The sequence below is a fragment of the Amblyomma mixtum genome, chromosome 2 (assembly GCF_055824585.1).
Source record: "Amblyomma mixtum isolate Tamu chromosome 2, ASM5582458v1, whole genome shotgun sequence".
NCBI lineage: Eukaryota > Metazoa > Arthropoda > Arachnida > Ixodida > Ixodidae > Amblyomma > Amblyomma mixtum.
The window spans coordinates 158,486,422-158,558,510 of record NC_143013.1 but is presented as its reverse complement, the minus strand read 5'-3'; the positions used below and the strand labels follow the sequence as shown (position 1 = coordinate 158,558,510).

The 72,089-nt window shown below is 47.7% G+C and overlaps 1 protein-coding gene across 1 annotated transcript; it reads right to left on the bottom strand.

Annotated features, from left to right (window-relative positions):
• Positions 1 to 18,991: 18,991 nt before the first annotated feature.
• On the bottom strand, positions 18,992 to 68,616 carry LOC149361393 (uncharacterized). The gene is made up of 3 exons (XM_089568065.1): positions 68,416 to 68,616; positions 24,526 to 26,420; positions 18,992 to 19,046 (listed from the first exon to the last, which is right to left on the bottom strand). Exons 1-3 carry the CDS (start codon positions 68,614 to 68,616, stop codon positions 18,992 to 18,994), a joined length of 2,151 nt encoding a protein of 716 aa, XP_089424191.1.
• Between the last annotated feature and the right edge of the window lie 3,473 nt (positions 68,617 to 72,089).

Here is a 72,089-nt window from a genome sequence, read left to right as displayed (position 1 = left end):
GCCCTTACAAAAATTTTAGTATCATTCTTTAGAAAGCCTTTCGACAATTGTTAATAGAACCTATCAACATTGAACAGAAAGTCTTTTGAACGTCTTTATACATTGTAGTAACAACCTATCAACCGTCTTCCGACAATTGGCCACCGATATCCAAAAGACTCAAGTACATTGAAAGTCTTTACACTTCTTATCAACCACATACCGACAATGTCTACCAACACCCTATCAACGGTCTTCCGACAATTGGCCATCGTTATCCAAAAGTCTTAAGTACATAGACAGTCTTTACACTTCTTATCAACCACATACCGACAATGTCTACCAACACCCTATCAACGGTCTTCCGACAATTGGCCATCGTTATTCAAAAGACTCAAGTACGAAGAAAGTATAATTCTTACATCAACGTTTAGAAAAGTGTGTCTTAACTACACAGTACAACACTTTTACCAACATAGTGTTATCACATCAAAATCATTTTGTGAACACTGTATCCTGGACTGCTTAAAGAATAATAGAAGCAAAATGCAAATGATTATATTTATTGTGCACAAATGTACATAAGCGCTAGAAGATATGCATGATGCATCAAAATATTTTATGGAGAAGAATAGAGGAACAGAATATTGCCTTCGGCACAGTTCCCCTCAGTTCCCTCTTAGTAACAATGACTGACAAAAAGAAATTTAAAAAGATAACAGGTTTTAATTCACGATGTTTCGGCTAGAGGTCCAGCCTTTTTCTAGTATAGTAAAGCATTCAAAATAAAAGCTGTGTGCTTCAAATGCTGTAGTACACTTGAAAACGGCTGGCCCTCCAACCAAAACGTCGCGAATTAAATACCGTTAGGTTTTTCTTACATATATACGAGGTGTTTCAGGGAAGACTAAGTAATTTTCAAAAAACAGGTATTTTGAGATGAATATATGGCTTTTTCAGCATAGTATTGCCAGTGTTGGCAGGCACCAGAAAACTGGTGAATCGTCTTACCTAGTAAGCTGGTTAACTAATTTTTTTAATGAACTTTTTAACTATCAGAGTTAGGCGTCTAGTTGCAATTAGAGACTTGTAGCAGTTACATGAACTGGAGGGGTTGCTCTCCCTGTGTGCTTTCAAAAGAGCATGTATTTTCGCACGATGCAGCCAAATTTTGTCGAGCCACAGCGGCGAAAGTAATGTTTTGTACATTCTAAAAACTGATATGGCTACTACTCACGACCGGCTAAAAGTCTCTAACTGCAACCAGTTGCATACCTGTGTTAGTTAAAAAGTTAATTATCAGAAATTAGTTAACCAGCTTACTAAATACACCTCACCAGCTTTCTGGTGTCTGCTAACACTGGCAATACTATGCAGCAAAAGCCATATTTTTGAAAACTATTTATTCTTCCCTGAAACGCTTGGTGCATATAAATACTGCTCACTTTCCTGTACAACATGAGAAATGAAAAAATTTCTTCTCTAACATGACGGTTCCATGAGCCACATAACAAACCCGTGGAAAAAAACGGTGCATGCATACACACACACCTCTCCAAAACAGCTAAAAAATCCCACACAGTGAAACAATGCTTACGCTGCCTTAAGACCAACATGAAAGGCTGCAAACACTAGTCAATTAAAAGTCAGACAGGATGCCAAACATATGATAAATGTCCACATGGATGTAGATATCAAGCTATGAGCTGATTTTAATAAACATACAGCAGCACAGAAATTCTTAAGCAACTTTGTTGGTGCACTATCCTGACACTAGTCCTCAAAGTCAGGCAGCCTGCTTGTTCATCATCATCATCATCCCGACTACGCCCACTGCAGGGCAAAAGGCCTCTCATGTCTCTCCAATTAACCCTGTCGTTACTTGTCTGCATCACCAGCGGAAGAGGTAGCGTCTTAGTGATGAGACGTGTGCACCAATTAACAGGTAGCCTCCTCCATGGCGGAATGCAGCAGCAAGAGAACTGCAAAAGAAAACATTCAACGCACACAGTTATAGTAACTTCTAATAGAATCAAACACAGAGAAGCAATAATCAGTTAAATGTGCACTAAAATTCAGCACTCCGAGTGAGTTTGATAAGTCTGGTGAGTAATAGCATAAGCAGCAGTCACAAGACTAGAGCTAAATGCAATGCTTCCCTGAAAAAGAAAAAGCTATAACATGCTTTTCTGTTCAATTCTGCCCCCCCCCCTCCATTCAAAGACTGAATGATATTCACAGGAACTGACATTAACGTGTTACGCCTAATTAGGCTACCACAAAGATATTTAGCCATTCCTGTCATGTGAAGATAAGATGCAGGCCATCAAATATGAAAATTGTTTTGTGTTTCTGATCTGTCAGTACAAAAATTCAGGCAGCTTTTGTTTTCAAAAGTGATCGCACAAACACATTGCAATATAACGCATATGTTTCTTTCCCTTAGAGCGGCTAGGAGGGAGTAACTTAACTTTACTTGCTGTTCATTTTATTTACCAGCTTGTAGATAATGTTGCATCATTTGGAGCTATGCCAGGTGTGAGGGGAAAATGTATGAACAAAGAGTACAGAGGTAAGCAAGTTCTCAGGGCAAGAGTGGCACACTCTAAAGCAAATGAATCAAAATATTAAGGCACACACTGCGTCAGATACAACACTTGTAAGTAAAGATGCATAGAACTACAAGCGATAAAAGCCTCAGCAACGTGCCCCTAAGGGAGCAGCTGGACTGGTAGTTTTTTATTTGTCCCACAGCACATCCCTCCAGTGCTGAGGCCTGCTAATATCTGTTTAAGGGGAAACAAGCAAACAAGTGTTCCAAAGGAGTACTTAGGTTGTTCTTTAGGAAATTACCTGTTACTAATTGCAGCAATAAATACCTTGAGAAAGTAAATTAAGTTGTTTACACAGCTTATTACAAACCTTGATGGCACGGGAGAGAGGCAACATCAAACGCATTGTTTCAAGTACAGCAAGGGGTCATGTTAAGGTCACAGCAATATTTGTTGACTTAAGCTCAGCTAGTGTAATGGAACCAGTAACTGAACTTCGGCATGAATAAAAATAACAATGCACCAATACTCAATTCCAAATGCATTTCAACTGTACAGTGCAGTCGGGTGTGACAAAAGGAGTGTGAAAGAAAACCTCAGCAATGCTCATGACATATCGAATAAGCACCTTTCTTCTGTACAGCTTCAATATAAGCTTTACAGGGTTTCATGTAATGCAAGGATAATCTGGTAAGTTATCAATTATTGATGCTAACAACACCTATGCTTCTAAAGCAGAGTGCTCCACTTGAACGCTAATATTCAATTATGCAATTATGCCTGTTAGCCTATGCCTGGCATACAGTTACCACACCACTGGTTCACTTCAAACATGCCATACCTTGTAAGAGGTAGGTACTGCTGAAGTATACCTATAAAATTTATTTCCTGTTTTTAGATTACTGTATAAAGGTCATGAAGCAGATAATTGTTTTAATTTGGTCTATACTATGATCAAGATTCCCAAGCACGAGAGGCATGAGGGAAAAACTATAAAAAAGCATTTCACACTATTACACCATGCGCTTGACGGGGGAGTGCTTTCATGACGCCCGCAATATCTTTTCCCTTTCTCTTGGTCCTCTTTTAAAAGATAAAAAAAAAATGAAAGAAAGGGGGAGCCTGGACCAGAAGACTTTTGTCAGGCTAAAAAAGACAAGGAAAAAATACCCACTCGTGTACCTATCCTTTTACAAGTGGCACATGCTTGATAGCCAGTGCCAATGGCTGACAGGCTGCACCAGCAGGTCTTGATGTCATTTGCCTCCGGTTGAGGTAGCACTGGCTCGATGACAGATGAAAGCTGGTGCAAAAGTAGCGTGATGATACCGGTGGAGCAGCCGTACAGAGCTTGACTGCTGGCACATTTGAAGAAAGGCTGTATTAGAGCCATGCTTTCATAAACATCATCACAGAAGCCACATCCCACTGCAACCTCCAGCTGTTCAGTGCAATGTGTTCAGGAGTGGAGGCTAACGATTAATTGCCTACGCCTCCTATAGTTTGCATAAAAATGGTTTACAAAGCTAGTCATACTTTTCTTAGAGCTATTATTCGCGAATCACGTTATAATTTATCACTTCGGGCTGAAAATATGGGAGTGACATGAATGTACTGAATGTAATTCAAATAAAATGACTACAAACTTTCCACTGTGCGATTACCTCAGCTGCACTGCAAACGAATGGTTCTGCTATTTTTAATCGTCGTTACGTTGACCACAGGTATTAAGAACCACAGCACTTGACGTGAATGAGATGTGGAACGGGCAATGCTCCATATCCAGTAAACACTCAGACAGCAGAATCAAAAGACGCACGCCGATACAAGCACTTTTCGTTCTTATGATCTCCTTTTCACGCACTGCTCCTGTTCAGTCGGAATAACGAATCAAGCAGCACCCCATAGTTCTCAGCATGACCGATAAAGCCGGTCGTGGTTCTCAGTGTGCAACCAAATTCTTGCACATAACTTCTCCGCCGAGTAGCTGACGCAAAGAGCGCAAGGCGGCGGGTTAAAAGTTGCATAGTTGGCAAGCGAGCGTGTCAGAACACCTTCTCTCTGCAAACGATCGCGTGGTGCTCGCATTTTGCATCTCACTGCGAACAACACGGGAAGAGCAACCCAAATGCATTCGCAGCCCTCAAGCATCCCCCCGACATATCGCAGAAGTCACTTTCCAGTTCTGTACTTACATTCGTCAACGTTCGCGGCAAGCCGTTTCTTCTATCGGGCATCGGGCGCCGGCCGCTCTCGGCGTGGTTGGATGCAGTACGTCAGAGCAGTTTTTGAGAACTGCATGCGCGTAAGAACGTCTTCCGCAGCACTGGAGCCAACTGTCACCTTCCAGCGCCTCCTCTATGTTTAGATGCCGGTCAGATCGTGCGCCGAACAATGAGAGCTCGCGGGACGCCGCGCTTCGCACCGTTGCCGCAGTGGGGCGCCACCAGCTGACACTATCGCCGGCCAACCCCTGGATGACCGGCCCAGCACCCGCGCTGCACGCTTGCTGTGCAGGTTACTGAATCGGCTGCATTCCCACGCTACGTTTTGGTTTATCGAATACAAAAACTTTGCATTACTCTTATATGTCGCAAGCAGGCGGATTTTACGACTGGGTTTAAACTGGCTCATTCACTAGCTCTGCCGTTGTTTTCACAAAAAGCTATGCAACGCGCTTTCGTTTAATATATGCCACTTTATCCTGAGCAATGAATGCTTTTATGTTTCTCAGCTTCATGAATGATAAATGATGACGACACAAATACAAGGCAGGGCGATTATATTTTCGGCACAGTGGACAAAATCACAAAACACTAGAAATGACAAAAGCAACACAACGTCCACTCCTTACAGTTTGAGCACCTTACGCGACAATGGCTTTTTCGCGTACATTTTTGCCACAGAGTTCTTGTCTGTGATGTTCACGGCGTGATTGCTCAGCAGCGGCTTAATAAACTTGCGGCATAAAAGCAGTAAAAACTGTTTCCTGTGAGCCATGTCTTCGTTCTTGCATTCCAAGATTGGAAGGTCCATCAAAATGTTGACAGCACGCTCCACACTAGTTTTCAGTGGTTTTTCAATTGCTTTCCTGTAATCAAGCACAATGCCCACAAACCTCTTGAGGCTTATCAAAACAGAAACTAGCTCTTTGGTCGGGTACTTCAGTCCTCCCCTGTCTTGGTAAGCAATGATGCCATCCACAGGAGCATTTCCTTTAGGCTTCTCAACAATTTCATTGCAGCCTTCGCAGCACAGCTTCTCTGCCACAACACGGGCCAAATATCCTCCTATCGGAGCTAAGTTGGCAATCTCTGGATTGGGAAGCCATTGAGTCTGCCTAACACACACCTCTCGCAGCCTATTTTCTGCTGCCAGTGGAAAAAATGTCTTGTCTGGGTGGTTAGCGTTCAGGGTGCTGGGGCTTGAAATTGCTGTGGCAGCACAGAATGATGTTGAAGCATTTACATTGTTTTGCAATGATGAAGAAACGATGCCGGTCTTCAATATTTTTTCAAGGCCAGATAGCGCACTTCTTACGTCCATAGCATCGTTGCACCCTGCTGTTCTCCGAAGAAATCCAAATAGTGCCTCAATTGGGTCACTAGAGAATTTTCGTGTTAGCACAAAGATGAATTTTTTTTCATAGAGCAGGAACCTGATGCACATGACATTTGAGGTTGTGGTAAGCACCAGTGCGTTGTAAGTCTCTTTGCTCAAGAAGCTATCAGGGTGACTTTCATCCTTTAGCCTTTTCAGATAGTCCAGGAAGGTTTTCTCCAGCCATTCCAACCTAGAGTCATTTGGATCAGTGAAGTGCCGAGTGTCAGGATCATTCTTATGGATATGCTGCTGCGTGTTACTAACATCCATTAGAACAAACCTCTTGTGCATCGCAACCATAAATTACACAGTTGGGCCAACTGTTAATGTCGCAAGTGTGGTCTGCCTGATCCTTCATGTACTGCAGTGCAGCTGTGACAGGGGGCGAAATGATCTGTACGGCATGTCTGACGCTCATTTTTTCTATATTTGTGGGGTACAAATGTTTGCGGGTCAGAAACCTTATTGGTTTCAATGATGAAAGCTGATCATCGGGAGAACCAAGGTGTAAAAGCAGGCGTTCAGCTGTCGCCGTAAACAAAGCGCGAACGCGAAGCCTTGGTGCGGTGGGACGGCAGCCGAGTCGCCGAGTACTGACAGCTGCCAGCGCCACGAGCGGCGAAAGCAGGCGAATGGGTGAGGGCGATAGGAGAGGGCTAGCGGCGTCAGGCGCAGTCTTTCTGCCCGGCAATAAAAAAATAGAGGAGGCGCTGCACCTTCCGAGTTCAGTCACACTACCACAACACTAACGAGGCGGCACATTCAACACAAACAAACCGAAGAAAGGCACCCACAACTTCACAACCGTCGCACACCGTCAACAAAGAGTCGTTTCAGCGTACTCAAAAAGGTAGTGTAGCGCGCGGGCTAAATGGGACGCGCAATCCGCCGCCAGCGAACGGAAAGGGGGCGCTAAGTTCGCCTATTGTTACACACTTAAAAAAAAGCATTGAAAAAGCTCTTTTTGTCAGATAGTTGTGCATTAAATGTCAAAATATTTTGTTTCAATTACAAAGTCATTAAATTGATAATAATTTAGGCGAAAAAATGACTATTCACAACCATCTGCTTCTGGCGGCGCTGCGAACGAAAGCTTGCAGAGGCGGGCAGCTACAGGCGACGGAGCTGGGCTCATGCGGGAAGCCGGACCCACTACATGGCCGCACTAACTATTTAGTTCTAAGACTATAATCGAGCTCCCCGTAACTGCGTCGCAGAATCAGGAATGATGATGATGTTGGCGAACGCTAATGGTTTCGGTTTTGATTTTCTCATATTGTGTCGCTTAGTGTACACGGCTTGGCTCATGCCATTTAGTGTAAGTACGTCTGTGTGCCTTGGGGATGCGAGCGTTTGCACGCCGCTCTAGCGTGACATGCGAAACTTTCAAGGCCGCGCTGCAGCATTGCCTCTGTTTTGTGTGTGTTTATATCACGCCACTGGACACCTTGCACGCTCTTTGCTCGAGCGAGCCGCGCCGACAGTCGCGCTACCGTAGTATTTTTGTGTGCTACCGTGATTGATTTTTGCCTCTGCCTTTCGCGGTCCTCTGCTCGGCCTCACGTCCGCTGATGCCAGTAAAAAAAGGCGAAGAATGAACACGTTTTCGCGCGTCTGCTCGCTATGAGTACGTTAAAACCCAACACTTTATTCCAGGGTTTCTTAGTCATTGCATTACGGGAAGATAGAAAATACAGCTATCGCCACGTTTTCCCTCGCCACAGCATCGTACCGTGTTTGCGTTGAAGGAGATGCAAGTTAAGATGCGGAAGAGGCACTGCGCCGGTGCTTTAGCGGTGCTCAAAGCGGGGGCTGCTCTCACCCTAGCTTTTTCCATACTGGAAGCTCCTCTGTGGCTCAGTACTAGTGAAAAATGTAACAAGTCAAGAATGAGGGCTTAAAGTGCTCCAATTGCCGTGCACCTTCCTCATGCAAAGCCCTTGTTACCGGAGTTGAGTACAGCGGGCCGCTGTTACCTGTTTTGTTTCTCTATAGTTCTCTTATAGTATCAGCCGCCGAACATGAATAAAAATTAATATTGCCTTGCGCGAAATTTCGCATGTAGAGTCGCTGAGGAACAAAGCAGCTTGAGTTCTCGAAGCTGTAAGCCTGCACACGTTACACAGAATTTACTCAGAGCGCGAAGCGGGACGGCCCTTTTCGCGCGGGTTTTTCAGTCCCGTGCGATCAGCCATTGCTGGTCGCTCGAGGAGGAGGGTAGTGAGAGGGTTTAAATTCGGCGCTCCCACGTGGAGTGGCATAAAGTGTACCGGGCACTTTTGCATGGCGGGCAGTGTGCAGGTTATTGTGAGGGGAAGAAAGTGTGCTTGCGGTGGAGGTTCAGGAAGGAGTTCTCCTGAAGCTGGCGATATAATTTGGGCGCCTTTTGAGCTAGCGAGAACGTGTCATTCAATGAGTGTGGAAACACATCGGTGCAATGCTAAACTTGAATTTTTTTTTCTAGCTCGCAACAATAATCCCTCTGAAACCTCAGAGCGAAACGCTCTTACCACTAGTGTGTTTTAGCACCGTCGTACGGTACATTACTGTTCGACTGCACGTTAAAATATGACCTATCAAGAATTGCAACAATAGCAACACCATCATGTTATCGAATTGGCAGAGTGGTTGTACAGCTCTGCTGAAACTCTTTGTTAGTTCTGAAATGTTAAATCTGATGAATGACTGCCTGAGTACAGAATTTAAGGCCGAATACGAAGCACAAAGCATTGTTTTCGTGTGGAAGAAGCCATCACTGAAACTTATTCGCTGTAACGAAGTCATCATTGCGCTTATGTAACTCAATATGTCACTAACTCCTATTTTTGCTTAGAAAGTTTTTAACTTCATTGAAGTGCGAGGCAATAAAACTTGAGTATTCTATGAATTCATTCACTTTGTACCAAAATTATTTCGCTTGCTGGTAACTTTTTTCGTACAATACTTCATACAATGAAAAAATTACCGACGATTACGTTACTTCCTAATGCGAAATTTGAGCGCAGCAAATAAGCTGTTTCACCTTTTCGATAGATTGAGGCAAAGAAATCGAGCAACACATGTATGCGCTATCACAGAATTTTTTTTTAATTTTTCACACGTATTCGCAATTTCGGCTCGGGCGGTGCACATACACAGATCCGGCGCCACCGACCTGGCTCTGATTGCCACCGCACAGGGGTTGCATTGGAGGAGGAGCGAAGAAAGGAATTAAGTTCGAGCCGGCGCTTTGACAACCGGAGACTCGCAGGAAGAGGGGGGAGGGGGGCGGCGTGTACACTCAGCGGCAAATGATGGGGGCAGAAGCGCGCGCAGCAAGCGGACAACACGATAAAGGGAGGAGGGAAGAGATAGCAGCGACTGACTGATGCCGCTGACGCCGATAGCGCTGGGGGGATGGAAGGGGGGGCGGAGCTGGTTACGAGGCCGACGCCGACGACGACGCGAAACACAGGAACGGACGCCAAAGAGCTGCGCTCTAAAAGTGTCACTAAATATCTTCGATTCAGGGCGCATTTCTGAATTTCGGGATGAATGTTCTGTTAGGAACTTTGCCCTTTTTCCCGCACTCGAGAATTCAAAAGCAGTAAGGCTAGTATTGAGAAAATTGAACTGAAATTTCTAAAAAACCACAGTGTGCTCGGCTATGAGAATGTGATTGCAAATTTTTGTTTCGTCTTCAAGGTTAGTTTAGTTGCCGCTTTGAAGTTGTCGGCTACAGTACTTGATTACTTAAGGCTTTGATTCGCATCACCAAAATGCTTTCTCGGTTTGTAGTATATTTCTATTGACAGCATATAAGCAGTAATAAAATTGTATGAACTTTCTATCAAGAAATGTTGATAAAATATGCCCGGCTAAGAAAATGTGACTGCAAATGTTTGTTTCGTGTTCAAGGTTGCTTTAGTTGCTTTGACATGTTAGGCTAGAGTACTTAATTAATTTAGGCATTTATTCCCATGATAAAACGTTCTGTCGGTGTCTTGTATGTTTCTACTGACAGCAGTACATAGAAAGCAGTAAGGAAGTTGTATGAACTTCCTGTCAACGAATGTTAATAGAATATGCTCGGCTAAGAGAATGTGGCTGTAATGTTTGTTGCGTGTTCAAGGTTGTTTTAATAGCTTTGAAGTGTTCGCCCACGGTACATGATTTGAGGCAACTATTCGCATGAGCAAAAATGTTTTAAAATGTTTCTAGAGTATTTCTGCTCACAGCAGTCCGTAAAGTACATAAAGTATTAAAATGGAATATATCTTCTGTTTTAAAACGTTTTCCCATATCCTGATTTGATTCCAAACGCATTTCCTGCGAATAATGTTGGTCGCTTTTCGACATAGTGAAATTGTTGACTAGCTGCAACAGATTCCACCATGCAATTAGGCAAGATGTCGTCACGATTATGCGAACTACATAGTGTTAATCACCTCGAACACAATGCAGTTTGTTCATTTATTTCTCTCGATGTGTCAAACTGTACCCAGATTTTCTAGTAACTTTCTATTGACCGCAGTAAATACAAAGAAGTAATAGTCTACCAACATTGTATTAACAAAGGTGCATAGAATGTAAAAATTATTTTCTAGTAACTTTCTAGTGACAGGAGTACATACAAAGAAGTAACTTCTACCAACGTTGTATGAACAATTGTTGACAGAATATAAAAGTTAATACAAGGTTACTAGAGTCAATAGAGTGTTAATACAAATTCTGAAGAAAGTTGATATCCATTTTTGTAAGGGTGCGCTCTGCCCAATGTGCTCAACAGGTACTGTTCTGCCAGCGATAGAACGTTCTACCGGCGTCCGTGACAATATTATGTGAAAAGTAGTGGAAATAGCCGAGATTTTTACACAAGTGTTTTTTTTGCCGCAATAAATGTCGTTTCCGGATGAAGTCCTCAGAGTCCGGTATGCACTCGTATTTTGATGTAAATATTGCATTTATCCGAACAACTAGCCCTTCTGCTTTATTAAAGAAGAAGAATGACCAACATATTGTTTGCGCGCCGGCTCTTTCCTTTTCTAACCGCCGGCGTGGACCCCCCAAGAAATATTTCTGGCTACGCAATTGCCCTGCTTCTTTGCCTATGTTATTTCGGGATTTGCTCGATGAAACGGGCGCCCCATTCCTTCGACGTATGCGCCCACTCCTTCGTCCGGATCTTATTGTTACAGCTAGCGCTTTTCTTGAAGAACAGGCTCCCCAGCGCCAGTCCTCAGAATGTCCGAGTCTCATACCTCAACCTGAGTCCTCGGCCTCAGATTGAGTCCTCAGGAGCTCATTCTTAAATGTGTCTCATCTCCTCAGGAAGATTTCGTGGTTCTCGTAGTACCTACGAGGAACCCCATCAAGTGCAAAGAAAAAGTTTTGAAGGTTCATAGCACCGTCCCAGTTGAATACGCAGACCTGCTACTCGCCCGTAGTTTAACAATACTGCAGATTGGGCGAGTTGGTTAACATACATCTTGAAAAATTTAGCGCGACACACAAGGACAGAAAGAGTAGACGACACGAGCGCTCGTGTCGTCTACTCTTTCTGTCCTTGTGTGTCGCGCTAAATTTTTCAAGATGTCGCCCGTAGTGTTGCAACGAGCCATTAGCGTTCGGGGATGCTTGAGGATAAGCTGAGCTAACGCCTTTAGCGGGGTCATCATCGAGTCGAGCCTTTTGTTCCGGGTTCGAGTAGGGTCCGGGAGAAGGCTGTGTTCAGGCTGAAGCTTTTGAAGATGGCGGCTGCTCAGCAGGTCGTCGTCTGTCGGAGCGGCTTCGGTGGCCATCCCGGTGCTCGCTCCTTGCGGACTGCTTCGGCTGCTTCGGCGCCTCCTATCGGGCGTGAGTGACAAGCACATCTTTCGGAACTTCCATAAGATGTGACGTATTGGCGACGGCAGTCCAGCAGTGAAAAAAATAGCGAAAAAGGCATCCAAGAGAATGGTTCATTGGACGGAGCTGCGTGAGGAGATGACTGAATAACTCGGCTGCGGCTGTATCAAAAAATGTGCGCCGTGGTCACTGAACAGCGAGAAAACCGAGGAGCCGGTTGTATAAGCCAATATTGAGAGGTATTGAAATAAATTTATGTAAATTAGCGAATTCTTTTGAGCGACGGGTCCTGTGGTGCGCCGGAGGACCGGACGTAGAGACAAGGATTATTCGTTATAAAATAAAGTGTAAAAAAACTGTTGCCGGTTGCTATGGGATCTAACATTTAATAGTAGCCTTTAGTGTGTAAGATTGTCGTGAGGTTTTCACGCTCACGCGATGACATTACGGTAAGTGCACGGGGTAGTAGGTCGGATTAAAGTGTAGACAATGTCATGTGTTCACGCAGATATATCAGCGTGGAAAGACCTAACTTGCTATTCAGAAAACAAGTGCGGAACGGGCACGTCACAGTCTGCCATCAATCTAGAAAGTGGTGCTGCTACCTTGGGTGTACAATATGACAGTGAAAGCCAACTATCAAGCGCTTTTGAAATTCAACGTGACATTCGACAAATTCTGTAAGTGCGCACTTGCAGTGTTTGTGTGCATTCCATATTAGAGTGCCTCCCTGGCAGTGAGCCTCTATATTCTCCACTTCTTGGTGGGGATAATTACGTTTTACGAGAAATTCGTCATTACCAGGGATTTGGGACTGCAGCAAGCACTAATTGCGCATAGCGGCTAATAGCGCTGCAATGCCAGCCAAAAATGTCATTCTTAAGTCTGGTGCATTGGCGCACTATTTTTAAATGTTCAAAGCCATCCGCCACGTGGCTGTTGACCGCCAAAGGAACTAGAGGCGCTTGTCCAGAATTCCTGGCAGTGAGACCTCATTTATGGACACAACGCTTTTAAATTTCTGCTTTGATAAAATTTAGTCCGGTGGTGGTAGTGGACAGTGCTGTGGTGCACAAAGCCGGAAATATGGTGTCTTTTGGCGCCAGCCTCTTTGGATGGAAGCGCATAAGTTGTAGCGGTACTAGAAGTGCTCTCCGATAAGCAAGCTGTGAGCAGGGCTTCTATTAAATATTCGGTTCGCCGTTTCTTGGGCGGCATATTTCCAATGCTTCCGTAAATCTTCTGCGGCCCCAAATCTCTCTAATTTGAGGTAACACCAATTCGCTATTGGCGTTAGCAGCCACTTCTGTTGTTGCACTTGCACAGCTTGTGCACTCAGTCGCTGCTGCATACGGCTGCTGAGACCAGACCAGGCGGGCTAATACTGCAACCGCACGACGTAAGTTGACCTTCCCATCCTTCATGCGTACCTGTCGACTTGAGCAGTTGGGATGCATTTTTTTTTTTACCGCCCGTGCGAAGAGATTTTATTCCTCGCAAAAATAGTGCGCGAAAGTTTGCAGCTTCGTTCAGTAGCCTTATCCCGTCTTCTCTCGTCTCCGAATCGCAGTGCGAATGACTATTGAAGAACCCTCAAAGGCAACCATCACAATCAACACGATTGAGTTCTACGACCCAAAGAAGTACTTCTTGAAAGAAGTCCACTTCCGCTTTCGAGCCACGATCAAGGATGAAGATGGGAGCAAGCACACTATTTCCTGACCACACACTCAGGCATAAACGTGTAGCCTTGGAGGTGCGTTTGACTCGCAGGCTTATGCTGAGGAACGGCAAGTAATATCACGTGAAGCAGGAATCATTCCTTAACCAGCAATTATGGACAGCGCCCAGCCCAATGATAATAGAATTGAACCAGTTTGGCAGCTTCCCATCCTGGTAATCCGCGGAAGGTGGTCCTTGTACAGGTCACGAGGTTAGCGCTGCAATAATCTTGCTTCCCGTTGAGTGCTGTCGTCTCCTGCTGGCCTAAGGAAAACGCAGGAACAAGAGGCGAAGTAAGAATGCTCGCGTGCGTTTTCTTTATAGTTTTTAGTTTTTATTTAGCTGACCTTTATTCGATACTGATGCTAAGTGCATAAATCGCCGGTATTGGCTCTCAGCTCTGGCTGTAAACATAATGTCAGTTTTCATTGTTTATCATTCAGTGTCAAAACGTGTTGCCTGTATGAAACAGGTGCAGAAACAGTGTTCGTGCATCAGTGCTTAGACAAATTGTATTTCTAATTGCATGTATACCGTGAATATACTGAGATCAACTTTCAGACGAGCGTACACAGGAGCTAATTGAGCCCTATATGGTGCTAAACTGTTTTTATGCGAAGCATACTAAAATAGCCCAACCCAGCTCCTGTCGTTACCATTGACCTTTCGTGACGTCCATGTCATACCACGTGGTGCGTGACGTCACAGCAGATGGAAAACGGGGGCCCAACTCGCGCCGTCGCGCGAGGCGTCGTGACCAAGGATGACCACGTGGTGCGTGACGTCACAGCAGATGAGAAACGGGGGCCCAGCTCGCGCCGTCGCGCGAGGCGTCGCGACCAAGGAGGGCCACGTGATGCGTGTCGTAACGACATAGTAGAAACGGGGCCCCAGCTAGCGCAGTCGCGCGAGGCGTCGCGACCAACGAGGACGCCTCCTTGGTCGCTTCGCATATGACTAGCTTCGCATCTGACTAGGCTTAACCTAAGCTAAGCCTCAGCCATTTTTTCTATTTCGCCCGGTAATGCACGCTAAAAGATGCATAGAGCTGGAGTTCGCGTACGTGGACCGTCTGCATGAAACAAGTGCCGCAGTAGTCTTTTTAAAACGTTTTAATGCGTACAGTGCTTTGTGAAATTGTGGCAAAACTGCACGGCTAATGCTTCTTTGTGGAACACGCACTGGATTAGCATTATGGAGAGAAAAACCTCAGTAGTCTTTTAACAAAAAAGATTTTACGATCATTAATAATTTGGCTATGTTTCACTTAAGTAAACTTATCTTCAGAAATCTTACGGTCATTACAATAACTAAAACGTATCATTATCAACTGCTACGCGAATATAAACTCCGCGTCAAGGAAAATCAAAGGCTGTTTTTGGACATGTCGAACTTAGAATAAATAGGCAACGCGGCCTATAATACGACGACAAGAGACCGTTGAAAAGTGTTAAAATGCCGCACGAACTATGGGTTTCACAGTCTTAGGAATAACATGCCTCGATTACTAAATAAACATATTAAAGCAGAAACTGATATTTTAAAACTAAATTTCCGGAACCTGAAGGCGTTGTTTTATTAATTTGCATGTCCCTAATACACACCACGCATTACATAAACAAAACACCTTGTAGAGATATTTCTCCACTGTTTCATTACAACTGTCTTTATTCCCCGACCATGACATGAGCTTGTCGCCGTACATTAATAAAAATGTCAAGTTATAATTTTGTTTGTTTCTGTATATGTCTGTACCTTTGTTTCTGGACTGTGTTGCTTCGTTGCCGTCAATGCCAGGGGACCAATAATTTTTACAAGCCGTAAAGGGACGGCTTTTTTTCTTGGCCCTTTTCTTAATGTATACGTCATGTTGTGAAGAACAAAAAAATGAGGTTATGGTTTATGGGGTTTAACGTCCCAAAGCGACTAAGGCTATGATAGACGCCGTAGTGGAGGGCCCCGGAAATTTCGACCACCTGGGGTTCTTTAACGTGCACTGACATCGCACAGTAGACGGGCCTCGAATTTCTCCTGCAAAGAAATTTAACCGCCGCGGCCGGGATCGAACCCGCGTCTTTCGAGACAGCAGCCGAGCACCATAGCCACTGAGCCAGCGCGGCGGCCCACAAATAAAATAAATGAAATGAAATGAATGCCAAATTCCGTCATAAGCTCTCAGGGTAACGAGGAAATGGCAGGAGTCTAATAATGGTCATATGTTTCCGAGATAACATCGGTAATTAGTTTGAACTGTAGTGAAGTTGTGCCGAACCCGTAGACGTAAAAGGAAACGAGGAGTGTAGCCACCCGGCAGACTACGAGGCAACAACTACGAGTCTCGAAACCAGAACATCGGTGCTGCGTTTCTGACGGATACCTGTGGCACGTGCTTTAAATCCTGCCGTACACTTGGTGGAGGTCGCAGGTTTCGATGTTCACTGTCCACCCTGGCGCTCCGCAACCATCGGCTACACACCTCGATGACTGCCACCGGCAGCACCAGCTCCGGCCCCGCTTCTCCCTCCCGACAACCTCGCCCCCCCCCCGACAGCCTCAATGCCATCAGCCCGCCTCATCACTACCGGCTGCCTTCACCGCCGCCGTTCACAACGGCCTCTTTCCTAATCAAAGCGCCCAGCTCCTCGACTTCCAGCATAGATTATGCACTTATTTTGACGCCCAGCAACCATCGTTGGGTCGAACCTCAACAGTGGCTCATCGCATCTTCACTGATGAGCATGCGCCATTACACCAACATCCCTACCATGTATCCGTCTCAAAGCGCCGCATTATTGATGAGCGAGTCGATGACATGCTCCGAAGAGGCGTGATTCAGCCTTCCAACAGCCCCTGGGCTTCGCCGGTCGTCTTACTTTAAAAAAAGACGCATCTTTTCGGTTCTGTGTCGATTAACAACGTTTGAATGCAATCATACGCAAGGACGTCTACCCCCTGCCACGCATAGATGACGCGCTTGACTGTCTGCATGGCGCTGAATTCTTCTCCTCTCTCGATCTACGGTCTGGCTACTGGCAAGTCTCCATGGCGCAGGGTGATCGGGCCAGGACAGCTTACGTCACTCACTATGGGATCTACGAGTTCAACGTCATGCCGTTCGGCCTATACAACGCTCCCGCCACCATTGAACGCATGATGGACACTATCGTTCGGAGTTTGAAGTGGCACACATGTCTTTGCTACTTGTACGACATTGTGGTGTTTTCCTCCGACATCGCTACCCACCTCACTCGCCTTGAGGCGGTCTTGAAGTGCCTGACTGACGCCGGTCTGCAGCTCAATCTGAACAAGTGCCGTTTCGCCGCCCGCCAACTAACCATTTTAGGGCATTCCGTGTCAGAAGAAGGCATCCTTCCTGACCCTGTCAAACTCCGAGCTGTCGCTGCGTTCCCGAAACCGACTTCAATCAAGGAACTCGGCAGCTTTATTGGTTTGTGTGCTTACTTTCGGCGCTTCGTCAGAAACTTTGCGACCATCATTGCCCCTTTGACGCAAATTCTTGGTGGTCACAGCGCCCTATCTGCCTGGTCGCCCTCTTGCGATAGTGCGTTCATGAAACGGCGCACCATACTTACCTCGCCTCCCATTTTACGCCACTTTGACCCGGCTGCGCCTACCAAAGTTCACGCCGACGCCCGTTATGCCGGCCTCGGCGCTATTCTGGCCCAATGCAAATTTGGCGATGAAGAATACGTCGTGGCGCCCGCGAGATGGACTCTAACCAAGGCCGAGATCAATTATTCCGTCACCGAAAAGGAATGTTTGGCCATCGTCTGAGCACTTCAGAAATCTCGGCCGTACTTGTACGAGCTCCCATTCGATGTTGTTACTGACCACCATCCTCTTTTCTGGTTATTTTCACTGAAAGACCTCACCGGTCGTCTCTCCCGCTGGTTGCTTCGACTGCAAGAATATGATATCCGCGTCGTCTACCAGACTGGGAGTAAGCACATTGATGCCGACGCTTTATCCCGCTCTCCGGTGCCCCCCGACGTCCGGTTTCCGTCTGCCTCCAGCTCCGTCTTCTCTTCACTGTCCGTTGACGACATGCCTGCAGAACAACGCAAAAACCCCTGGCCGGCGTCACTCACCGCACTCCTCACCAACTTGTCGCCCTCGTCGGCCCCGAGTGCCCTTTGTCGTCAGGCACAGCACTTCGCTCTTCGCGACGACCTCTACAAACGCAATTACATGCCGGACAGCAGTAGGTGGCTGCTTGTCGTACCTCGCCACCTCAGCAGTGCTGTCTGCGCTTCTTACCACAACGGCCTTCAGTGTGGCCATGCGGGTCTGTTGAAGACTTATGAACGGTTGCGACAGCGCTTCTACTGGCGCGGCATGTACACCTTCGTTGTTAGGTATGTGCGCTCGTGTACCGATTGCCAGAACCGGAAGCCTCCTACCCCACATCCTCATGCTCCGCTCCAGTCTCTCCCTTGCCCAGACCGACCATTTGATCGTTTTGGCATCGATCTCTATGGGGTTCTGCCGCACACGCCAGCGGGGAATCGCTGGATAATCGTGGCCGTCTATCACCTCACTCGATACGCGGAAACTGCAGAACTTCCGGCTGCCACCTCAACTGATGTCGCCTCCTTTCTTCTTCGCCACTTCATTTTGAGGCATGGCGTACCTCGCGAACTTTTCAGCCATAGAGGCAAACCGTTCTTATCTGAAGTTGTTGCAGCGCTCCTCCATGAATGTCACACAGTTCACCGGACCACAAGCGCTTACCACCCTCAAACCAATGGCTCACGCAACGCTTCAATCGCACACTGGGCGATATGCTGTACACGTACATCGCCTCCGATCACTCCATTTGGGACCGGATTCTGCCATTTGTTACCTATACCTACAATGCCGCTGTACAAGCAACAAACAGATTCTCTCCATTCTTTCTCCTGTAGGGTCGCGAGCCTTCGCCTCCGCTAGACACCATTCTGCCCTACCGACCGGATATTTCGGAGTACACGTCGTTTTACGAAGCTGCCCGGCACGCTGAAGAGTGCCGCCAGCTGGCGCGTTCCCTGACACAGAAGATCAGTGCCACAAGAAAGCCCGCGTCGACAATAGTCCCTCCGCCCATACCTTTCTTCCTGGTGATCGCGTCTGGCTGTGGGTCCCTTCGGCACCACTGGGCCTGCCCAGCAAGCTGGTTCCGAAATATCACAGGACCAACGTTTCATTCAACAGACTTCCCGTGCTAACTACCTCGTTGAACCTTTAGCTCACTCCAGCGACCTTCGCCGCCGTGGCCGTAAGATCGTTCACATCGAGCGCTCGGAGCCATACTATGATCCCGCCATCATTTCGTCGCCCTCAGTTGCTAGGATGGCTTCCCCTATCCTGAAGGGGAGGGGGGGGTGTGGAGATTGTAGTAAAGAAGTTGGGCCGAACCCGTAGACGTAAAAGAGGACGAGGAGTGTAGCTGCCCGGCAGACTACGAGGCAGCAACTACGAGCTTCGAAACCAGAACATCGGTGCTGCGTTTCTGACGGCTACCAGTGCTCTAAATCCCGCCGTAAAGAAAACGCAAATGGGCAGTATTGGAATTTATCATCGACATTTCCATTCCCAAAATTAGCTGATGCCAGATATTGTATGTCTTGAAGGATGTGCGCGCCTTAGTGTAGCTTTACCTGCGTATCTAGGACCCTTCCCACCTTCTACTTTTCCACGCACATTTAGCAGCATTTTCGGCACAAGACAAAAGCTATTTTCATATCTTTCGTTCGGAAGAATGCATGAAATGAACAGTATAAATTTTTATTAATTTTGGCTCTTCTCTTCTTCAAAAGCTATTGAACTACATAATTTGGCTCTTCTCATCTTCAAAATGTGGAAGAAAACTATTTTTTGAGGCTTAACCAGAAAAAAAAAATCGAAAGAGGAGGCCACCTTGACTAGCTCTCTGCTGTAGTATGTTCTCCACACTGCTCTTGCTGAAATAATTTAACCGGCGCGTTCCTTTGCTGAGCGTCCGTCCCGGAGTTAGTGATCTCACGAACTGAAAACTGCTTTGTCAACAATTATAAACACCCAGTTATGTCTTCTGTGGCAGGCCTCAGTAGTTTTTGTTTAAAAACGACAGGTGTTGGGCGCTAAGCACAGGACGAGTCATCAAGGAAGGGAGGAGAAAAAAGAGAAGGGGAGTTGTGTGAGCTTATGGGCAGGGTCCTCATTCCAGAGCTCCACTGGATTGAGCTGCCCTGCGAACCTGTTGTATTAGGGCCCTTTTGTACTCCAGACTACAGCTGGTCAGCAGCGCCTCCAACCGCTCAAAAGACGTGTTCGCCGTCTATAGAGTGTTGGCTTGGCCTCGCATCACCACAAGTTGTGGAAGAATGTAGGACGAGCCTGGCACCAGGGACGCGAGACGGAGTATAATGTTGGGTGCATAAGATGCACACAATGGATGCTTCGAAATCTGTTCATCAATATCTACTGCGAAGAGAGGGTATCTGGGTGTCTAATTTCCTGTCAGGTGGAAGGAAGTTTCTCCTTTGAAGAGGCTGAAACTCGGGGCGTCGTTCGTTGTACCTGGAAGGTAGATGAGTAAAAGCGACCACGGTGTGTGGCCCCGCTCTGTTGATGATGCCTTTGAGCTAGAGCATGTGCCCACTCGTTTACCTCCAGTCCCTCATGCTCTGGGGATAATGTTATTAGGTGGTGCTTGGTGACGGCTTTAGTGCCCATGAGGCTGCTGACGTGCTTGCAAACTCGGCCTCTCAAGAAGTTTCGACACGCATGTTATGTTTGTTATTACATGAGCGCTTTGGCTTTGGGACTCGTAATGCCTAATGGCGGTGTTCTTCACGGCGGCTGGTGTTTCGGCCCTTACTGAAGCATTGAACAGTGTACAGAAGTGGTGGTCCACTGCCGCCACTGCGTACTTGTCGCGGTGCAGGTATGCTGCCGCGTCCAAATATTCCACGTTCGGCGAATTGGCTCTGCGAAGCCGTAAGGTAGGACACTGGCGCTCGTGGTGTGCCTGTGTGAACGTCTTTAAGCATGTTTAGATATCGGGGTAATAGCGATATATTTTCTGTGTTGTTTTACTGAGTTTTGAGCATCCAGTGCACGAGTCAGTGCAACTGTGCCTGCTCGGAGTATGATAGTTCGTCTAGCTTCGGTCTAGCTTAGTATTTGAGATGCACGGAAGGCTTCTGTTCCGTAAAGATTCCCAGGGCGGTAGGACGCTCCGTCGAGGTGTTTTTTCGAAGGGTAAAAGCCGTATTGTATATCGCCCTTATGATGGAGTCAAGTTGCTCTTCCTGACCCTTTGGTAGCATGTGAAACTGTAGTCTGATGTGACTCGGCTGAGTACCAGTGCTTACACCAGCCGCCGGGCGTCTTCTCGCATTGTTTGGCGATATTTGGTATTGCGGCTCATCATGTGAGCTATTTGGTTTGATGCGGTTTTACGAGTCTGGTGGTGTGGATGTCACAAAGGTTGTATCTAAATGACCAAGAATGCGGATTAGGTTAGCTTCCCTGATGGCTTGACCCTCGATCGTGACGCTGATGGAACCTGGAGAGACGTATCTCGGGCCATGTACCCTTATGACCTCTGGTTTCTCCAGGGCGCGGAGTAGGCTTTTTTGAGAGGCGAATTCCTCGATGATCCAGGCTGCTGATTGTAAGATGGCTTCTTTTTAACCCAGGAGGCCTTTGTGGCCCATATAGTTATATCATTCGGGTACATGGTAAAGCCAAAATTTGTAAGTGCTTGTAGTGCACGCGATAGCCTGAGGCGTTGTTTTGTGTGGCATATCTTTTGACATCGAAACGGGTTTGACCAATGCCCTCTGTGGTCGTGCGACCCGTGAGGAACGCACGCATACAAATTAACTATTCGTCGCAGTTGAGGTCATTTATGGCTTGGAAGGGTCGCCTTGTGGGATGTATTGTCGAAGGCGCCCTTTAAGTATAAGGCCAAGGCGAGATGTTCTTGACCTCTGGCGATGTTGGTAAGCATTTCGCGCAGGAGCTTGAAGGATTGTTGGGCCTACAGCCATGGCCTGAAGCCGACCATAGTAGGCGGGAAGAGATAATGTCCTGAATATAATTTTGGTTGGGGGTGTGAATGACCTGTTCATAGGATGTTACGAGACACTGGCCGGAGGGAATCAAGAGACAGTCTGTCACGGGTTTGGCGACTAGTCGACATCATCACAGAGTCCGGACAAAGAGGGGGTGGCCGTTTGATGCCCGGTGTAGCCGGTAAGGAAACGCAGTGACTGAGACCGAGGCGTGTTTAAGAGGAAACAACAACAAAACAACGTTTATAGTTTCGATTGAACAATGCGGCAGCTTTTACAGACACATAATTTACATTCTACAAAACAATTGCGGAAGGCACATAGCAGTAAACACACTGAATTAAGTTATACATTGAATATTTCTACACAAGTGAGAGGCCAATTAGATACAGTCGATCAAAAGTCAGAAGGTGAACAAACATACAGTCAACCGGGAAGCGCGGCTGCATTCCATCCACAAAAACGCAGTCAGTGCGGCCCCCGAAGGCGACGTCCGTCCAGGGCAGCTTGCGGTTTCGAGGATGCGGTGCGGCGGCTCGGAGACCCGGGAGTTCGCGGCGGCAGCGTTTCCACCGACGAGCGGACTGAAGTTCGTTTCCATACGGCCCCCTTTTAAAGCCCTCGGGCGCTAGCGAGCGAGCACTCGCGGCGTCACAGCGTCGGCGTAGAAAAAAACAAAACACCAAAAAGCGCGACGAGAGCACGTAGGCACCTACGCATTGACTCTGCTTGGCCGCCATCTTGGAGGAGGAAAAAATTAACGCACAACTAAAAAGAAGCCCCAGGCTTCGACTCTCGATTCGGTGACCTTGGAAACGCAAAAAAGTAAAACACAACCAAAAAGGCAGTCACGTAGGCCGCAGCTTCTTTCCCTCTAATGGTCAGCTCAAGACTTCGGCAGTATCGGAGCCGACTTTGAGCCGCCTCCGCTTTCGCAATGCGAGGGGTTGTCTACATAACTGAAAAAAAGCGTGCATGCATTCTTGCTCTTCCCGAGACACATACAAACAAATGCAGACGCATTAGTTTTATACAAACAAAAGTAATTTACAGGCTTCCGCCACTTCCGTGACACGGCCCCCCACTTTCGGAATATTATCCGATAATAATCTAAACCCACAGAAGTCGGCGAGCCGGCCTGTGCACAGATATACAGCGCGTAACACACCACTTATATAGATCTAGCACACACACAGTTCAAGTCAGCGTGTATACATGCACCATAATACTTGAATAAATTAATAGCGAAAATTAATAGCGCGCGACAAATCTACAGCCTGCTAAGAAAATCAGCACCGACATTGTCCTTGCCCTTTATATGCTCGACGGTAAACTGATATTCTTGGAGCAGCAAGCTCCAGCGCAGGACTCTGCTGTTTAGCTGTTTGGCTCTCTGGATGTAGCTCAGTGGTTGGCGGTCTGTCTGAACTAAAAACGGTACCCCATACAGGTAGGTGGAAAACTTCTGTATTCCCCAAACTAACGCTAAGCACTCCCTCTCGATTGTGCTGTATGCTGCTTCCCTGGGGAGCAATGTTCTGCTCGCGTATGCCACCGGGTGAAGCGTTCCGTCATGCCGCTGCATTAGTACCGCGCCAAGGCTGGTATCAGAGGCATCCGTGCGCAGCACAAACTGTTTGGAGAAGTCTGGCAGCCGTATTAACGGAGGGCTTGAGACCCGACGCTTGAGCTCTTCGAAAGCTTTCTGATGGGCCGGCGTCCACCTTACGACGTTCCTCTCTCCCTTTCTCGTCAGCTGGGTGAGGGGCTCGCTTATTCTTGCGTAGTCGGGTATGAAGTCGCGGTAATACCCCGACAAGCCAAGGAAAGCGCGTACCTGACGCTTTGTTCCAGGATTTGGCGCCGCCTGTATCTTGTCGAGCGTTTTCCCGAGTGGTGCCAGCTCACCTCTGCCAATGCGATGCCCGAGGAACTCGATGCTTTCCATCCCGAATTCGCATTTGCTTGGTCGTACTGTCAGGCCGGCCATCTCGATTCTCGCAAACAGCTGCCTCAGCGAAGAAAGATGCTCCTCCCACGTAGCACTGGCAACGAGGACATCATCATAATAGTGCTGCACTCCGGGAATTCCCTCCACCACTCTTTGCATCAATCTTGAAAATACTGCCGGGGCAGTTTTTATGCCGAACGGCATAAAACGGAATTGAAAGAGACCCGATGTCGTTGAAAACGCCGTTTTGGGCTTGGACTCTTCAGTCAATGGGATTTGCCAACATCCTTTGGCAAAGTCTACCTTTGAGAAGTATTTCTTCTCTCCAGCTGCAGCGAAGACCGCGTCCGCTCTGGGCATTGGCTCCGAATCGGCAACCAGGACGTCGTTCAGGCGTCGGAAATCAATGCAAAGCCGGTTCGTGCCGTCATGTTTCTTCACCCAGAGGACTGGTGAATTGTAGGGTGACTGGGACTTTTCGATTATTCCCAGTCGCTCCATCTGCTGCATCTCTCTTTCTACGGCTTCTCTCGTCGCAAACGGAAGTGGGTATTGTTTTACGTGGACCGGAGTGCGGGTAGTGAGCTCAAACTGGCACCCGGCCCAGTCCGTCTTGCCCGGGACGTCGGAGAAGATGCGAGAGTGTTCTGAAATGACTTTTCGGAGCTGTCTCCGTTGATCCGCTGTGAAATCATTAGAAAGCTTCACATGTCGCTCGCCCTCCGACTGTTCAAGCGCCGGAACAGGAATGGCTCCCTCGCTGTCGGATTCGGTGACGCCGCAGATCGCGTGGCACACGCGTTCTATTGGCTGGCTTTCCCGCTCTTCGTACTTTTTAGGCAGGTTGGCGTGAAAAATCTTCCTCCCTCCGGCTGTCTCGATAACGTAGTCGGCCTCTCCTTTCTTCTCCCTGATCTCGAAGGGCCCCTTCCACTGAAGCAGCAGCTTGTTGTTGTCCGTAGGCAGCAAAATCAGGACCTTGTCTCCCGGATCAAACATCCTCTCTTTGGTTTTCCGGTTGTACAGTTTTGCGTAGCGCGCCCCGGCCTTTTCGAGCTCCTCGTGCGCTAGCTTGCACGTGTCTTCCAGTCGATTACGGAGGTCAAAGACGTGCTGGTATGTAGTCTTCGCCTCCTCGTCGAGGTGATTTGTCCAGAGCTCCTTTAAAATGGCCAGGGGTCCCCTCACGTGCCGCCCATACAAAAGCTCGAAGGGTGAAAAGCCCGAACTTGCCTGTGGGACTTCCCTGTATGCGAAGAGCAACGGCGCCAGATAGCGGTTCCAGTCTCGCGGCTTTTCGGCGCACATTCTCTTCAACATCAATTTCAGGGTGCCGTTGAATTGTTCGACCATCCCGTTCGCCATGGGGTGGTACGGCGTGGTATGCAGCTGGCGTATGGGGAGAAGTCGGGCCACCTCCTTCATCAAGTCAGAAGTAAAATTGGTGCCCCGGTCGCTTAGGACTTCGTTAGGGACTCCAAACCGAGAAAACATCTCGACCAGTGCCTCAGCGACCCTCTCAGTTTCCACGCTCGGCAGCGCTACGGCCTCTGGGTACCGGGTAGCATAGTCCATTAAGGTCAGGATGTACCGGTTGCCATGTTTGGAAGGGGGCTGGATTGGGCCCACAATGTCTATGGCCACTCTTTTGAATGGCGTTTCGATGAGCGGCGTCCTCCCCAGCGGCACCCGGGCGACCCGGCCCTTCAGGATTGTCCTCTGGCAGATGTCACAGGAGGCGACAAATCGCTTCACGTCCGCGGTGATACCCGGCCAGAAAAAATCTTCCAAAATCCGGTCCTTCGTCTTTTGGGCGCCTAAATGTCCGGCCATTATTCCGTCGTGCGCAGTTTTCAGCACCGCCTCTCGATGACACTTTGGAATGACGAGCTGGCACACGATCCGCCCAGTTTTCTCGGTGTAGATTCGGTACAGTACTTCATCCTCTTTCTGGAATTCTATTTTGCCTTGCGAATCCCTACACGACACTTTCTTGCCAATTTGGGAGAAGCAGTGCTTGAGCGACTGGTCCTCGGCTTGCTCCTCTGCATAACTCTTCCTGCTTGGCTCCACTGCGACGCCGGGGGTTTTAAGCGCTTGGAACTTCTTGTTTTGCTCCCTTGCTTTCGCTCTTATTACAGCCGCTGCAACTTCCTCTTCAGCGAGCTCGTTGCTGACCGGTTGATCAACCAATTCCTTCGGGTCATCTGGAGCTCTTGCGCCTTCTACGTTTCCGAGAATTAAATCATACGGCGGCTCCTCCATGCAGAGCGCCGAGATAATCCCAGAAAAATACGGGGTGTCGATGTGAACCCGCGCCTCAGGCAGCATCTTAGCTGTTCCATTCACTAGATAAACTGGCCTCTTCTCTCCTGTGAGCTGGTCGTCGTTGATGAGCTCTCGTCTCACGATCGCCGTATTGCATCCGGTATCCCGCAGTACCGATATGCTCTTGCCTGCCAATGTTCCAGCCACCACCGGCAGTCCTTCAACGAGGAATTTCGGTCGCGTCATCATGACCGCGTTCACAACGGGAATTTTATCTCCATTTTTGAGCTCCAGGTAGCCATCACGAATGCTCTCCTCACTGACGTTCTTGGCGGGTGAGTAGACGCACGATGCCTGTGCCCTATCCTTTACCGCTGAGCGGCACGCATCTGCCTTGTGTCCCTTTCGACCGCACTTGAAACAGGTGACGCTAGTACTGTTACTGGTGTGGGTACGGCACTGTGAAGCCTGATGCCCAATGCGGTTGCAAAGGTAACAGCGAGGCGGAGCTCGTTGATTGATTCTCTTTCATTCGCTTTCGGGCCTCCCGTCATCGTCTCGGTTGTATTTCTTCAATTTGGAGAGATTCAGGCTTCCTTGCGCTTCTAAAAACTGATCAGCTAGGTCCAACATCTCTCCTAGCGATTTTGCTTTCCTCTCCTTCAGGTAAAGTGCCAAGTTGGAATGAGAGCCTTGTAGGAATCTTTCCTTAATGAGGAGCTCTCTGAGTTCCTGAAACTCTGTCTTGATGCCTGAAAGTTCGATCCAGCGGTCAAAATAGTGGCTGAGACACGCTGAGAACTGAGCTGCAGTTTCGCCATCCACCGGTTTTCCTGTATTGAATTTCTCTCGAAAGCCTTCTGCGGTGAAACGAAATCTCTTCAAAAGGGCGGTTTTCACCTTCGTATAATCCGCTGCATCACCCGGCGGCAAACGCCCATAAACACTAAGGGTTTCCCCACTCAGACAAGTAGCTAGCGCTGTCGACCACTGGCTCTCCGGCCACTTCTGGCTCTTCGCAATGCTTTCAAATCCTTTGATATACGCATCTAAATCATCCTTCCGGTTGTCAAATGGGATCAGGAGTTTACTTGTGTTTAACTTCAAATCACCTTTGTCCTGGCTCCCTTCTTTCTCTCTTGCCTCTTTCTCTAGCCGCTGAGGCTCTATTTTTAAACGCATAATCTCTATCTGACGTTCGTCAGCTGCCTTCGCGGCCGCGCGCTCCGCCTCAGCGGCCGCGCGCTCCTGCTCTGCGGCCGCGCGCTCCTGCTCCGCGGCTGCGCGCTTCTGCTCCGCTCTCTCTCGGGCAAACGCCCGCTCTTCGCGCTGCTTATCTTCGGCCCATTTTCGCTCTTCGCGCAGCTTATCTTCGACCCATTTTCTGAGCTCAGCGTTTGTCAGCCCCAACTGGCTACCCATAGCTATCAACCTTTCCAAATCCATGCTTCTATCTCCAAGCACACTTTCAATAACACAGCCACAAGCTCAGCACAAAGCAAATCCTGTTGATACACGACACCTCTCTTAAGTCGGCACAGTTCAGCACCTCAACAAGCCTTCCTCTCAGTTCACCACGTTCTCTTCGCATCAAACGTCCTGTCGCGGACGCCAGTTAATTGTCACGGGTTCGGTGATGATGTCGACTAATCACCGAACCCGTGACACAGTCGCTTGCCGTGCTTGGCAATGGTGATAACTTCATGTGGTCACTTCCTTTTCCCAGAAGTCATCACTGAATAGTCAGTGATGGGTTTGGTATGCGGATGACTATGATTACGAGTAATAGCGTTTGTGATTTTATGCGCTCCAGTAGCGGTGTTTGGCTGCGATGCACGGGCTGCGGCATGCACCCCAGATATTTTATTGGGGCATCAAGTATGGGTTTCTGAGACCGTTGCCGGTGGTAGAAGAAGATGGTATTGGAGTGTCGCCAATATAACGCGCCTACAGGGCTTCCGTGAGCTCCTTGTCGGACCCATAGAATTGTTGAGCTATTGTTTATAGGGCACGATTAGTGGCCGATTTGGATTTGTAGGGTTGAGTCTGCTGAGGATGGGCCAGATATGAGCAGTACTCAGGGCTCCTTAAAAGCGCCTTCCACTTCTTTTCCTTTCCTTTCACTGAACTGTACCCAATTCTGTTGCGCCAGTTGGCTGCAATAATGTTGAGCTTGCTCTCTGACCGAAGACAATGCGCAGACACAGTTGGTTATTGAGTCTCAACTGTTTCCAACACCTAAAAAGATTTTCTTTTCCCACAACAGTAGAAGATGTCGATGGACGTCCGGAGTGGCGGCCGTGCGAAAGCATTATTATATCGTATGTTTTGTGTCCACTCTGCTATGTTCTTGTCCTTCTTTCGGGTGTGGGGGGCGGGTGAGCATTTACGAAACGCTTCCCAACTAGTGATCTTATCCCCCATGCTAAGTTTGAGCTTGGGAGAAGTCGAGATTGCTGCACTCAGGATGCAATGATCACTCCCTAGTGTCTCCCCGAGGTTGATCCATGTGGCTTTGGCAGCGTTCTTCGTAAAACATACATCAAGGGTGGTGTCTGTGCGTATGCTGCTGCCGATTCTGGTAGGTATTGTGTAGTCCCTAGCTAGCCTGAAGCCATCCCTGTCCGATGGTTCCAGCAAGGAGGTGCCCTTTCTGGTGTCCTTTTTGTTATATACCCTAAGGCCGTATGGGAGGCGTTCAGGTGGCCCAACACCAAAAGCTGGTTTTTGCCTGCTATTCGACCACATTCCTGGATAACGTTTCCGAACTGTTCCGCACGAAGTGGGCTATATAGGTTTAATATAAAAGTGCTGCATTTCCCTCGCTTTTGCGAAAGGACTTCCAGCAATATGTGGTTAATCACGGTAAGTTTGGCGGCGTGTGCCACTGAGGCTATAGATTTTGATACACAATGACGCGTGGGCAATACGGATTAAAAGCCTGTAGTAGCCTCTTAGGCAGGCAGATTGCGATACTATTCCTTGAAGACTGATGATCGCGAGTGGAGTAGGGAAGGTCTGAATGAAGGATTGTAGCGAGATTTCTTATTTATGGAAGGAGCCATTCTCCACTGTCATATTTCCATTTCATTTGGGATGTCAGGAAAAGTATTAGTAGAGGCTGCCATCGAGGCTCCATTCTGCATCACTGCCGTCACTTGTATTGATGCGCCTGTATACCTTCGCTCTTGGGTTATAGCGTGGGCTGTGTAGCAGGACACGCACGCTGCGTTGGAGCTCGGTTACGGTTTGCCCTAGCTCTGTACTGGTCTACGTCTTAGCTTGCATGTGGTTGGCAAACTACTGCTACTGGGTGATGAGAGTTTGAATTGCAGCTTGTAAGCTTCGGAAACTAGGGAGTTCTGAAAAGGATGCCATTACTTGCGCAGTGGGTCTTCTCTAGTTTGCGCCCTTTTTGACAGTTGAGCTGACTCTGTGACTTGTGCTTCTACGCGCTGTAGGCGCCAATTTAGCTCACTGACTTGTTCTCTAAATTGTGTGTTGTCCTTCCGTTGTTGGGAAGATTAGGAGCGGATGTTTGAAGGACGAGAGACGCTCAAAGCTCGCCACACCACCTGGTCATTGGTGTTGGGTGTTGTCATTTTCGTGGATATCTTTTGGTTCTTCCCAGTAGATGTTGACGGAATGTAGGATCGGTCTTCTGCATGGCGTAGGTCAACCTTGGATCTCGAGTGGGAACGTAATCTCGACCGCGAGAGCGATGAGGTTATTGATTAGAGCTGAGCAACCTGAACCTTAGGTTGGATGCACTGTCGGCTCTGCAAAGATGTTCTTGATTTGGCTCGTTTGCAAGTTGCACGTTTTATTGGGTAGGACAGGATGCTTTTAGCGGTGTCGTGTGTCTGGCTTAAGGCGTTTTAGGCAATCCCTGGACCCTGTGTTGCGGGCCTCTCCGCAGGCTGCGTAGCGTGAATATCATGTAAGGAGTTCAGCTGCATCCCTCGTACCACAGTTGCGGCAGATCTTTTTTATTTTATTTATTTATCTTTTATCTTTTATCTTGATGTCTTGTGTTCGGCACATATACGACCAGTGTCCGATGCTCTCTGGCATACCTGGAAGAATTGATGGGTAGGCTTATAGGGGCAGCATGCCATTCCTCCCTCGTAGTATTAGACCCAACGGGGAGGAGTCGGCGAGCTGTAAGTGATGACGGCTGTCGTCGATTTACCGAGCATGCGGGCTTGCAGGAATTCTAACTCATTGGGTGCGAACTCTGAGGTGGGACATGAGCTCGTCCGCCGGTGTGTTGTGTCCCAGTACGGGTATGACTCCTCTCAATACTCCGTCTGGTGCAGCCACGTATGTGTTGCGGTATTTCATGCATTCGAGCGTGATCTGAGAGATTTTCTTTAGTAGTACGGCTACCTCCTGGTGAGGGGTGCTGATTATAATGATGTTAAAGCCGGGCCGAAGTCGAAGCAGGAATTTAGAAACTTTTGTGCGCGTAGACGTTTAGCGTTCAGTTAAAGCTAGGGTCTTCCGGCGGCATCCGCAGTGCTGGTCCCTCCTCCTTCGAGCGTTGCTCGTAAAGCTCGGGTGCAATGTCCTCTACTTCCCATTCAATTGAGTCTTGACTTCTTCCGGCAGCAGTAGGCATTGCACAAAATCCTCTGGGGCCAGGGTAGCAAGCGGTGCAGTTTCTATATGGCACGCAGACGTGACGCGGGGCTTGACGTGCACCGACGGAGGGGCGTTTGACTTAGCGCATTAGTGTCGCCTCTGTCTTCGAAGGCAGCGTTCCAAAAATAAGGAGCACTCAAGGCCAACGAAGTTCTCTCAGAGGTCCAGGCCTGCAGTGAAGATTTCGGAACCGCATATGAGGCGATTCAGCAAAAGGGCAAAAGGTTGACGGAGCCCATACAGAGCGTGTCCTCTCCGCTAGGCTCCTCAGGGTTCGTCCCCGAGTCATTAAGCACTGATATATTCTGATGCAAAATTAAAGTTTCCATACGAAGCTACATAAGCGGGTTTTCCCAGGGAACGTGTTTTGGGTAGCACTATCACAAAAACGCGGTAGTAGTACAGCATCAGGAGGTGCGGACAAACGTAAGCAGAGCACGTCTTCGAACCCCTCTCGGATGTTGCTAACTGCAATTGGCAGCTATGGCGTATGTATGGAGGTTTCTTTTGCTTTTATTTTCAATAGCAAAGGCATGGCTACACTACAAACGGAATAGCGTACTGCGTTTACTTATGTCCCCACCTCTTCAACTCGCAAGGCGAAAGATTTTTTTATATTTTCACGCAGTAGTGGTTTCGAGAGCAACCTAACGACTTCCGGTAAGTCAGAAATGTCCGAATATCAAATGCTCTCTCACCAACAATCGTTCTTTGCAACTCTTTTGTACTTGAGGGGCATAGCCGCGGGACTCAGCTGATCTCGAAAGCTTAGCTACAGCGCACTGTGCAGGCAAACAAAGCATGAGAGCCAGCACACCTTATAGCCGCCTCTGTGGCTGCACTAAATTCTGGTAAATGGTATTTACACACACCCCTACTGCAGTCAAAATATTAGCAACGAAGAAAATGTGTCCTGCAAATGTTCGCAAGCACTGGAAAAAAATGTGCAAGAGAAATCAATGAAGGAAGTTTAATGTAAGCCTACTAGGGTAAATGACTCTGCGGCAATTTATATTTGCAAAACGTCCAAAACAAAGCACAAGAGTATATTTCGCTCTTTTATCCTTCTACCCTTAAATTCTAGTTAAGGAGAAAGAGGAATTGTGTAACGAGAAAAAAAAATTAATCTCTTGCTTCGGCCGTCAAGAAAGCGATCACCTTCAAGTGTTTCGCGAGACAATGCAGACATAAAAGAGGGCACCACAGGTCTTTCGCGCACTTGTATTAATCTCAGGGCATTGTTATCGTGTCCCGGAACGTGAGGAAGCAGATGTGACTTCCCTGCTTTGTTGCGAAGAACAGTTCATTCTAAAGATTGCACATAAAGCAAATATTCGTACAGCTTCACGTGCAGCTGACCACGCATTGGGCCGGAAAAAGACTTGACTGCAGCGCCGTTATTTGGCGTGGCCGCCAGTGGGGCCAGAGTTTAGGTGGAGCTGCGAAACTAGTTGCACTAACGGTGGTCCAGCCAGTCTGTTAAGACTAGTGGCATGTAGCGCTTCCATGGCAGGCCCTCGCTAAATCGCTTGTTTTGTCAATGCGCTGTTTTTTATGTTAAGAGCCATGCACCACGTAGTTGCAGCCATGGAACTAGAAGCGCTAGTGCTCAGTTCATGCTAATGTTTAGGTCGACACGCTTTTTGGCGGCTGGTCTTTGTGGCACTCTCTTGCCTTAGTGAAATCCACTGCACAACCATCATGTCGTACATTTCTCCGAGCGAAGGGGAGGGAATCTCTTCGCAGTGAATCATTGCAGTTTTTGCGAGACTGTGTCACGCTATAAATCTATGTATACCGCGGGGCGTCTTCAGCCGGAGAGTGCATCTTGCAAACTTGTTTCTTTCTACACCCAGGTCCAATTCATCCACGTCAAAAACTACAAGTTTTACATTTTCAGAAACGCTGCACAAGGAGGAGTCTTGGCATATTCCGTCCCATGCCAAGCCCGACGGGGCAAACTGGTCAGTGGCATCAGCTGTCCTGGCGAGCGCGTTCTACATAGGGCCGCAAATGCGCTAAGCTCGAAGGAAGACCCTTACAGCTTATTTTCAATTTTTCTAGAGCGAGTTCTAGAATTAAGACTTTATCGGTTAGGGAAACAGGGAATATCCCTACTGGCACCCTGTTATTTCCTGTCCCGCAAACCGGTTGGGTCCCCCTATTCTAAAGCTCTTAAACATCTGATGGACTTTCGAGTAGGGCGAATGAGGCCTGCGGAGAGTGGGCAGTGCGACAGGCGGGACTGCAATAGGTAAACTGGTTGTTTGGGAAAGGAAATGGCGCAGTGTCTCTGTCACATATGTCAGTGGACACCCCAACCGCGCTGTAAAGAAGCCATGAAAGAGCGTGTGAGAGAAGGAAGGAATGAAGTGCCGTTGTGGAGGGCTTTGCAGTAATTTAGACCTCCTGGGGATCTCTAACGTGCGCTGGCATCGCATAGCACACGGGCGCCTTTTGCGTTTCGTCTCGATCGAAATGCTGCCTGCGGGGTCGGGTTCTTAGACTCGGTAGACGAGCGCCCTAACCACTGAGCCATCGCAGCGGGTCGGGACTGATCTGCTCCTGTGAAATTGGGTCTCGTGTCTTGTAACGCTGCCTTTGAAATCGTCAACCGGAACGGTACAGCTGAGGGATGCTTACGAGTGCTTTTCATGCCTGCCTTTTGTTCATGCGTATTTTGTTCATCCGTACTGCGTTCATAGAGGTGGAGCAAAACCTGCGTTTAAAAGCGTTTTAAAATCAATCAGGACACACTTAAGCACTGTTGACATAAACCACATTTGGGGTAAGAGCACTCACTACTACTTCAGCCAGTGACTGATACTGAATTTCCTAACTGTTATCTGTGCCTCAGCTGGGTTGTGTTTAAAAGCAGTATTTAGTAGCAATGGCTCACTGCCCGCGGTGTCTTGTAATACTACTCTGGGCAATTCGGGCAGTGAACAAAATTGGGTTTTTATTGCTTGACTAGATCGATCACTGCAGAGACCAAAATTATAGCGCTTACAATTTCGTTCTATTATTCTTGTTTAGGTACTATCTAATAATCTGCTGACGAATCACAGCTGAGAGCGAAAGCAGGTTCTTAATGCGTGACTATACAAACAAGAGAGAGATAAGGAAATTCTTTCGCTTAAAACATGCATTGTGCGGACCCGACCCATCCAGACAAAAGCATTTTTTTGCCGGAAACACTTTATGGACGCTCTTTTTTTACGTATATTGTAATATTATAGTATGACAGTTACTACATCCGCAGACCAGGACAATTTTCCAGTTTTTCTTGGTATTAAACTTGTTGCTGTTGTCAAAAGCGTTCCCCATTAGTTTAAATGGGAGTTTTAAGAGCTCGATGCGATAGATGGAAACAGGGAAAAGAAAGATTTCGGTACACAGCCCAAAAGACTATTACCTTCAAGATTTCCATACCAGTATTGTGCATTTACTCAATATTCAGTATTTTTTTCAAGAATCTTAGACATGTGCATTCGTGCTTAAGCAGTAGCAACGCAATAATTATGTGGCCATATGTTCACGGCAGAATTACCTGTGTCCGACTATAATTTCTAATGAAATGAATATCGCAAATTCGGTACCTTCCACAGGATCATGTGGATGCAGGTCTGGAAAGTCTTCTTAAAGCAATCCTAGCAAGAATAGGCCATGACGAACTGACCAAGGTAATGACAGCCGTGATTTGCACATGCGTGCAGTAGATATACCTTCAATGCCCACATCTGCTCACAGATGTACCGAGGCTGTTTTTTGCAGAGGGGCAAGCTCATAATCTTCCTCTAACTGCCACTGGTGGTCGATAAACATGGGTGCTTGGTAAAACACCGAACACTCTTGAAACAGGAAAGCTGCTCCTACTTCTCGCCTTTCACTTCCCCATGTCGCTTCCAATATTTGCTTCACGCCGTAACTACTGTGCCCTCTCCCTCCGCACAGCAGCTGCTGGGCTTCTTGTATGCAATAAGTGTCACCGTGCAAGTCACCCCTGCCACCGCAATGTTGCCTTTTTGCTGACGCCTGCGACAACGCTAGAGAATGGAATATGAGTTTGACAACCCTCGCTTTGAAGTCTTATTTTGCTTGTTTGTGTACAAACCGCATAACGAGAATTTTGAGCCTATGGGTTACATAAGCCTCTGTCCCGAATTTATGGCGTTTTCCCGCAAGTGGCCTCTGCCCGTCCTCTAAATATAATTGAAGCGGTAGAGCATAAGGAAAAAATCCAGAGGGGCCTTTTAAAGTCATTTGTGTAGAGCAGCCACTAGCCTCTTAAGGGGAGACACTGCGCCTAAAATAATTTTCGATCCTTAAACACCGACAGCTCAATCCAGGCCGATCAATAATTTTTATGCAGTTTTCACAATATCATATCATTTTAAGCTAGCTGTTAAAATTGCTAACCAATTACAATTAACATCCTTGTAAAGTCATCCCGGTGACGTTGAACTGTCAAAACAAACAAACTAGAGACCATCATTGTATTCCTCAGTGTCAATATTTATGCTTTCATTCTGAAATGCTGTAAGGACGAGTGGTCGCAGAAAATTTGAAAGCTGAGATAATTAAACTTAATATATTTGCACACCACATTTTACTCGACCAAAAGCAAGATCAAACCTGGCAGTAAACGATGCAAGCAAAGAGATGTCCTTTGTGTTTGCATCGTTTATCGCCATGTTTGATCTTCCTCTTGGTCAAAAGAAATTTGGCTGCTGACCAGGGGAAGATGGCGGAATGCCCCATTCGCAGGGGCCACCAGAAGCGAGATTCGCTCAATTGTCGACGACCACACATTGATGAAGTGCATATTTAGTAGTATTTTGCTACGAGTCGGGTGAATACACGAGTATAGGAAAATTATTTTAAATATAGGACTACCACCGAGTAACTTACAATTACTGAGCCCCTTCTGATTTCCTACCGCGGGGAAAATATATGACAGTATTTGAGGTTTTGCTTTTAGTTTCCGGCTAGAAAACCACCACTTCAGGCCCTATTGCTGGGCACGCCATTGGTCCAGTAAGTCAGGCGCCCTTCGCCGAGTAAGTAGGAGGTATCAAGCCTGTTAAAATGCGCACACACTGCAAATGGGACATATAAGATCGCGATACAGCATGCCGTTGGGCTGTTTGGTGCATCGTAAAATTGTAACGCGATGGGAGTCAGCGCATGCAAAGACGCGTGGACGGGCGCTAGCCTTCAAACTGTGTTTTTTTGAAACCTATAGGGGCGGTGAAAAGAAATGGGAACACAGCAGATTTTTAGCAACCAGCTTAAATCACGATAAAAAGAAATAAAAGCGTAGCGCGTAGGCACCGCGTTGTTTGCGTTTCTTTCCATCGCGATAGAGCAACTACCGCGCGTAATATCGGACGTCAATGTATCCTCGACTACTCACATGCCACGCGCATTGATGACACCTTTCATTATTACCTACCGTCCAGGTAAGCACGCTTCAAAGATTTCCTGCTCTTGCTTTCCTGCTGTCCTGCCCAGTTTGCCTTCTTTGAAGCTCCTGCAATAAATAGACGAATGTCCTCCTATGTCTTTTCATCCTAGGGAGTTATCCTGCAAGCGTTTAACGCAACTGGTTTTCTGTCCTATATACTTTCCCAAGTCAACGGACTGCGATAACTACACCAGCCTCGCACTCGACGAAGGGTTTAACATATGTTTTATCCCACAGGCCCCTTTTCTATGAAATTTTTTTATAAAGTTAGACTTGTAATTCACAGTCGCTGTGTTTAAGAACAAGGAACGTGCATGCCTGGAGGGTAAATGGTGATCAAAGGTGTCATCAACGCGCGTGTCTTGTGAGTAGTTGAGGATGCGCATGCGCCGTTTGCTTAGTTCAAACAAGAATTGTTCCAATAAATCACACTGGCAAGTAGAGTGCCCACCCGTCTCTTAACGTCTCGTTTTATTGCGTAGGTGCCTTGTAGCCGCGGAGACATCCATTGCGTTAATTTAAACCTGTAATATCAATATGCCATTCAAAACAGCCGCTTGAACCGGAACCGAATATGAACAAGTCGACGCGCTGCCCCAGATGTTTTTGGAAAATTCTCTGAACGAAAGTCGGATGAAGCAGCATCCTAGCAAGTCTAGAAACGCAACTGAGGACGCATCTGAATCACCAGGCTTCCCGCGCATCAAGGGCGCCGCCCTCCATGCCGCAGGTGGTCACTCTAAACTTTTACGTCCCGCTTTTTTCACGAGCACTTCGAAAACGGCCGCCCTGCGGAAAACGAAGTGGCAGATTGCACATTATTAGAGGACGGCGAGGGAACGTCTGAAAGTGGCGTTGGCGGTCAAACGACAGTCAATAAGCGCGGCATGGAGAAGGCAAGAGGGTGGAATCTATCGTTCAGGAAATCTCGAAAAAAATGACCTTCTCGGGTTGGCGACATTAGTTTTCGACATAGAAGCGAAATTTGGTGGTTGAGGAATGAGGAGTTTTTGAAAAATTATCGTCGGCAGAAAACATCAGAAAACATCCATTCTATATGCCTTCACAATTCATAACCAGCTGCCATAATGCGGTCTGCTCGGTCTCAGTGAAAGTGCTGTTCTCCGGAGAGAAAGCACACCATAAAAGCTACCTCTCGATTGGCTGGTTTGTACAAATTGACAAGTATGTAAATAAGCAAAATATAAGCAGCATCACCGAAGAATCGACGTCGGCAATTTACAAGAGCGGATATCATGTACGATAGGTGGGGAAAGCAAAGCTGCCAGTTGATTTCGAGAGAGTAGGCTCGAGTCGGAATCCGGCGGTGGCTGCTACATAGTTGTTTTGATAGGCCAAACTTTGAGCGCAGCCGGCTCGGGTGGATTGATGAATATTCCCCAAAGCATCAGACGCCACGGACGCCGTAGGCGCCTTCTCAGCGGCGCCCAACTGCACGGCGAACAGGGTAAGCGATAAACGATGCCCCTTTTTAAGGGAGACGGGCTAGACTGACTCCCGCTAGGAACGTGTACTGTCGGTTTACAGTGCGCCTCTTCCTGCGCCCTCCTCAGGACACGTCGGTGATCTGTTTCGACGTTCGCTTTCAGGCTCGCTACTTACAATCCCAGAACAACTGTGGCGACGAGGTAAAAGTTTTCCGGGATCGCGTTACTTTACCTGCAACCATGCCTACCTTCGGATCAGTTGAGCTAATCCACTGCTGCGGAAGAGCTTGGACGGAGTACTTGGAGCGTGTAAATCTCTTCTTCGACGCCGACCGCGTTCCGGAGGTGAGGAACAGGCGCGTGTTCTTGACCTGCTGCGGCCCAGTACCTACTCCATAAAATGGGGCCTGCTCACGCCTAAAACACCGGAACAAGTCTGCATCGACGAAATGTTCACCGTGCTCTCGGGCCACTACACTGCGATGCCTTCCGGGGGGGCTTGCCGCTTCAAATTCAATAGTTGCTCTCGCCAACCGGAAGAATATGTCAGCGACTAATTGCATCACTTAAAAAGCTTTCAGCAAACTGAGTGGGTACGGCACCGTCCTTCCTGACATGCTTAGGGACAGACTCCTCTGAGCATGTAATAACGTGCCAATGCAGCGGCACCTGCCTGAAGAGTCAATCCTAACGTTCGAGTCAGAAGTCAAGCTCCTGTTTGAAATGAAGATGGCGGAAAAACATTAGCATACTAATGCAAGCTCAGGGTATGGCCGAAGCGCACCCAGTTCACAGTGCCATGCCCAGCGCATATGAAACAGACGATAAATTGCTATTGCAGGGGATAGCTGCTCTATGCTGCTCAGGCAGACCTCTTAGAATGAAGGTGGCCACTGGGGCGAGTGTCAGAGCAATTGGGGAGGCCGCATTCCAAAATCGGCTACCTGAGCCGTCAGTAGACCCATGAGACGTGATTCTGAAGAGTAATTGCGGAAGAATGACACCCGGTAGGGGAGAGGTAACCGTTCCGGTCCTGGTCGGACGCAGAGGGGCAACCCTGCCTTTATTTTTAGCTTCGGACCAGTCTCCAACCTTTCTCGGACGAAAGTGGATTAGTGCGCTGCAGCTCCATCTCAATGACGTCAGATACATTGATTCACGAGCGTTAAGGAGCTGCTGACTTGCTATAAAGAAGTATTTTCAGAGCCACTGGGCACATTCAAAGGTGTGAAGGCCAAAATTGTCGTCAAGCAAGATCCAGTTCCTAAATTCTTCAAACCGCAAACAATTCCTTTCGCAATGCAAGACAAGGTCGCAGAAAAGTTGCAAAGAATAGAGCGAGAAGGGGTACTTACACCAGTAAGAACATCCGACGGGGCAGCCGCAGTTGTTCCTGTGCTCAGTTAAGACTGCTGCGTGCGCACATGTGGCGACTTCAAGGTCACTAAGGTGACACAGTGCTCGAAAAATATCCCCTTGCCGCGATTCGTGAAAATCACTCAGGTGTGGAAAAAAAGAAAGCAATCGCGCGGAGCCAGATCCGGTGAGAAGGGGTCAACATCAACATTGCACACAAAGTGCGATTTTTAAAAATCTTTCGACACCAGATGGCCTATCGGAGTAGCTTCAGCGCCAGCCATATTCAAGAGAGAACTAAAACATTTGCTACAGGACATGCGACACATCACCGTGTACATTGATAACGACTTGGTAACGGGAATGGACTACGCAGAACACTTGAAGAACGTGGCCAGTGTGCCACACCGTCTACAGCAAGCAGGCGTCAGGCTCAATTTAGATTTATGTTCATTCTAGCAACTGTGGGCCATGTCATAAACGCAGATGTAGTGAGGCCAACACCATGGAAGATAGAAGCTGTCCTGAATGCCACAAGTCCCAAGGACGCCAGGCATCTTCAACGCGTTTTCTACCTAATATTTCGACAGTTGTCCGGCTCTTGAATCTGCTACTTACAAAAACTCTGTGGAAGTAGGTAAGTGTAGAGTACCGGGCTTTCAGAGAAATTTAAGATGTACTGACTTCTGCATCGCTACTACATCGTTTCGATTCGTCCAAGCAAATCTTTCTCAGCTGCAACACTTCATCATCAGGAATAGAAGCTACTCTCGCACACAGACAAAACACGGGAACATCCTATTGATTTCGCATCGAGGAGCCGAATTCGAGCAGAAAAAAATTAGTCAGCTATAAACAGAAGCCCTTGCCTCAATTTTCGGCGTCTCGAAGTTTCATCGGTATCCCTGGAGCCAACATTCTGATGTTGTAACTGGTCACAAATCACTTCTGGGCCTTTTCGGGCAAGACAAGCCCATTCTCACCGAGTATGATAACTTGGTCAATTACCCTGTTAGCGTACAAATAAACGCCTGTGTACCACCCCGGCACCAGCATCAGCAACGCTGACGCACTGACGCGGCTACAGGCTCCTACAGAGCCCGGTACACTACCCAAGCCTACTGGCATCTTCATGCTTGAAGGCTCATATGTTTGACTTCTCCGTCGTCCGCCATCGCCAAAGCTACAAATCGTGCTGCCTACGCCGGGCGCTCCTTAGTGTAGATGAGCTGCCAAGAGGAGGTAATTGGACACAATTTCAGAAGAACCATACAGAGTTTAGTGTTCAGGAGAACTGCGTCTGGCGAGGAGCACGAGTCATTCCTGAAGAACTGCAAGCAAAAGTTCTTGATCTGATTCATGAAAATCACCCAGGTGTGGAAAAACAGACAGCAGTCGCGCGGAGCCAGATCCGGTGAGAAGGGGTCAACATCAACATTGCACACAAAGTGCGATTTTTAAAAATCTTTCGACACCAGATAATGGGACGGAAAGCATGAATCCGTGCCTGTTTCCGAAGAAACCATGGTCTAGACTGTTTGTCAACTTTGGTGGTCCATTCCAAAGACACAACTTTTTAAGCCTAGTCAATGCCTAATCTAAATGGGTAGAGGTGCTTCTCTTTTATGCACCTTAAGCGGACGCCACGATTCGATGCCTCCGAAGCATATTTTGCGCACATGGCATACCAGACATCATTTTCTCCGACAACGGCACCGCATTCACTTGCGATAAGTACGCAGACTTCTTCAGCAAAAACGGCATCAGGCGAAACCGGATTTCGCCATTGCACCCACCATCGAATGGAGCAGCGGAAAACGTCATGTAGACAATGAAGAAGGCGGCGCCTGGGGATGTCCAAACATCGAGCGGATCCTGCTTTCCTGCAGGACGACGCCACACGCGTTCTCTGGGTCCCCACCCGCTGAGCTCCTCATGGACAGGCAGCTGCAAGCGCCCACTCAAGGAATGCACCTCGGCCTAAGAACGTATGTGGACTTCAAGCGATTGAAGCAAAACATGCGCTGCGTTAGTAACGTACGCAAAAGCTCTTTGCTTTCGTCCAGCGAGCACGTATTTGTTCGAAACATCCGTCCACGCCCAGCTTCGATTGCCGGAATGGTTCGCCATCCCACAAGATCTTCGTCGCTGCAAATACGAGAAACGCTGTGGACCACGTGCGGCCGCGAAATAGGCCCGCCGTTCTCTCAGACGAGGAGGGGCCTCTTGCTGCACCTGGCGCGACAGCGGACAGAGCTGTCGTCCCCACCTCAATGTGCGGGACTCTATCACCCCCAGCTTCGCCGGTCTTCCCGGATACGAATACTGTTAGCTACTATGGACTATAGAAGCGCAAACATGGCAATGTTTGTCCCCACGTGCCGTGCAGCAGGCTTCATAACAAAGGCAGGGATCTGACGATTCCCCAGAGCAGCGGGTGCCTTCTCAGCGGCACCCAGTTACAGGGGGAAAGAGAAACAATAATAAACGCTCTTCCTTTTACAGGAAGAGAAGAACTCCTCGGGGCACGTGAGGTGACTCGATTCATCGTTCGCTTTCAGGCTCGCCCACTTAAAATACCATAACAGCAGTCGTGCATGGAAATGCGTCATGGCGGTGAAATTTTACCCTCAGTACAGTCGACGTTTAGTGGAAGTCTCAGCGAAATTAATAGCTTCCGATTTCTCGGCTGCTATGTTACAAATCATGACCCTTTAGTAGCGCCAAATATAAAGCAGCATAAAGCCTGTTATTAGAGTTCCTTTGAAACACATACGAGTACATGCTGGCTACACGTACTATCGCATCACCATATGAAAGAAAAATCGGCTGCTTGCCTAGTGGTTCTGAGGTAGCGTCTGTTTGCAAGCGTGGAATTCTTTTGCATAAGGCTTATTGCGTGCTTCTTTCCCAGGGCTTGTTTTTTAAAAACAACATTATATGGAATCTGATCAGATGAATTATTCCTTATATTTCAATCATAACTTAAGTGACAGTTTAGAGTTCAAGATCCTTAATGTTGAGATTTTTTTGAAAAACTGCATGCTTCTTTATTGTAATGAATCTCTATAGCAGCCTCAGCTGTTCTGTAGCCGCATTTCATAGCATCTGGAGGAGCTTCAACTATTTATTTTGCAGCAAGGAGCCTATTGTCATTTCCGTGAAATATATGGAGCACATTTTCAAATCTTTGGCTGGATAATTATATTCTAGGTACAACTGCTTCGGGTGTCTGGGGTTGTACATTGTACCCAATAAAGGGCACGTCAAAAATCCTTCATGCATTTCATTCATGATGAATTGAGAAATTCGGACCTTTTTTTCTTCGTTGTGCATAAATATGCTCAAATACTAAAGTTCATATTTTTTTTTTAAATCAGCTTGGGTGCCTTGGTGTGGTGCAGGGCGTGTCTCTGGCCGGTTTTTTTCGGAACGGGACGAAAGTCCCCATGTACTCCTACAAGGGCTCTTTGACTTATCCACCGTGCAGCGAGGGTGTCATGTGGCTATATAGTACAGAGAAAGTGGAATTTCAAGAAACTACGGTGAGTCGCTTGCATGTTATACCATTATGAACTTCCGCCGAGCCTATCTCTGGAAGGGACCACTTTTTTCCTCGGCCGGGAGCGCCGGCCAGGTGTTAAACGTAAACGCAGGTAGCGATGCAACTGCTTTCACTTCCAAGGCCAGTCTTCGCAATATGCGGAGATTTCGCGCGCTGAGAATATAAGGCGCGCTGTAGAAAATGTTTAGCCAGTTTTTTCTTAGCACGTTCTAGCTACCACCGATTTCTTCGTTTGTTGTGAAGTGAGCATCCTTCAGCTTGCGCACATAAGTCTTTTTTTTTAATAGAAACTGGCGGTTGTCGCAAAGATTCTCTCAAAACAGTGACATTGATTGCACAAAAATATGTTCCTTTCTTCCCAATAGATTTGCAATCGGGGCTAATCCATATTTTAGGTTTAAGGTCATCATGGCAGTCAAAGTATGCTCACAAACTAAAAGTGAGCATCTCAGGACAAGTTCTCAGTGCCTAATCACTTAAATTCGAGATCTTTAAGCGTTTGTCGCAGTGTTCTACCACATATTTCATCGTTTCATGTGAGGTGAGCATCTGTGCCCTAAAACTGCAGATCCGAACGACGCAGGTTCGATCCCGGCCGCCGCGGACGAATTTCGATGGAGGCGAAACACTAGAGACCCGTGTAATGTGCGATGTCAGTGCAGGATGAAGAACCCCAGGCGGTCAAAATTTCCGGAGCGATTCACTACGGCATGTCTCATGGCCTGAGTTGCTTTGGAACGTTGAACCTAATAAACCAAACCAAACAAAACGGGGCGTCTATGCAAACTACCAAATGTAGCAACATCAATTGAACCTTCCAGGTCAACTAACTCAGTGTCATGTGTGTGAAAAGCATAGAAACTCATTTGTGAGGAGTGCGGTGGGTTGCGGGTTGTGCGGACGTTTGAAATGGTATACATCGTTCAAATATCTTGAGGCGGCTGAAAGCATAGACTGTCACTGCAGAATAATACGTGCTCTCACTTACCCGAACACTGAGAGGAATATGGTAAAAGAGATTCCTGAAATAGTGCACGGTGAAAGAGCATGGAGAGCACGCAAACTGGTCGAGGCTTATAAAATGAAAATCCCTGGTGGATTAGCAGTGCTAACCTTGGAGGATTGTGTGAAACCAGGTTATTGGAGAGGGACAGCAGCGCCAGGTGCCCCAAAGCGCGATTTCTTTCCTATCATGACGCTCACAGATGGAAGTCAAGGCGAAGACCTGCACTGCACATCACGAGTGTGATCGCCTGTTGCAATAGCTTAGTGCTCGTGTGCAGTGGCCAGTGATGCTTATCTGTTCGCCCTGCCTCATGTTTGAAGCAAAGTCACTGCAATAGTTATTCGATACCTCCACGTTACCCAAGGTGATCCTCATTCAAAGTTAGAAGGGTGATAGCTGCAGCTAGCAGGTCGTTCACATGAGGTCCATGGCGCAAAATGACGGGACAAGGCAGGACACAAGCGCTAAACTTCAACTAAACGCTGAACTTCCACTAAACGCTTTATTGGCGCTTAGAAGGGTTTATAAAGGTTCAAAGCAAGGGCGTGAGGTAGGGGGGGGGGAGAGGGGGGAGGAATCAGACATCTTGAAAAACACATTGCAACCGAAGAAAATATAAAATCTAGCTAGCACGTTTTACAAGTCGCACTGTGCACTGCATACAAGAAATAAATGTCTTTTATTGATAGCGCTTAACCGCTTACTGCACGATTCATTTATTTCTCGCTAAAAAAATTAGTGAGCTCCAGTAATGCGAAGGAACCGATACGAACCTTGGTTCTAAGTAAAACTATCTGAATGCTGCGTTTCAGTAAAATATTTACGCACATCATGTTGGCACGCCTTGGAGATAGCGGGGCTTTTGTGACAATATAACCGCACCACACTAAATCACAGAAAGCTTATTCATTCAAAGAAAAGTATTTTTTTAGATACCCAGCCAACCTAGCCACTAAAATGCATGTGTAACAGTAGTGGTGCGTCTTTTGTTGCAACCTTTAGAAGCAGAATACCATTGCTCATCCAAGTCGAACCTAATCACGCGACTACACAAGGGCGGCGTTCAGCGCGCCTAGTTCACTAGGCAAATGGCAGCATTTCTTATCCCTAAACTGCCTTCGAAGCCCCAGTGACACCAATAGGGCCATATGGTTGGCTGCTTCGATAAACACTCTGATTTAGTTAAATAACGCACCTCTCTATGATTCCTGTTCACCATTACATCTGAATAGGCTCGCGTATATGGTTTGCTTTGTTTGAACGCGGAAATTTTCCTCAGAAAATGTGTGATGTCTAATCTTGTATCGGCTTTGTTGTTGCCTTGCAACAACTGTGCCCGTTGCGTCACTGTGAAATCCAGTTTGTTTGGCATCCCTTCCAATGCTTCTCCGCAATTTATGGGCCATTTTCCTGCCTTTAATATATTGCACTTGAGGAAAACTACCACCATTATTCCCTGCTTTATGTCCGTAAAGATTATTTCCCTCTTCGTCTCTCGTGACTCCCGCGCTTTTGCTGCCTGTACTAGCTGTAGACAGTCCTCTTCCTCACACCACCTGCCGGAAAGATATGGGAACTTTCCTTTCGGTATGGAATAGGCTGGTGTTCTGTAACCGCTTTCATCCTTTAATCACGAGGAGTAATTAAGAAGGCCGCGTAATTTCGCCGAATACGAAAAAGCTTGTAACATCGTTCGATTGTGGATAATTTATTTTTAGAGCTGAATTCATGGAACAGCACATAGGTACAATTATTCATAGCTGCATGCTGCATCAAATAGAATACGGAAGTAAGCACCTCTCTTATGGGCAGTTTGACGGATTATCGTGACGACAAAGAGCTAATGTATGAAAAAATAAATTTGGGGGGGGGGGGGTTTCTAGCGCAGTTTCGCATCTGCACTCAGGGCCAACGCCATTCCGCTAGCTCGACCACAGCTGCGGCCATAAAGAACCAGACCACCGAGGAATAGCCCGCAGGCAAAACCATTTATTGGGATCTCCCAATTCTGACGGCCTTACTCGGTTGCGCACAAGCAGCAATGTGGCCCGAGTAGGAAGGGTGTTTGAGTGCTGCCGGGCACAGCAAAATACGAGTATACAGGCGAATCAGAAGCCGCTTTTCTGCCTTTGAGAGACCTTCACAAGGGCGGGAATAACGGCCATGGCCATATTGATGAAGTAAATGTCTTTGAAGGAGTAATCTGGAGTGAATTCGAGATCCTGAACGTCTGAGTCAGAGGGGAATGTCCGGTTAGAAGGCGCGCCTCAAGGCCCATGCGAGGAGGACCCCAAACGATACGCCGGTGAGCGGGGTCCCCAGTCTAGAGGCTGTTTTGGAGGAGGTAGTAGGCTAGTTACGGCACCCAACCCTGCTTGGCGTTGTGCCATGCAACAGCTTGCCCTAGAGGGTCTCACTTAATACGGCAGGCGTGGTATGGTGATGCGGTTTTTTGTTGTCGACGTAAACAAGCCCAGGAAATCGCTCTTCTCTTTAGCTCAGCCGTCTCCATGTACCACGAGGGACTGAACATTATGCAAAGTAACCGCGCGAATTTCAGATTTTCACTACATCTGATCGATTTTGTTGCCCGTCTGAAATGGTTGGTGCGAGCGCAGAAAGCATTTTATAGGTAAGATTTTTCAACGAGGAGGAAGTCTGCAGTGATGAGTGTCTCGCTCTAGAGCTTGGGTTTCTCAGAGTAAAACATCCCTACTCAGTTACGCGGTGTTCGCTGCTGGTGTCAAATAGATGATGTTACTTCATAAATGTCAAGGTGTTATATGACTTATTAACACATAATGATATTCTTGCACTGTGGTCACTACACAATGTAGAAATGATTAAGGGGCTTAATGTCCCAAAGCGGCTCAGGCTAGAGGGACGACGTAGTAGAGACCTCCAGAAAATTTCGACCGCAAGGGGTTGCGGTCTTGCACTGAGATCCCACAATGGGTCTCCAGCAGTGCGACCGCTAGGGCAAAAATTGAACCCGCGTCATTTAGGAACGCAGCCGAGTGGCATAACCACAGTCACCGCGGCGGCATATATAATTAGGGAGCTCCTCTGGAGCTATTTAGTGGTAATGCATGTGTGAAAACGGCTTTTAAACCAACCTCAATGAAAACAATAATTAAGAGCAGCATTTTTTGTGTAAAATATACGGCAGCGGTTCAGTTAGTTTTAAAGCCGACTCTTCCATACAAATAAATGCTTTATATATTGACCGTAGTAGCATTGAACGTTATTCTCACTACAGGAAAACGATTATATAGGCACATGTGCATGAAGGTAAAGAGGTAATTTTCGGAGGCAAAGGAGAAACTGAGCTTTAAGTTAAGCGCAAAAAATTAAATCACGGTTGGTGGTATGAACCGATACCACTGATCAGGGGCTTGCCTTATAAGGCTGTCTCGGCGTATTCGTAAACCCAGAACAGACTTCTAAGCTGAAAGGGTGGAGATCCCGTGATAATGAAGCACAGATCACAGGACTCCAAGAGTTCTGAACGCATGAGAATCATTTCTAATGGATTATCTGCAGAGCTTAATTTTGTGCCTTGAGGCAGATCTGTCGAGTGCAAACATATCTGTTGGCCGAATATCATTAGGTGTTCACGGCGAAACCACATAGGTCGTATAGATGGGCATCATATGATGCGCTGGTAGGACACTCACTGTACAAGAGAGGGAATTGTCAATTTCATACGTTTTAAGCATTTTCCATAGCGCCCTACGAATGTCTACTTTACAGTTTTCAGGCAGGTCGTTTGCAAGTCTCACTTGCGCCTTAAGCAAAGGGCGCGCACACTCCAGGTACCCACTATCGACGCACAAGCGGAAGTCTATTGCAAAAGTCTTACCTATTGTATCTTTGTAGTTGTGTGCCTTACTATAGTGTTTGCCTCAAGTTCCATGCTGTTTTTGCTTTCAGCTTGAGGCCCTACTCAACACGGTACCCAACAGCGGCTCGCGGCCAAAGGTTGAGGTATGGTCGGAACATAATCTCCGCACCTATTCGGTATACAAGTTTAAATCTGCGTAAGAATAAAACCTCACTGATCGCATGCCAGAGTATCGAGGACACTTGCTGCTCGCCCCGCGAATCATACTTCTGTTACGAAAACATGGTTGACTTTATGTTGAAACTACAGCAGCCCGCAACACACCCTGTTGAAAGTATGTTGAAAACGTGGAGAGATTTCGGTGATGCAGTGTGTACAGCATATGGAGCGCTTGTTGATAACTGGCACATGAATTTCTCTTGAGTATGCGCTAAATTAACACAACACAAAATAAAGAAATCCTATTAATACATTCGCATTGTGCAGATGGACTGACGACCGATGCAATTCCCGGCGGTATATTCACATTTTTGCTGCCATTTCTCGTTAACGTGACGCTGAGCTCCCCACTCTTGTAGTGCTCCAGATATACGCACAAACATACTTGTGCATACATATAAATACACATCCATCAGATAAACAGCATGGAACAGTATTTCACACTAGGCTATGGCATGAAATAAAAGTTCATAACTTTTCAATCATAAGCGCAATCTCGGTTCAACCCTTATATAGTCCTGCCCACCGGCGTCCGGATCTGCGCAGGTAGTGCCCTGCCGATCAGCAAAGTTATGTAAATTATTACTATTAATATTTCTTTTCATGTAGTAGAAGTAATCGAGTTCGCATGCATTGATCTGTTAGTTGGAGGCCTTGATTCATGCATAAACAATTGAAATGAACCACTAAAAAATATCGCCTTTTTTATGAGCGCACATACTAATCCTCCTATGTAGGTATGCCTGATAGAGCATATTGCACTACAAGCACTTTTTTCTATGCCAGAAAATGACTGAGCGGTTTACGAGAATTTTAACAGGTGCTGCATGCGTTCTTAATACGTAAAATGTTATACAGCAGCCGAAGAGTTGTACACAAATGCATACAGTAGCGAATGTGATCATCAAGCTACTGAGAGATGCAGTCGAGCACAGCAATGAGATATCCCAGCAGTAACGAAAGGGGAAGAAAAGGAAGCCTTAGGATCAATGCGAAGGGGGAAAGCAGGTGGTGAGGATCAGGTAACAGCAGATTTTTTGAAGTACGGAAGAGACATTGTGTTAGAAAAACTTGCCAACTTGTATACGCAATCAGTGCCTTGTACCAGAAGCTTGGAAGAACGCTAACATTATCTTAATTCATATTAAAGGAGAAGTCAAGGACTTGAAAAATTAGACCTATCAGCTTACTGTCCGTTGCCTACAAAGTGTTTACTAATGTAATCGCTAACAGAGTCAGGACAGCCTTATACTTCAGTCAACCAAATAATCAGGCAGGCTTTCGTAAAGGATAGTTTACAATAGACCACATTCATGCTATAAGTCAGATGACAAAGAAATCCGCAGAATATAACAAATCCCTATATATAGCCTTCATTGATTACGAGAAAGCATTTGACTCAGTGGAAACCTCAGCTTTCATGCAGGCATTGGGGAGTCATGGTGCGGCACAGTGTTATGCGAAAATATTGGAAAATATTTGTAACGATTGCACAGCTACTATAGTTCTCCATAAAATCAGCAGTAAAATTCCAATACAGAAAGGTGTCAGGCAGGGAGAAACAATCTCGACAATGCTATTCACCGCTTGCTTACAGGAGCTATTCCGGGGTCTGAAATGGCAAGAGTTGGGGATAAGAGTCAATGTAGAATACCTGAGTAATTTGCGATTCGCCGATGACATTGCCTTGCTAAGCCACTCAGGACATTAACTGCAAAACATGATCGATGAGTTAGACAGGCAGAGCAGAACGGTGGGGCTAAGAATTAACATGCACAAAGCCAAAGTAATGTTCAGCAGCCTAGCAAGGGAACAGCAGTTCGCAGTTGGTAGCGAGCTGCTGGGAGTAGTAAGAGAATATGACTACTTAGGGCTCATAGTGACCTCAGATCCGGATCATGAGAGGGAAATAGCTAGAAGAATAAGAATTGGGAGTAGCGCATATGGCAGGTGCTCTCAGATCATGAATGGTAGTTTACCAATATCCCTGAACAGAAAAGTATACAACAGCTGCATCTTACCGGTACTCACCTATGGTGCAGAAACGTGGAAGCTAACAAAGAGGGTTCAGCTTAAGTTAAGGACAACGGAGCGACCTATGGAAAGAAAAATTGGTTGGTGTAACGTTACGAGATTAGAAGAGGGCGGAGTGGCTCGGGGAACAAACGCGGGTTAATCACATCCTAGTTGAAATCAATAGGATGAAGTTGGCCTGGGCCGTGTATGTAATGCGAAGGCAAGATAACCGCTGGTCCTTAAGAACAACGGAGTAGATTCCTTAAGAAGGCAAACGTAGCAGGGGACGGCAGGAAGTTCGGTGCGTGGATGAGGTTAAGAAGTTTGCGGGGATAGAGTGGCCGCAACTGGCAAAGGACAGGGTTAATTGGAGAGACATGGAAGACGGCTTTGCCCTGCAGTGGGTGTAGTTAGGCTGATGATGTTGATGGTGATGATCATACAGTACCGGCGCTACGTCTGGCGCTGGTACTGTCGTGTATGTTTCTGTTTTCTCCCCGCATTTCGCGCAGTTTTCTTTTTGCATGATTCAAGAGTACCCTTAGCGAAAAAGAGGATGTGCTTAAAATTCATTTCAAACGTATTGTAATAATTTCATATTTATTTCGCATTTTTTTGTTCCTATGCTTAAACTAAATGCTTTCTAAGCATACTGCAAATAATATTTTGAACTTTCTTTAATATACGTGAAAAGTGCATTTTTGCCCACTTGGCATATTTATAATGCATTAAAAATATACTAAAGATATACAATAAATACATTAGATAATACTAGAAATGCACTAAAATATACATTTAATACATTAAAATTATATTCACTTCGACTTCAAAAAGGTCTTCACAGAATGAGAAGGGTGAATGCTTCAACTGCAGAACAAATCGGACAAGCGCAGTTACAAGCGCATTAGGTCACGGGATGACATGGGAACGGCAAAGATAGGAAACAACAAATCCTCCAACAATCGCCATACTTGGCTTGTTTTATATATAGCCACCGAGAGCGATGCACTAACTTGCCCGGTGAGGCGTTATTTGCGCAAAGACTGGGCACAAACATTATCCCAGGTGTGCCCTACTGGTCGCGTTCAAATCGGGAGGCGATGTAGAACAGAATTGCTAGTCGTAACTTCCGTTAGATATAGGTCAGGAGACGAACTGTCAACCAATAGATACACGGGCGTGTAAGTGAGCCGGTCGGCCTTGTCAATTGTGGTCCTTTTCGCTGGCATATTCAGGCCCGGAAATTCCCAAGGCGTCTTTGTCGGTATCATGTTATCACGTTCTCCGCACGTAGTGTAAATAAGTGGTGATTACGATCCTGCTAGAAGTTACGATAAACTACTGGACTTAGAACAGAAAAGCCTTGGGCAGGTTGGTAATTCATCGCAAGACTGTAACCATAGCACGGGAACAACGCAGGCGTTCTCGTCACGTCTCGTCTTTGTCCTGCGATGTTCCCGCGATATGATTACTGTATTGCAACGAAAGGACGACAGAAAAGGGGGAGTTTTCACTGTTTCCTAAAATGTCATTTCGAGCTCTAGATTGTTCCACGGTAGCTTGAAGTGTAATGCAAATATTTTTACGCGGACTACCGATTTGTTAGAAATTAACTACCTGGACGGATTAACTGCGTATTTACTTTAGAAACATTGCCAACATAAGAATGCAATTTCCCGAAACTCGGTTTCGAGCATTCGGTTATTCAACGGCAGCTTGAAGTGTGCTGCAAATATGCTAAGGCGGACTGCCAATTTGCTAGAATTTAAGTATTCTTTGGACAAATTAGTTGCGTATTTACGGAAGTCGACTTCAAATACGTTGACAACACGCAAATGCCATTTCCCGAAACGCGATTTCGAGCACTCGACTGTTCAACAGCAGCTAGAGGTGTGCTGCAAATACTTTTAAAAGGGCTGTCCGTTTGTTAGAATTTAAGTATACTACGGATGAATTAACTTCATATTTACGAAAGTAGACTTTTAATACATTGACAAGATGCTAAAACTGCATACATATACGCTTCCAAGGACTGCCCGTTTTTTAGAATTGGAGTATACTTTGGATGAATTAATTTCATCTTTCTGAAATTACACTGTTAATACACTGACATGATGCTAATGCTGCGTACATATTTTTTCACATATTTGAAAAGTGCTCGAAGTATGCTTTAAGGGAGGTATATTTGGCATATTTTAAGAATATATATTTCGAATACCAAGCATGAAATTCCAGGAAAGTATTTCCTACATATTCTTAGTGCATTCATGAATACAAAATATGTCTAAAATGCAATCTAAATAGCCCGCCGTATATTTCAAACGTATTAGTTTTTGCTAAGGGTAGAAGAATATTTCTAAAGTAGTATTACATTCTCCTGTCGGAACAGCTCATAGAGTCGCACACAGTGTCACGGATGGTTGCAAACCACGTATTGTCAAATATATTTCTCAAAGAAAAAACAGCAGAAATTAAATAGTAATTATGCACCATATTTGTTGAGTTTTGGGGCACATACCTTCTGTTGAGTGAGTGTTGTGTAAACATAACTAAAGTTAAATTTCAGTTAAATTTCTGTTGGCTGAACACATGCTCAACATTGCGTGAACAGAAAAACAAAGCTCATTTTTATAACGGTTGCCAGCCATACACTGGAGTGACGCCAATTTGGTTCTATCGTATCTCTCGTGCCTTAGACACACTCTGTACAAGTCTGGAAATGATCCCTGTAGCCCATATTTTCTGAACGGCTGAACCCTGCTGCTAGCCGTGGCAGTGGTAGTAAGTGCTCACCCTATCTCCCACACTGTGCAAGTGCACCTAAAACTTGCGAGCAGACTCTGCCCCCCTCCATATATGAATCCATGAGAATAGCTGTTTGCTACGCCGTACTGGTGTACAATAAAACTAAAAGATGTTGCCGGCAAATGCAATTGCCGGCAGCGCTCCCGCCCGTGCATGCCCTTTGACCATTACTGGCTGGCAGGCCCTCATCAGCTGGCTGTAAAACTCTCAATGCAATGTTCTGGCTCCATCTGATGGCACAAGAGGCAAGCTGCATAATTTTCCACAGGTTCATTGCGGTTCGCAGCGGCCGTACTGCCGGGCAAGCCGATCGGCGGATCGGCTGCTCGGCCTTGTGCAACTTAACCGTATGATTGCCCCTCGGTTGCGACGGCGAAGTGTGCAAGAAATAACACCTGAAAATCAGATGTGTTACTGTTTGGTCCTTAGACGAATATAGAGAGTTTTTAGTACCAGTCACATGGGCAGGTCGAGAAAATCTCTTAATGCTGCCACGCGCCTTCAGCGTTCAAAGCTATGATTATCCCCAGATATATTCATTACAGTTCGTTGAGAACCTGGTTAGCACAATTCTACACAAAAATCCAGTCAAACAGGTTAAGAGTCTTCCTTACAGTTATTTAATTAAGTGCTTTAAATATTTAGTGCAGTAGTAAGCTAGAACAATTCTCCGGAGAAAACTGGTTGGGAGAAAACCAATCACATCGCAGGGTGTGTCATGTGAAAATGCAAATGTAGAAGATCGGTTTATGCATCCGTCTTTCTCTAATCTGCAACTATAGTTGGCAGCCGTTCCCTTAATCTCATCAGTTCGGAGTGCCGGCTTGCCTAACCCAAACGTCTAGATATTAAGGCGGAAGCCTTTAATGCCTCATCGTTGTGAGCAGGAGCTGTCGACAGAAATGTCACGCTTTTCAATTGGTCGAAACGGTCGTGACGTCACAGTGCGCGAATTTCAAACGGGGCCAATTGTACTTGTGCTACTAACCATGCAACCAATTAAAGGGATCGTAAGTAAGTTTGACTGAGTTTAGTTAATTGCTGACTTAACCAATTAGTCTAACTAACCTATCTAGTAAGACCAGATAAATAAAACCGAGTAAGAAATTGGCCGAGCTTGGGAATCGAACCCCGGTCTCCGGAGTGCGAGTCGAGCACGCTACCACTCCGCCATGCCAGCTCGATGGTTTGGAATGAACAAAGGTGCGTCTAGTGAATACGGTGTTTTCGTTCACTCCCATCTTCCTCTCTTTCCGTTACGGCGAGGTTTAGGTGTCCACCGAGATATAACAGAGAGATACATTTCCTTTCCTCAAAAACCAATTTACCGACGAGCAAGGCGTATTTGTCCGCGTTTCAGATTGGTCCAAATTGTCGTGACGCGCGCGAATTTTGACGGGTGTCCACCGAAATATGTGAAACAGTTAGCACACAGCTTATGCTGGTGACGAGGGCCAAGGCAGCGGCAGAGGCCAACGGGATCCTGGACTAGGGAAGACCGACCACTGAAGCTCCACATCTATCTATCCCCATCCCCCTACTCCCTAACTCTTCCTTTTGAAAAAAAAAATAATAAATGTTTTCACTACTACTACACTACTGCGCAACTTCCTTTCCTCAAATACAATTTTCGACTAGTGTCTACTGAGATATGTGAGAGAGCTAATGCGCATTTTCCTTTCCTCAAATACAATTTTCATTTTCTTCATTATGGCCCCTCTTTCTTCGTTCACTCACACTTCCTCCCTTCCTGTACGGTGCGGCTCGGGTGTCCACCGAGATGACTGAGAATTACAGCCCCATTTCCTTTCCTCAAAAAGCGTTGCGTTCAAAGGGCAATGCATCGTGCCCAACGGGTTGTGGCGTTCCTTGAACTCCGTGGCAGCGCTACAACGTGCTGTCGCGTTCCACTCCTAAAGGCGAAGCTTGAGCGTCATTAATTGGCAGTTAATACACCAACAGAATGGGAAGTGAACAATCGCGCAGCAGAATGCAGCACTCAGGCTTTCGCCTTTCACCACTTTAGCCGCTAAAGTTCCTCGCAACTTTTTAGCCAAATTAACATGTTGCTGCGTAGCTTCAAGGAACGCAGATTCCACGTTCCCCGGATTGAAGCGGCTAGGAGAAAATTTGCGTCAAAGTGTGTGTGCCACAGAAAAGTGTGGTTGCGAAGTTTTATGGTATGCATTCTGTGTGTGTGCAAGCATATAAACCAGAGAAAAGGCTTCGAAGGGGAAACTCAAGATGCCACAATTTATGCGTGCCTAAAGAACTAACAAAACAGCGCACTGCACGCACAAAGATAATCCTGCAGACAACCACCGTAGTCCTACCACACTAAAGGTCCTGGCGAGTAAATCACAGCCGCACTCATACAGGCTTGATACCAAAAGCGGGTGGTCCGCACGCTATGTCGGACGCGGAGTACGGACAAAATCCCAGGTGGTACCTTGTTTCAAGAGACGCCGCTGTTCTACGACAGGAATTTTGAGGATTAGGTGAAGCTGGATGCCGACGTAGGAGCGTCCTCACACCGGTGACGAGGTCTGGGAGGTAAAACCAGCGGCTGGCTGAGTCGGCGTTTCGGAGGTGTTAACACAACGCTCACCTTCCGAATACGCGGTCAGCGTCGTGATCCACGGGACCGGGGCATCAGCCTATGGGGACCACTTCGAGTCAGTGGGCCTTACGATCAAACACCTCTGGCAGCAGCCGGCGGCCGTGCGCCAGCGTCCTCCGCACCTGGAACGTTCCTCCTCCTGTCCACCTCGCAACTCCTCCTTTTATACCTCTTCATTTTCTTCTTCTTCTGCCTCGTTTTCGGATTCGTGGTCTTCTTCTCCATCTCCTTAAAAATACCACGGCACTCTCCTTTCTTCGCCCTTCTATTTCTCTCAAGTGTTACGTGCCAATTAACATGCCTTTTCATAGGTCTATCGTTTTCTTTTTCTCTCGTGACAGTGTTTCACGCGAAAAAATTGGCAGTGGCTTAGTTAACCTATGCCAGGATATACGTAGCGAGAGGTACAAATTTATCTTGGTTACACCTTTTCAGATAGCTTTGGTTTCTCTCCCGAGTTGCGTGATAAAATCACGTGATCGGATACACGGCGGACCTTCACGTCGTCTTCCATCGCCGCATCGCCTTCCGGCTAGGCCAGGGCACGCCGCTCCGCGTCGCGATGTATCTCCAGGCCAGGCGCTCTCTCTCTGCTCCGGCATCTCAGCCTCTGGCTTGGCCGCGCGCGGTTCATTGTTCCTGTTCTCGGCAGCCAGCCGCCAGGCCGCAACCTAGGGAGTCGGAGAGTTGAGATTCTCCAGTCTCCAGCGCCGCTTGGCAGCGCCAGACTCTCCTTATTCCATATGCAAATTGCTATAAACCGCGGCGGTATCACCCTGCATTTATACGGCGACGCAGCTTCCCTGCGCATACGCAGTAGCGCGCGCCCTGCATGATCACATCTGGCTAGGGGCCGGCGCGCGTAATGACTTCACTCGACTCCTCGCGCATGCGCTCAGCTGGCGAAATGATGCGATCGGTGCGGCGACGAGGCGGGAGGTGAGGCGCGCGCCGACTGCGCACTGACACGTCACTCAGCTCCTCGCGCATGCGCAGAACTGCACCTGTTCGAGTTACGCGAAACGGGGAATCTGTGGACAATGTAGCTGGTACAAAAGCTACAGATACTTCTCCAACAGTTAATATACTTATACTCCTCCGTAGCCTCACTCTTATCTTTGTGCACTACTGGCAAGACGAACGCAACCCGGAAAGCGCCACCCCTCACAATCATTAGGTGGGCTGCTTGTTCTAGTAGCCCATTGGTCACCTCCGCGGATCGGGCTTGGCCGACCCAGGCCTTCTGGCTCACCAGGTCGGAGCAGCCGATGAAGGCTGCCTCGCAGTCCTCCTGGCTGGGCTTATGTTTTGGGGCGAGGTTCGGGGTTGATTGACATGTACACATCATGTTGAAGGTGTCCGATGACCTCCCCGCATAGTGCGGGCAATGTCCTGTACATGCAGTCTCCGAAGAATTCTCCCCTCAATGCAGGCAATGTCCTTTACATGCAGGATCAGTGTTATAAAACTTCGTGCACAGCAGTGTTTATGTAAAGGCGGAGCAGAGTGCGTCCGTCTACCTTTGTAAGGCCCCTACAGGGATTAGAATAAATTTCCGGACCGAATTGTTACAACTGAATAATTTCTCATAAATTGAGGGCATGAATGGGTTGGAGATCCGTTTCGGAAGGTTCTGAAGGTGTTTCCCGGAGAGTGAGAGCGTGGGTGATGGCATCTACCGTTTCATTGCCTTCGAGGCCCACTTGAGCAGGAGCCCACACGATCGCTCGAGACGGGGAGGCTCCGAGGTAGTCGCTATTTTAAAGGATGTGATAAGCAAAGTAAGGAATGTACCCCTATTCAATAGTTCTGCAGGCCCCTCTCGAGTCGGGGGTGATGACTCGATGATCCAGGGACCGTATTACGGATCGCTCTTACTCAAAAACATTATCAAAAACGTTGTCACTGCACCGTTCTGATCAGCCGTGACCGGCAGCCATATTGATTTTTGTGTTAGCGGCTGACGTCGTAAACGTGCCGGATGTTGCTTACCTAATTATGCGAGCTGATTAAGAATTTTTTTGACAGCGAAGAAAGTTGTGTGGATGTGTTTGAGACCGAGAATGGCGGCTGTTTATATCACGGGTGTCCCCGCGAGCAACAGTGTAGGAGGTTGCATGAAGACTGTTTTGAAGCTCACACGAGTTTTTCAGTTGTTTCGAGGCTTCGACATAGGAAGGAGACTGCACAGTGTCTGTGCGACGTACTCGCCGATGAACTGGGAGGTGTGCTTGTCACAGCGTTCTCATTGGAGCGGCAAGTGCTGTGCGCGCTGCGCTTCTTCACACCAGTGTTCAAGGCACCGTAGAAAGTGAAGCACGCGTCGGCGTTGCCCAACCGACTTGGACAAAGTGTTTGCGCATTGTCAACGTTGGATGGCAGAAGGTGCGCGCCTTCCGGCGAGACTCGAAGACAAGACATCGCATCGGGTGGCTCGATGGCATACTCATCGCCAGCAAAACGCCCCGGGGCTCTCCTGCAGACATGCTGCAAGGGGTTCTACGCTGCGGACGTCATGATAGTGAGTAGACCTTAGCTTCAGTTTTTGATCACATGAATTCGTTTAAATCCGGTATCTTGGCAACAAACCTTCAGGGGTAACATTGTGCTGTGCACGTTTTCTTCTAGCATCTGTGGCGCTACCATGCGCACTCTGGCCATGGGCCCGCGCTACCCGTATCCTTCAAAGACGAGTTCGTCTCGCGGCATTCCGCGATGGCGGAAGGCCAGCTACACGACGGAGATTTTTTCATTGTAAGCAGTAAAAAACCCCTGTCAACCGTCGGGCGACCTAAATTGCATATAGAGAGCTTCATCACTATGAATTGGCCCGGATCTGCTTACAGCTACGTTACACCAAAGCAGACTGATTACAGTATGGTAGTGTATTGCCACCCTTTACATTATTTATAATTGTAGCAGAAGCACAGGAAGCATATAACATTGTTGAAATACATGGCATTTCTTGTCTAAGAAACCAACACAAAATGTACCTGACGGCACTTGTGTTGTATAGAGAATCATAGCGCATCATTTTTTTTTCAGTATGATGGTAAAAGTTGTCCTTACAGCAGTGCTCAGTCGTGCATCTCAATCATGCATTGTCTGGCAGTGGGCTACTTAGCACGAGTCGTCCATTTTATAGTAGAGCGTCCCGCAAGGCTTTTTAGATCACCGAGGAAGGGCATACGTAACAGCGTAATTTTTTGTTATGCAGGAGACAATGTCTGCCCACTGGAGCCATGGTTGCTTGCGCCAGTGGCGTGGCACCACATACCCGACCCAGCAGATAGCCTGTACCACATTCCAAAAGCTTTCACGCAATTTGTCGTTGACGCTACGTCGGTGCGCCGCGGAGCTGCTTCTGGTGCTTGCGAAGGCACCGGACACACCACTGTCAGTGGGTGTGCGCAGTGTGAATAAACATCGCGCGTAACGCACTTCACAACCTCATTTTGGATGCGCCCATGTTATCAGAGGGTGCAGGTGACCTGCCACTGACCAAAATTATGGGCCGCCACTAAATGCTGGCAGCCTAGTAGACTGCTTCCCTCCTCACCTACCTCCTTGGGACAGCAATGTGCTACGGTATTCTCGGCCTCCTTAGGGCGACCCGGCTCCAGAGGTAGGCGTACCTAATGATGGTGCAGCGGCAGTGATTGCCGCGTGTCGGTGCACAGCACGCATCTGCAAGAGTGTGAGCAACTGTGTGATTTTGTGTCCTTGGCCAGTGTGTGTGTGGTGAGAAGCCTGCAGTGACAAAAGAAGTACCCCCACCAGCTGTCACTCCATTGACAGTGCGTTCGGCAGTATACCTCTGTAAGGAGCCAGCGCCTCACTGCAGCCAGAGAAGGCGCACGAGGTGGCGGACGAAGAAAAAAGGCGGAAGTGGAACTTGGCGAAGAGAGCGTGCGAGGCAGAACAGGAAGAACGCGGTCGGCGACGGACGTGGACCATATCTGCTGGCTTCCCGATTTCGCCGGCTTGGGCCTCAGCCGCAGACGCCCCGGCTACCAGACCTGGACAGCCGTCATCAAGAGCCTGACCCACCAGACCCTGGCGCCGCTGTTCCCTTCCTGTCCGGCAGCCTCTGAACACCGTCACCCCCACTGCTTACCCGGCTGCCGTACCTGGAGCCCGGAACACACAGATGTGACGGCTTCCTGCGCCAGCGTTGAGACCCGCCGGGACATCGGCGTCAACCGTACGCCAACGCTGTGGCGCTGACGCTGCCCCCGGGAAGACTGCCGTCAGCACCACGTCTCCGTTAGGGCATCGACCTGAGCCTACTGACTTTGCCGACGCCCCGCCACATGTCCTCGCTCGACGCACCAACTACCCGCCACACTCATCACTCGGACACGAAAAACTTGATTGCAGCATTCCTTTTTTTGAGCTCTGCCCTTCACCTATCGAGAATGTTTTGTTTTTCCGTTCTCGTTTTTTGTTGTTTCCTTTCAACTCCTCCTTCCTTCCTCTACAGGCCCTCGTTGATTTCTTTTACTTTTTACGCGTGGTAAATTTATCCTGCAGTCTTTCCCCTCAAACTCTGCCAGCCCGTCAGCACCGTGTTGCACGACCTCTTTCCCAACACGGAATACATCTTGAAACAGCGCGCCAGATGTGTGAAAAGCATTATTGTGCACTCTCTTTTGCCAATGCTTACGTGAACCCACCTGCCCCTTTCCTGCTATTACTTTCCAGCTTGGTACAGTGCCTGCGGTCATTATTCGTGTGATGAACATGCATAAGGCAAAAGTGTAGTGCCGGAATGAGGCACTAAATATTTGTGGCGCTTTTTTTAGTGCAGCATACACTGGGTAAGCCTGTTTATTTTTTTAGGAAAAGAATTTCAAAAGAGCGCTTCTGTTGCAAAAAGGCAGTGTACATACAAGCATGCTTTAATTTTGACATACAATAACCATATTGCATTTCGAAGTGCAGTTGAGAAAAAAGTTGAGTTCAAAATGCCTACTTTCTTTTATACAGAGACTGCCTGTGTACACTGTGCTAGAGTAATGCATGGCAGATTATTAGTAATGCATTTTCAGTATTAGGAAACGCTTTAGCACTTACAAAATGCGTAAATATCAGAGATAAACAATCAACCTGACAATATGTGACTAGGGGTTTCCCTGGGTGCTAAATAGCTGTAAGTACAGCAAGGAGAACGCTGTAAACAAAAGCATAATAAATTTTGTAAGATGCAGTGGCCGCAGTGGCTGCTGAATGACTAAACAGTCCTTACTGGTAGACAAGGATGTGTAAAAATCAGTGCCGCCGCGGTGGCTAAGCGGTTATGGTGCTCGGCTGCTGACCCAAAAGACGCGGGTTCGATCCCGGCCGCGGCGGCTGGAATTTCTTTGGAGGAGAAATTCTAGAGGCCCGTGTACTGTGCGATGTCAGTGCACGTTAAAGAACCCCAGGTGGTCGAAATTTCCGGAGCCCTCCACTACGGCGTCTCTCATAGCCTTAGTCGCTTTGGGACGTTAAACCCCACAAACCAAACCAAACTAAAAATCAGATACATCATTGAGGAGATAGTGCGCGAGTAGAAGTCATTTTAAAGTAACAAAATGTGCAACACCTTACTGGGAATGTTTAGCAGCTCAAGGATATACAGGCAGATAAGTTACGGGAATCTTGAGCACTCAGGGATTGCCCCATAACTGACACCTAGCTTGGTTTGTGATCGAACAAGTCTATGCAGTCTTGTCCATGATGACCCGAGATAGTCACATTGCCAAACGGCTCGAGAAATTTTTTAATCTACGTAGTGTGTGAGAAGTGTAGTTGTTTTCAAGCCAATTTTCCTGTTTGAATTTGTTATCCCAATCGTTTACAACTTTAGTCATTAGTATTTTGTACAAACTGAAGGCTACCTTTCCTTCTGGAATGGCCTATATACAGCCTGCCTGAGCTAAGATGGACCAAGATTTAAAGAAACAATAAAACGTGTTCTTCTGAGCTGAAATGAAGTGCATGTTAGCAGCTTTGAGAAGCATGTAAAATCCTTCAAACACTGTCCTCACCACACCCAGCGATTCCAATACGATTGCTCCGTCTGACCTGCAAAATGCAACATATTGCACACCACTGCCACCTCCTACTTCGATTGCCTCTGCTTTACCTCGCGTCTACCCTTGCCTGGTGCTCGGCTTATTTAGCACGATATGCTTGAGAAATGGGTCTTTCACCCTACCTTGAGCAAACAAAAAATACCCTTGTGTCATGGTGCTCCTTGGCGGCAGATGCCCTCGGGCCATAAAAATTCACTACCATCATGCTCTGCTTCATTTCCAAGGATCATACGCAAATGTAAACACTGCCTCTACACATTAACTGTACAAAAATCAGGTGCTGCGTGCCAGCGAACGCACAACTTGCTCAGCTTGCTGTCCTGTTAGTCGTTACACAAGCCATACAAGCAACCCACTTCTTCCTTTGTTTAACCGCTGATGAGTGAGATCAGCAAATGACCTTGATGGAACAAGCTCTTTCCCTCCACGGTAACAATAGTAGAGTTCCCTAACCAATTTTGTCTCTCTCCAAACAAAATATATGTGGGGTAAACATCACAATTTCAGCATCTCGCAGAGGGACTTTCGCCGAGCGGGACAGCCACAACACATACGGAACATCAAGTGGTTATACCCATGTTTTCGTTACGAGGAAGTGTGATTGTTTCCAGTGGCCGGGCTCTCAGTGCAGTGCTCCTAGCAGCTGCGCCTCTCTGCTTCCGTATGTCGGCAGCTGGTGCAGTCTGATTCATTGTCTTGTGGTATTTTTAAACAAAAATTAAAAAGTGCACGTTACCCTGAAAACACATTTGTCATCGAGAGTAGGCGCCGACCGAAGACATTGGCTAAATTTTTCTTCGTCGATTTTTCAGATGTCCTTGCAAGTTGATCTCGGCACATCCGTAGCAATCACCACCTTCAAACAGAATTCTCCGCGCACTTAAATCCGCAGGCGCGCTCTAGACGACGCGTAAAAAGCAGGAGTGCCATGGAATGAGCTTTTTTTTTCTTGCTGCCATGTTCCTGATGGATGGATCGATAAATGGGTGGATGGACATGGCTGAATCCTTTAAATCGGGCGGCAGCTTGCGCTACCTAGCCGACACTTCTTTACGGTTAGCGTACCCTCGCGGCAGCAAAAGTCACTGAAGAGCAAACTCAATTGCAAACCTGCCAAGGCTTCTTGTTTTGCCTGGAGTTCTTGACTTCGAAACAGATTTTGTTAGCAAAATAACACATTGTTCATTTTAAGCACCGCGTGTTTGGAGCAAAACGCTAGCCTCGCGACGTCATTTGAAGATCACGCTCTCAAAACAGAGAGCGACATTTCGGGTGGTTCGTAATTTGGCCCCTGGTCGGCGGCGGCTAGTGAAAGGCTCGCAGAAAACCAAGTGCATCACAGGGTGCGCAAGTGAAATACCTGCTACTGTAGATTAGCTGATATATCGCTTTTGCTAAATCTCTTAACATAATGCAGCACAGCTTTTTAATGCTCATATGTTAGTGTTTAACGCCGCCGGCACGCGCATAATAGATAAATTGGTGATGCAAGGTGCAACTGTATATATGTCGTAGTATCGAAGCCAGGCTGAAGTGATTCAACATTGTTCCAAACTGTTGTGGTCATTTTGTACGCTTCAAGTTTAGTTGAGCTTTAAACTGCGCATGGCTGAAAGTGGCAGGCATTCTTTCTGATGACCGCAGAGGACGCTTGCTGCGGCGGCGCCGCCGAGTCATTTAGTTCTTAAGGGCGCTAGTCAGCGAAATGGTGTTTCGCTTGGAAGCCACTGCCGCAGTCTTCCTGCACGCCGGACTGCAGTCAGCACTACGTGCCAATAGCCTCCTGCCGTGCCGTAATGAGTATGCATTTCCGGCAGGACGAACTCCAGACATACATATCGATTTAGTCAGGCAAAATTCACCAGTTAATAGGAAATTTGCGAGGAAGGGCTATCGCATTTGCCTGATTACTCTTATTTTCCAAGTTAGTCGGAGTACCGTAGCTTGGAGAACAATAAGGGCATCAGAGATTGCGTCATGTGGAAAAATGGGCTGATGGTATAGCATGGTTAAACCTGGTAAAAAGGGATAACTTCATCTTCGATCTCTTCTGCACGCCACCGACGGATGGCTTCATTCCAACAGCGGTCTCTGGCTTCCTCCAGCAGAACTGACTCGTCCATCTCTAGCCAGGGCTGGACCGCCAAACGCCTCTTGTATACAACCGCCTCGCCTCCTCTCCGCTCCACTGCGGAGCGACGGTTTCGACACGTCCGCCGCAGCCATGCTAACCGCGCGAAGCACTGCGTGAGGCGAGTGGTGTGTCGTGACGTCACGCGCATGCTCAGTAGGCGGAGCGCCGGCACAGACACGGCCGCCGCAGCCACGCTAACACCACCAAGTGCCAGGCAAGGCGAGGCCCCATCCCAGCTGCACCGGTTACCATGACAACGGCTATGCTCTCTGGCACCGACACGGCTGAAGCGCAGCCACCTTGACGGTTTGAAACCTGGCGCGGTGTAGCGGTCGCTTCAAAACTGCTACTGTAGACTGTAGATGAATTAACACCTCGCACACGCGTGTTTCCGACAGCCGCTATCTTTGCGCAGTGTTGGCATGCTGAGTCTTTGCCTTCGCTCCTCTTCGCTGTCGATCGCAGCGCTGCCGCCGCGCTGCCGGTATTTACAGCAGTGATGATGATTACCACATTTTAAATTTAAATAATATAATAATAACGGCCGACGTAGGGCACGTGTCCTTGAGGCGTCATCACAACCTGCGCACCTGATTGTGAACTGCGCTCCGCCACAGTGGGCAGTGGCCAACCTGGGTCTCACAACCCCCACCGGTGGCAGGACCAACCATCGCACTATAGTAGCACATCGCTTAACCGCAGCACCACTGCGCCTGGAGTTTTGTAAATGCTCCCAGCTATCTCTGAATGCAGAGCGTGACCATTTCTGTATTTATGAGCGTTAATCCATTAACGTTCTAATGTTATATCTTTCAAGCGGAGATCAAGTGTCAACATACTTGGTTTATGAGTAAATGTTTTAAGGGTGACAAAGCAGAACAACCTTGGTTGGCAGCTTCCGGCACTTCGTTTTGCAAACTAAAGGAGCTCTGAACTACCTTCGGAGGAGAGCAAATAAACTCCCTCTATCACTACAATGTCTCGACTTCTAAGCCTGAGCCAGACAGTAAACTTCAAGAAGATGCAAAGAAGCGGCAATCGCGCGCGAAAGTTGGAGAATTCTTTCTGGCAACTGTTTCATGATTGCGCATGAAACATGAAACAGATTCATGTGAAATCTTGGGTTCATAAGGGTCTCTCACTTTCGCTGTTTACGTACTATTTTAATCGAATGGCTGGCACTGCTCTAACTAAAAAACCACCTAGAGAGAATAGCCTCCCTTTCTTTGTGTCACGTGCGATAAATATATGAAACAGGTGCAAATACCCATCACGTTGTCCAACATTTACTTTCGAAGGCACTCGTCTCCGACACCTGATATTTGGTTAGACTGCTCACAATCTCTCAGTGGCTGAGGTGGCCAGTTGCTTAATCTAAGGTCGCGGGTTCGATCCCGGCCGCAGGGCCGCATTTTGATGACGGCGAAATGAACAATCCGCGTGTGTTGTGCGATGTGAGAGGACGTTCACGAACACCAGCTTGTTTACATTGATCTTCAGTCCTCTAATACGGCGTCTTTTATAGCCCATGTGTCGCTTCGACACGTTATCAGCAGATATTACTATTGTGATATGTATCGGTAAAAGACTTTTTATTGCGCATCCGAATGCTGTTTGTTGCACGCGACGCAAAATAAGCAAGGAAAAGAGGGCTTGTACCCAGTAAACCACATACACTTTATAGATGTCTATTACATGTACCGCCTGGACATGATTAATCTCCATCAGACATCCATATATATCTGGCTGACTTAGAAACAATGTCCCCACAACTGCAAAATGCCCCTCCATATCTGGTAACAAGGACGTACTATAGAGGTTGCAGGAGGACGTTAGGGATATGCCGTGGACCTTCTTTGTGTAGCCCATGTAGACCTATTGGAACATAGTGGAGATGTTGCTTTTCAGTGTGGAATGTTGTTGTAAAGGTAAGTATGAATATTACCATTTAGGTTTGCCAAGGGCATTCAAAAATATTGATATGATATTCTCACGGCTAGAGATTCGGGACACCCAGGACACGTTTTACTGGCATGCCCCAGGCAGCAGCGAACTCCCGAGCTGAACACAAAGAAGAGCCGACGAAGAAGAAAGCACTGCCCCCACCATCTCTAGAGGGAAAGCTGGCCATTCAGCCCATGCATACCAGTGGGCAACGCATGAAAGCCGCCATGATCCAGCGGTTTGTGTATGTTGCCAGCTGTTTAGACACTCTCTAAATCTGGACAAAGAACGGAGTTGGAACCTGGCAACGTAGACCGTGGGAAGATGGCGGTATGCAGAGTAGCTATCGACTACTCTAAACTGCTGTAAACAACGGGAAAATCGCCGCGTTTAGACCATTTCCAATTGTATGCAGTGTCGCATACCGACTGCAGTTTCATGTAGGTGGCTTCTGTGTACTGAATTGTTATTTGAAGGCAATTACAGCGATTGTGACGCGCTTGGAGTGTATTTCGTCCGTAGAGCGCGCGGGAGTTTGCATGTCCTCTGTTGCCGAGTGCAAATACACGTCAGAAATTTGCTTTGGCCCCAAAAGGACGAACACAATTCGCAAAGGAAACGTATGCCCAAGGTAAATGGAGCAACTGCTCTGCCTGGTTTCTTTTGAATGTTCAGCGTTTTGTTGTATTAAATGTCGAAGGTTTGTTTAACTACCGCGGGCCTCTCGCATTTTTTTTTATCCTTCGCCGAGCGAGACTGCGCCGTGTCTTTACTCGCGCGGGACGAGCTCATAATGGGTTTTTTTCGTACGCAGCAACGCCCAGAGCTTGATCACGAATGACTGAAACAAGGTGGAGGCAGAAATATATGAAACAGCATGTACCGCTCGGGAAACTTTCGTTCGATGTGTAGCATTGTGCACACTAAATTGTGAGTGCTTGGTTGGTTGTTGTGGTGTTTTGTGTTTTGTGCTTTTGCTTCTAATGTATGACACTGCTTTTTTGCTGCGATTTTTTTATTCCTCTGTTTGGTTTAAAAACCTTTTTATGAGAAGCTTGTGCCGCTAGTGCTTTATACGCACGGGATACAAAAGAGTCCTGCGATTACATGTATGCTGTCTTGTTTTCATGCCGATTTCCTGTCACTGGCTTTGTTCGGAGCGATAATGAGCTGTGTCGCATGCTTGAGCTGAGGATGATTAGTGTGCCTCTTTTCCGTCTAATAAACAGTTGGTAGAATGCGTATGTGTTGTCCTTCTTCTTGTGCCGTTGTCGTTGCGGGGCCGTTCATTTCAACAGTGTTACCTTTAATTACCGCATGCATTAGTGCTGAACAACGTAATAAAAATGCATTTAAACCAGAACACCTACATCCTTTATAAACAGCACCAATGTGTACTCTGTCAAGCAGATTGAGGCAATGGCGTTAAGAAAGCCGAATACCGTGAAAAAGTAAACGGCAGCAAAGTTGATTCGCTTCGTGTCATCGGCCTTTAAAGAGAAATTCCGAGAACGGGAGATTTTCGTTCACACCCTTTGCAGTACGCTGTTGTCGCTAACTGTGCATATGTACCACTTCCCACGTTTACTCACAAAATGATGCGAAATGTCCAATTCTTTTGGAGCTTTTGACATGCAGCAACGCACGAAGGTGGCATCGCGGTGCACGAGAGCGCGAGTGCCTTGTTGTATGCAGCTCCCCATAGTTAAGCAACTTGAAATCAGATTCAAAAGCAGAAGTTTAAAACCGAAACTCCGAGAGCGTGTTCTCAGTTTACTCGTGAACATGTTCCCAATCGTCCGATATTAAAAGAAATGACCACAATCAGTATGCTACAGATTACAAAACGTATTTAAAACATTCAAAATATGCGTATGAGTGACATAAAATTATTTTCTCTGCCGTAGTTTTCCGAATTCAAGTTCGAACTTCACCCATCCTTGATTTCGCGAGAAAAACTATGCTGGCCACATTAATGTGCTGTAAGATGGCGTCCAAGATGGCGACTTACATGCGTGGACCCATGGAGGAAGGAAAACTAAGGAGAGGCCCTTCGTATTCCCAATGCATTGGCGAGAATGTGGCGGAAGTGACGTCAAATTTTAGGCTTAAAAAGTCGGGCCACTAGCAACGTTGTCGTTGTTGCTAAGAAAACTCGGGCCACTAGCAACGGCGTACGGCGTCGTTAGCGTCGTTGTTGCTAGGGGCCCGAGTGTTTCTCGGTGGCGGTGGACGGGCTTACGGCTCGGTGGGTTCGGCCTTGCGTGTTAAAGTCTACATGCCTGGCGTCGTGAGGTTACGCACGCATCTAATACTGCTTTTAAATGCAGCAAATAACCGCTCATTTGATATTTTGTTCGTCAAACTTGGTGTCGTTACGCGGAGCGATCGATGCATTGAAATGAATCTCGCGAAAAGGTGGCAATCCGGAACCGCGCTTCGACACGCGAAGAAGCGTAGATTGTTTTGATCAGCGAACTTTCGCACCTCACCAAACAGCACAGAAACATGAAGCCGCTCTCGGCGATGCTGAGCTGTGTGTCGAAGGCCACACGGCGGGTGTACGGTAGCCCGAGGAGGATGGTGAGCTGAGCTATAAGCGGCGCGCAATGTCGTCTTTCTTCGCCTGGCGTCGGAAAAGGTTCACCGCACCTGTGCGCCGGTCTGTGTCTAGGTGCGTGTTTGCGGGGAGGGAGGTGGAGGAGTGTAGCGGCGAGCGGCGCGGTTTTTTTTTATTCCTTCCTTTTACGAAGCGCTTGCGAGCCGCGTACCCCGCCCCGTAGCTCGGTGGAGAAAGAAGATAGTGAGGAGAGCCGATCCAACTTCCGGTTGCGGGGCGGCTTCAAAAAAAGTGACGTCAGGGCCTCTCCTTAGTTCTTTCCTTCCTCCATGCGTGGACCGCTTTGCTGAATCAGCTTTACCCCCCTGCCCGCCACCATGGGTAAGGCTAGCCAGAATAGCAGTTAAGGCAGTTCGGCCGGGAGGCGGCGCCACGAGAATGCACAGGAATGTGGCATTGCTCCCCCTCCCCCTTCAGGAAAGCGCCGCCCTCGGCGCGGCAGGTCGTGCGGGCCGACAGCCGCGTTCCCGGGCGCGAGATTTTGAGGCATGAACACCTGCTGTTCATGGAGGGCCCGTTCTGAGGCGCAGTAGTCCTGGTGCATAAAGCAGTTATCGGGGAGGGGCGCGAAATCAGCCTTGTCGGTCGTCTTGATCTCGTACGCGAGGAGTGAGAGGCACTAACACAATCATCTTATAAGCGGACAGCTGGACAATATGGGCGGTCAGGATGGAGAAAGCCAGCACCTTTACGCTCTCAGTCGTCTGGACATTGGCTACTTCCAGTTTGAGGAGCGCGCGGTCGTTGAGCGTTCCCGACACCGAGGCGTGGGGACTCTGTCCGACGAAGTTTTCAAGCCGCAGCGTGTTGTGGTCGGACAGCACAGCGAGTGTGGGATGGACATCGACGTTGCCGAATTCCATGAGGCAGTTCTGGCCGATCACCATCGCGACGGGTGCGCACGCTGAAGACCTTAGTAAAGAAAGAGAGGCTAGAGAAGAGTGAGCTGCTAGAGGGCGTGGTAACATAAGGGAGTACTGCATCCCAGTTGCGGTGGTCCTCGTCGACATACATGGAAATCATGTCGGCGATCGTCTTATTTAATCGCTCAGTCAGTGCATTAGTTTGCGGGTGATAAGCTGTTGTTCGTCCGTGACTGGTAACGCTGAGTCGCCTAACTTCCTGTGTCAGCGCCGAGGTAAAGGCCGTTCCTCTGTCAGTTATAACGACTGTGGGTGCGCCATGATGAAGCACGATGTTGTGCATGAAGAAGGTGGCAATTTCCGCAGCTGTTCCACGGGCAAGAGCTTTCGTCTTACAGTATCGACTTAAGTAGTGGGTGGCGATCACAATGTACCGGTTACGCAGCGAAGACTCCGGAAAGGGGCCGAGCAAGTCATGCCGACCTGTAAGAAGGAATTTGTGGTGGATCAATAGGCTGCAGTAGTCCGGCCGACTTATTCGAGGACGTCTTGCGACGTGGACACTCACGGCAACTTCTGACGTAGCATTTCACAACCTCCGCGAGCTTGGGCCAGTAAAACTTATGCCGTTTGCGTGCCAACGTTCAGGAGGAACCAAAGTGACCAGAGGAAGGGTCATCGTGACACGCGTGCAAGACTTCATCGCGAAAGGCATTAGGTACAACGAGCAGATAGACAGCCTCCATCGGCCCACAGTGTTTTGTTTTTTTTTTTGTACAGGATGCCGTCTCGTAAACAGAATGATGACAAGCCGCGTGAAAAGATTCACGGCGGAGTCTGAGCGCTTCGTTCAAGATAGTCAATCAGAACCGTAATTAAATGTCGTCTCGTTGGCGTTGAGCCAGGCCGGACGCGGAGATGGCCCCAAGAAAAAGGGAATCGTCGTCAAGGTCGGCGCAGTTGGTTGGAAGAGGGGCACGTGAAAAACAATCTGCATCACTGTGTTCTTGCCCTGACTTAGGCACGATGGTGACATCAAATTCTTGCAGTCGGAGGCTTCAGCGTGCGAGTCGCAATACAACCAATACAGCGAGTGGTGGTCGCTAATCACTCGGAAATGGCGGCCATACAAATAGGCTCGGAATTTCGTTACTGCGCGCACAATACCCAGGCATTCTTTTTCGGTGGTGGAATAGTTCACCTCAGATCGTGATAACATGCGGCTTGCGTAAGCGATTACACGTTCGACACCATTCTGCCACTGTACAAGGACCGCGCCAAGGCCAACGTTACTCGCGTCTGTGTGCAGTTCTGTGTCAGCTGCCTCATCTACGTGCCCAATTATGGGTGTGCTTTGAAGACCCGTGCGTAGCTCTTCGAAAGCACGTTGTTGCTCCCGACCCCAGAAGAACGGGGCGTTATTTTGGTGAGGCGGGTAAGAGGCTCAGCTATGCGGGAGAAGTTCTCAGAACGCCGATAATAGGCGCAAAGACCCAGAAAACGGCGCACACTTCGCTTGTGTGCAGGAGTGGGAAAAGAAGGAACGGAGGCAGTCTGGTAGGGGTCTGGGCTGACGCCCTTGGCGCTCACAATGTGGCCCAAATACTTCAGGTCCTCGAAAGCGAAGTGACATTTTTCTGGCTTAAGGGAGAGACTGGCTGAACGGACCGCTTCGAAAACATCGCGCTGAGGTGTTCTTCGAAAGTATCGGAGAAGATGACAACATCATCCAGGTACACGAGGCAGGACTTCCATTTGAGGTCAGAAAGCACAGTGTCCTTCACCCGTTGGAAAGTTGCCAGAGCTGAGCATAGACCGAAGGGCAGTACCCGGAATTCGTACGAACCGTCCGGGATAGTAAACGCGGTCTTCTGTCGGTCACGTTCGTCCACCTCTATTTGCCAGTAGCCACTGCGTAAACCGAGAGATGAAAAGTATTTAGCGTGGCGCAGCCGGTCTAGGGAGTGATCAATGCGCGGCAAAGGATGAACATCTTCCTTAATTACTTTGTTGAGACGCCAGTAATCAACATAAAACCGTAGGGTCCCATATTTCTTTGAAACTAGGAGCACAGGCGAAGACGACGGGCTCTTCGATGGCTGTATCATGTCGTCCTGGAGCATTTCTTGAATGTACCTTCGAATTGCATCTCGTTCCTTTGAAGATATCCGCTACGGCGACAGGCGTAATGGTCTCTGGCTTTCGTCAACTAATATTCGATGTTTTCTTATCGGCGTTTCTCTAGCTCTGGAGGTTGAGGCAAAACAGTCTCGGAAAGAGTCAATGACAGTCTGCAGCTTGCACTTTTGCCTAGGCAGGAGATTCGGGTTCACGTCCAGTTTAACCGGAGCATTCGTTCATTCTACTGATTTCGTAGTCCCGATCAACACGTACTCTCCGGCGAATTCCCCGAGTTCTTCAAAATAAGCAATCGTTGTGTTGGCCGCTAAACGTTGGGGTTCACAACCGAAATTTGTTATCAAAAGCTCGGCTCGCTTATTGTTCAATTCTATAGTCCCGCGAGCTACACACACTTTCCAACCCAGGAGCAGCGAGATGTTGGCTTCAGCGATTCCAGGAGTGCCGGCGCTGTTATCGCACTGCACAGTTACTAACATTCTGGTTAGCGACGGAATCGCCACGTCATCATCGCACACCCGCAACTTAGTCCTGCGTTGCTGGGGTTCATCGACAACAGTGCGGTGTGAAGCAAACGAGAGAATCAGCTCCTTTAAGTCGATGACTGCCCCATATTCTCGGAGGAAATCTAAACCGAGCATCAGATCTTTAGAGCACACAGGAAGCACAGCAAAGCAGCCGGGGAAAGTGACGTTGCGGATCTGAATTTGCACGCTGCAGATGCCGGTCGGCGTCACAACATGGCCGCCGGCTGTGAGGTTCTGCGGCCCAGTCCAAGGTGTCAAAACCTTTCTGAGGGTCGTGGCTAGCCGGCTGCTTATCGCAGAAAAGTCAGCGCCGGTATCCACCAGTGCTGTTATTTCCCAATTATCGGCGGTTACTGGGATTTCAGTACAAGCCAATCGCTGGCTCTGTCGGTGGGCTCGTCGGGTCAGTTGGTCGTCGGTCTCGTCTTCGCTGAAAATCGTCGCGTGGAGGCCCTTGCCTCTGTCCAGCTGACATCAATTATTGGCATACTGAAAGAACACAACGTTTTTATTTTGGAAACATTTTGGAACAACATTTATTGATATATCAAAAGCGTCTTCGTATACCCAAAATCATAATGTCTATATAGACGTCTATATAAAGAGAATATGACTATACATAGATCAATACCCAGGTGAAAATTTCTAACCGGTTCCAGTGTAACTGTTTTAAGGGACACATTTCCAGTTGTTGCAACTGGAAATTTGTTCCTTAAACCAGTTGGGACTGGAACGACATGCAGCTGACCCCTCTTACAATTCCAGATGGAACGGAGACCTACTGCATCCCAGCCACAGACTTCCCTATGGAGTCGTCGGGACGTCCAAGCA

Excerpts from the sequence above, each read along its gene's own strand:
- LOC149361393 (XM_089568065.1), bottom strand. The coding sequence starts at position 68,616 with ATGGTGATCGGCCAGAACTGCCTCATGGAATTCGGCAACGTCGATGTC. Across the intron at positions 26,421-68,415 it reads AGACGACTGAGAGCGTAAAG|TGCCGTACCCACACCAGTAA; the intron begins GTGCTGGCTTTC and ends CAGGCTTCACAG. Across the intron at positions 19,047-24,525 it reads CACGCCAACCTGCCTAAAAA|GATAGGGGAAGCCATCCTAG; the intron begins GTACGAAGAGCG and ends CCTCCCCTTCAG.